Source organism: Pelecanus crispus, chromosome 1 (genome assembly GCF_030463565.1).
Source record: "Pelecanus crispus isolate bPelCri1 chromosome 1, bPelCri1.pri, whole genome shotgun sequence".
Taxonomy (NCBI): domain Eukaryota; kingdom Metazoa; phylum Chordata; class Aves; order Pelecaniformes; family Pelecanidae; genus Pelecanus; species Pelecanus crispus.
In genome coordinates this window covers 203,300,519-203,372,393 of record NC_134643.1, presented here as the reverse complement: position 1 = coordinate 203,372,393, position 71,875 = coordinate 203,300,519, and the positions used below count along the sequence as shown (strand labels likewise).

The 71,875-nt window shown below is 41.2% G+C and overlaps 2 protein-coding genes across 3 annotated transcripts; one reads left to right on the top strand and one right to left on the bottom strand.

Annotated features, from left to right (window-relative positions):
- The first annotated feature begins 21,711 nt into the window (after window positions 1-21,711).
- On the top strand, window positions 21,712-30,776 carry POMP (proteasome maturation protein). Its single transcript, XM_075717411.1, has 6 exons — window positions 21,712-21,765; window positions 23,311-23,408; window positions 24,306-24,366; window positions 26,464-26,565; window positions 28,433-28,526; window positions 30,164-30,776. Exons 1-6 carry the CDS (start codon window positions 21,763-21,765, stop codon window positions 30,229-30,231), a joined length of 426 nt encoding a protein of 141 aa, XP_075573526.1. The 5' UTR covers window positions 21,712-21,762; the 3' UTR covers window positions 30,232-30,776.
- Window positions 30,777-34,031: 3,255 nt separating this feature from the next.
- SLC46A3 (solute carrier family 46 member 3) lies at window positions 34,032-46,718 on the bottom strand. 2 transcript variants are annotated; one of them, XM_075707408.1, is made up of 6 exons: window positions 46,700-46,718; window positions 46,249-46,462; window positions 39,851-40,724; window positions 39,375-39,458; window positions 37,773-37,929; window positions 34,032-35,801 (listed from the first exon to the last, which is right to left on the bottom strand). In XM_075707408.1, exons 2-6 carry the CDS (start codon window positions 46,438-46,440, stop codon window positions 35,714-35,716), a joined length of 1,395 nt encoding a protein of 464 aa, XP_075563523.1. In that variant the 5' UTR covers window positions 46,441-46,462; window positions 46,700-46,718; the 3' UTR covers window positions 34,032-35,713. The 2 variants fall into 2 exon arrangements, with proteins under 2 accessions (XP_075563523.1, XP_075563530.1); XM_075707415.1 differs by lacking the exon at window positions 46,700-46,718 and adding an exon at window positions 46,558-46,574.
- Between the last annotated feature and the right edge of the window lie 25,157 nt (window positions 46,719-71,875).

Below are 71,875 nucleotides of genomic sequence, written 5' to 3'. Positions count from 1 at the left end.
TAAACTGAATGAGGAACATATTCTGTTTTCTTTTTTCCACTTAACAGTCTGTTTCAGGGTTTGTCAGTCTTTTGTTAACACAAAGAATACCCAGCCTTTTAGATGAAAAGAAAATCTAAAGAATGTCACTAGTAGGGCTGTTACAGAGCTTTTCACTTAATTCAGTGAAAAGTTGGCTAACTGCTTTTATGCTTATTTTCCCCTGATTCATTTGGCTTGCCTGCTTGAGTGGAGAATGTGTGTGTGTTCTTCTGGCTGAAATACAGAAATTAAAATTATCCTGTGATTTACTGTTTCCAGGATCAAAATTAATCCACAGGCAGTAGCCTGAGGAATTGTGGTTGAAGAATTGATCTTCCTTTATGAAATTCAGTCTGTGCTTCCCTTATTTGTCAGCAGTTGTTTCCTTTATTCTGCTTTGGATAATATCGTAGAAGGCTTGTCCACCTCTGAACAGAGTATAGCACACACTCAGATGCCACAGTCACTTTGGTCACCTTTCTTTGTCATTGTGTTTACAACTTCCTTTTATTTCAGAGAACAGAGACTTAATGATATTTCCTCATCATGACCATCAGGACCTTTAAGTGTTTCCCCATGAGTTAATCCTCACCTGCACCTTTCTAGTTTAATTTTTTTTTTTTTTTTTTGGCATCTTTCACTTCTGTTGCGCTGGGAAACGTGACAGTGTCTAGTACAGTGTTTCATTTTCAGTAGGCACTCTTTAAGACTGTTCTGCCTATAGTCTCTTTCTGTTTGGGTTTTTGGGTTTTTTTGGTTGGTTTTTTTTTTTTTTTAACTGTTTCCAAGGACTCTTCTTGTTTGGTGTAAATTTGGAAGTCAGAAGGCTGCTGATCTGAAAGACCATTTCACTTTTCTCTCCTTCACAAGTGACTACAGCTTCTTTGGTTACATTTTCCACATATTTCTTCTCTCTTCTTGTTAGCGCTTTCGTTTTTATTTAATAGAGACTTTTACCTGCTTCTTTATCTAGAAGGGATAATGCTTCCTCTCATTCGTTCTCCTTCCTTCACACTGTTCTTATTTATCTAGACTTAAGTTATACTCACAGGGAAATCAAGAATAGTTATTGAAGGTTCAAAGCTATTAGTGTCAGCTGAAAGGGACCTGGCATGTTCCTAGCTTTTTTTGAAAGAAATAGAAGAACAAGAAAATTAAATTACTTGTCTGTACAATTTAAAAGATCTGTCATAGAACAGAAAATAGAGCCCATGCCACCTGGCTAAAGTATCATAACCACACATTTATCTTTTCTTCAATCTCTTTCTCTAGCTGCTGCAATTACAGAAGAAAAATGTCCAGGTCATAAATCATTTCACCCTTTTAAATGTTAATGTTTTAAATATTTAAGCCTTTTAAAATGTTTTTAATAGCTTTACAGAATAGTGCCTCAAAGTTATGCCATAGTCACTGCTCCAGAACATAGAAATACGTCATTTTATGCTTTTCTACTAGGTGTTTCCAGCTACTAATTAAAAAAGAAAACATGAAGTATGTTGACAGACAGCAGTGGCCCTGGGCACAAAGACATAAAAACAATAGTAATATGATTGCTATAGAAACGGAAGTAGTCATTAACTAATCACAGGGAAAGAAAGATAAGACTAGCACCAGAATCAAAGAACATGAGAGAAACTTTCCTGCAGAAGCCTGAAAGATTTAAAAAATAGTCCCACAAAAATCAACTAGTTTGGTGATTTGAAGGTTAATAGCAGGCAGATGAACCAATCTTTTGTCAATATATTTTTTTTTTCTAAGAAGAAATATGGAAAACATACCTTAAAATCTATCTCTTCTGCTCAGATCATTGGAAGTTGCTAGAGACAACTTAGCAAGAAGTCATATTTTCCTATTCCAAATCCCAGAATTTCATTTAGCCCACGCAGTTAATGAGGTACCCCTGAGCACTGTGAGAACTTACAGAACATGTATTACAAAGGACAAAAGAAGATTTAGAAAAATTATCAAAATGTATACAAACACAGTTTATTTAAATATCTGCTTACCTGCAACCATTTATCTTATCTTTCTTCTTTTTTTGAAGAAAAAGGCCAAGAACAAAAGCTGTTTACCCCCTTCCAGCCAAGAGAGACCAGAGACACTCACAGGCCCATGTTGCTGTTGAATCACCTTCCCTAACCTAGCCTGACTTTCTTATTCAACAAGGTTTTATTCAACTGGCCAGATTTAAAGACGTTATTGAAAGACAAAACACAACTCGGTGGCTGTGGCAAACCCAGATTTCAGTAAATACAGAAACTGATAACAAACAATTATGAACTCACTCACCACTCCTGTTCTGCTGGCAGCATATCTCAACTGAAAGGCTCTTATATGCTCTTACCACCTAACTGACAGATGTTTGTATTAGTTTTGGGTCAGGGTTCTGTTGTTGGTTTTTTTTTTTTTTTTTAATCCAGGTTATCTCACCCCCCTCTAGTGCAATGAGTCAAAGGTTGACTAAAATAATGGATCACAGGTGGATTTTCTTCTGGGTCCATGGATTTCAGTGGAGGAGCTGGGAGAATCTCCACAGAGAGCATGAGAAGCGGCCATATAGAGAAGGAAACAGTCACTACACGACAGGCTTCTGTGTCCTTGCAGGATCTTGGCAATGATTAAGCTGTTCTATGTCAAATGCTTATTCAGGAAAGAAACAAGTGAACTAAAACTTGCTGTCAAATACAGATGTTAGAGCAACAGATCTGCAAATACCTTCTCTGGGAGATCAATGTCATTATTAAGCTTCATATAGTTCAAAAGTAAAGACAGGAAGCAGACTGAATTCAAATGATCATGGAGTGTCTCTTGCACAAGAGAGAGAAAACATTACGGTCAATATCATGACCATACTTGGGCCATGAGAAAAGTGAGATCCCAAACACAAACCTCATCCTGTGAGAATACAGAGAAAAGTGTCACTTTTTCTACACAGTGTTAATGTGGTGAGGGAATGGATGTGCCCATCACAGCCAGAACTCCCGCCAGTGACATAGTGGTACTGGACACTCCTAATTATGAATGCCCAACTAGAAGTATATTAAGTGGATCTGATTTTCAGAAAGCACCAGGTCCTGAAATTCAAGACTCTTGGAGACTTTCACGTAAGCCACCCACAAGATTAGGCAACAATATCATCTCTGACAATCGGTAAATGCTGTAGTTATTTCATCACTTAAGAGCAGTGGCAGGGAAGCCAGAGATGACAGTAATGTCAGGAGATAAGACTGCAATAGTGGGAAAGGGCAGTAACTGGTTTACAGGCAGACTGTAAACCAGAGGCATTGGTGACTGCAGGGAATCTGTTAAGCTGATGAGGAAGAAACTTGAGGAGAAGTGTAAAAACCCCTCCATGCCAGCCCACTCAGTAACTGCAGAATTGCCCTTCCCATTCCAGTTACTAAAAGCAGTAATTTCTTAATCTTAGACTTTCTGACCACTAGCAAAATAAAACAAATCAAATCAAAAGAATGGAGTGTGCAAGTTTACCAGGGGACCACAGAGGGTTTTGTTTCCCCAGCTAACACTGTCAGGTAGACTGTACGTAGCCTCACCACACTCAACTACCGACCCCACAGTCTCCAGCCCTGTCCAGTGTCAGTACGAGATATGCTCCAGTTCACCGAGTGCAGAAGCTCCTTGGGCCCAGCTCCATCTGCAGCTGTCCCTCAGGACAGGTGAGATGTGATCCTCTCTCCTGCAATATGGCTGCAAAAGCACAACATTTCTCTAACCCTCTTGAAACCCTTTTTCCCATTTTGATTATTTTTTCTCCTGTACTGTTCATCTAAAGGGATAGCAGAAAGATTTCCATTAGATGTAAAACATATGTTTGTGAGAGGAAACTGGGAAAAATATTCTAAAAAGTCGCAGCATCTCCTGCTGACCATTTTTTGCTGTCAGATTGATTGTATTATTTACTCTTCCATATGACTTCACTCCCTATTCCCCTTCGCTCTAGATAATGTAACTTGTTGTTCAAGGTCTATGTGCCTATGACAATTTTGCCTTTATGCATGCTCTGTAATATATGTAAAATTGTGTGGCATCTCTGTGAACATTTTGGGAGACTTTTAGCGACCCATCCGTCCAAAGCCTTCCAGAGCAGCAGTGCAACAGGTAGGTAGCAATAAACCGTTATTTGGAACACAAGTTTACCGCTGAAGTGTGTTTTTTTATGAATAGAAAGCAAAGGCACAATCTACTCTGCAGTCTGATCGAGGGAATAATATAAAGTATATATTACTTTTTTTGCTTGTGCACCCTGCAGTTCTTGTGACAAAGACGTATAAGAGTGACACAGGTTAAAAATTTTGTACTGAGGTTCTTGTCTTAGTGTGAAAACACATTTCCTTAATTCTAAAGGTGCTAAGAATTGACATTGTTAAATTAAGTTAATGGAAGGTACAATTGTTCTGCCTCCTTTGGAATAACAGGACACAGTTACCCGCTTGGTTGTCTGGTTTTAGATATCCACAGTTGAAGCAATTTTAAACAGTGTATCTTGTGGGGTCAGAATGCAAAGAAGGTAAGCCAAAAGGAAATGGTGGCTGAAGTAAGAGGTAGGATATAGCCTCAGAATAAAAGGGATCAGCAAAGCATATTTTTAGATACTTGGGAATGGGGCCCAAAAAGAATAAAACTATGCAATCAAGGACACTGCTTCCCCTTCCAATCACACACACACTCTCTATATTGTATCTAATCACTCACAGTTATGGAGTCATTTCCTTAGGAGTTCTAAGGGAATCACGTTTGGATTCCAAAATGTGTAAGCGATGCATTAATTTGATACTATAGAAACTTGCATCGGAAGTCCTTGATCAAAACATTCAGCACTACGAGTATGGTATCATTCTTCCAGTCCCTTCACAGTTTTCCACCTGGGATGTTTTTCAAGGATGTATATTAGCTTAGAAAAGAAAGAGAACAGATATTAAATTGGCCCTGAACTGATAATGAATCCTTGCATGACTTCATTGTCACATTAAGGAATATATTTAAAGACAAATAAAAGGACTCTTGACTAACTTTATTGTTTCTGAGAAAAGCCCTATAGAAGAAAGAGTGGGTGGCTGAATAAGATCCCACAAAACATTCAGCATTTATGACATAAAGGCAAATGCGTTGACAAGTGAAGTGAAAATTCAGTGTGTTATCACCGAGTCACACATTGAGAAGCACATCTGTTGACACAGAAAGTAGAAAATATCAAAAGAATATAGTATAATGCCAAGCAAGCCCTTACAGAAGCAGCAGAATGTAGAAGGCTTTAAAATCATTACACATAAAGAGTAAAATCATGTAACAGCCACACAATCTGGCACTCATGCTGTCATTAGGAGAGAGAACCAAAAAAAGAGTAAAGCCATTTAAAAGCAACCACTTGGGGACTGAAGCGTAACAACTAGTTATCTCTGTATTTGTTATTAGTATTAATATCTGAAACTCCACCTTGTTTGAAAAATCAGTATAGTTTTGAATGGTTGCCCTCTGAATGACTGATAATGCCAACTAGACATATGTTACAACAATACAGGCACTGCAGTAATATATATATAAGGAGACATGATGATTGTTATTTCACTTTTAAATGTCACCATGCCCTAGGGCACAATTAACAGGCAATAAATTCCTACATGCTACTGAAGTTTAGAGATTAGTGTTTGCCAGTCAAAGCATGGAAACACATTTACACCTAATAAAATAAGGCTGATTAGCTGTTTAAATAATAGGAAATGTCAGTCAGGGGCCACAGAAGGCTGTGAACAATAACTAAACCCATCACCAAAAAATTAACATGCGTGTTTAAAGAAAAGTCAAATATTAAGCATCCAAAAAAGCCTTAAATGTTTGCCAAGTCATCCAAAAGAGAAGGAACTTTACTTAAGTAATGAAAACAATAGTTAGTGGTAGAGACTTACTGGAGTACTACAGGGCATGTGTCACTCCAGTCTGTGCGCTTCTTTGCAGATTGATTTAGGAAAAGCTTTTACACACCGGACAGGAATTCAGCGAGAGCTTGGAGCATAATACAGCTTATTAGGACATGCTTTGGCCTTGTCCAGTTGTAGGATTGCAGGCAATATCAAAGGGTATGTCCAAACCACAGGGCAGATGTTCTCAGCAGCATGCCCTGCACTGCCTGTCTCCCAGCCATCCATGGCTGTTGGAAGATTCGTGTCTCCCCACCACCCATAGCCCCGCCTGTCCTTCCTAGGGAATCGAGAGTACAGCAGGAGGATTAGGTGGCTAGAAAGTCTTGCTCTAACATGAAGTCAGGATGCAATTAGTATGAACTCCCAGACCCCAAAGCTGGAAAAGCCCAAGCCCCTCATTGAAATATGCTGATAGAAAAATATGCTTTGGATTTAGGACTATATATGCTCCCTTGAAAGTTAGGTAATGCAAGGAAGGAGGAGGTGGACAATAGCACCAGTGTGATATGCCACTCGAATGGACAAGTGACTTCTCTGTACTTGTGACTTGAGCCACTGCCTCCTCCTGAGAAGACAAGGACGGGCGCAGAGGCAGGTCTTCTACACATTGGTACAGACCAGGCAGCTCTGTCTGGTAGTGGTCAAGAATCAAAAACTAGATCCTAGCTATGGCTAATGTTGGAATTTGTCCACCCAGACATCTGATTAGTTTTAAAAAAATACTATAAATACTTTTCTGTTAGTTTTAACGTCTCTGAGTCTTTTCTCCTTTTTTTCTTCTAGTTTTGAATTTAAGAGAGGTTAAAGCAATCATTACCCAGCACCTATATAAAGTGACTAATAGCATACTTTCTGATTGATTTCATGGTTTGGTCTTCTACTCAGCACCTTTAATCTGACAAATTTAAGCTGTATCACTCAGAATAGAAACTACATCATGAAGACATGCTTTTTTCCTGGTGTGAACACCCAAACACAAAATAAGGTACAACAAAAGTTAATTTTTGCCTGGAGTACTTGAGTTTGCCAAAATTTGATTTCATGGTTTGGTCTTCTACTCAGCACCTTTAATCTGACAAATTTAAGCTGTATCACTCAGAATAGAAACTACATCATGAAGACATGCTTTTTTCCTGGTGTGAACACCCAAACACAAAATAAGGTACAACAAAAGTTAATTTTTTGCCTGGAGTACTTGAGTTTGCCAAAATTCCACTAAGTGCAACTCTCTCCCAAAAGCATTCAGCACCTTGCATGAATGCTAATGACCTTACAAGAGCAAAACAGTTTTGCACTGAGAACAATTTGTTGCTCAGCTGAGACACTTGGAAAACATACATTAAAATAATATGTTGCATTAAGCAGTGACAAACTAAAGAAGAAGTCATCAAATACAATTTAGAAACCAAAAAGGTTTTGGAACCAGAGTTCAAAGGCAGTTAGTGTTTGCTGAATTTGTGGAATTTTCCCATTCTGGATTTCTTCTTGCCCATGGCAGGGAGACAGCCCTTAGGCAATGAATGGAAATGATCTTGCATGGTTATGAATAAAAGCAGGACCTGCATAGTGCTTGTGATATATACTCGTTCTTCTATATTGCCTGCTTTGCAGCAGTATTCCCTTGCAGCACTGAATGATAACCATGCATTGTATTAATAAGAGCATATCCAGCAGACTGAGGAAAGTGGTTTTCCCCCTGTGTTCAGCATTTATAAGGTAAATCTGAACTACTGTGTCCAGTTCGGGAATCTTCAGCACAAAGAGACAGACAAACTACAGCAAGACCAGTAGAAAGGCTACCAAAATGTTTAAGGGGGCGGACTACCTGATGTGGGAGGTGAGAGTGAGAGAACTGCATTCATTCAGCTTGGAGAACGGAAGCCTAAGGAAGGATCTGATTGCTGTCTACAACTAATTAATGGGTGGTTATAGAAAACAGATTCTTCTTAGAGAGGCAAGCTGCAGCTGGGGAGCTCTTATTAGATATAAGGAAAAAAGTCTCCCAATGAGGTGCTCATGTAGGAGAAGAGGCTGCCGCAGAATCCTCATCCTCAGAGATAATCTAGGCCCTGAGCAACGTGGTGTAATTTCAAAGCTGACCCCATTTTGAGTGGGGGAGTGTGTTTATATCAGATAAGGTCCTAAGATCCCTTCTAAGCTACATTATTATATGATTTACAAGATCACGACAGGAACACAATGTGGGGAAACACCTAAACCACATGATGAAATCCAGTTCAGTTTCAGTGGCATTTAAGCATTTGAATTACCCTTGAAACAGAATCAAGCTATAAATACAGCTGCATGACGTAGAGAGATAACATGCCTATATATAGTTTCAAAAATTCTTGAAGAGGGGAAGGATGTTCTGTCTAGCTTGCCAAATTGGAACCAAGGAGACCCTTTGTCATTTCCAAGATTTTTTATAGGCTTTTTTGTGGTTTGGGGCAAGTAACTTCATCTCACTATAAACCAGCTGCTGACTTATTAAGTAACAGGATAAATCCATTAATAGTCAGATATTTTTGAGTGCTTCAAATAATACTAAAATAAAGTTCACAAGTGGATTCCAACAGGGCAAAAGAGAGGATGCATCTCCTTAAGTTCTGAGTCATCTGTCTTAGTGTAAGACTAACTGTGCCATAGGAGCATCATTGACAGCAAAGCTAGGAGGTTTAGCTCCAGGGTAGACAGCTATCATGTAGACATCTGCATTTGTTTAGAAGAATCTCACCCAGGAAGCTATGATGCAAACCTGCTTGCTCATGCCAGAAGCCTTCAGATGTAGCTTTAATCAGAACGGAATAAGAAGTAGGATGGATGTTTCTTTTCTTCAGTCTCTCAATAATTGCGCTTAGTGAGGTTTGGTTTGGGTTTTTTTCACTGTTGGCAATAATACATTAACAAAAACACATTGTAATCTCTGTATTAAAAAAACCCTAGATTATTACAATCATAAAGCTGCCCCAATGACTTCCAAGAAATAAACTTCTGGATGAAAACCAAATGGTTCAAATTAAACTTCGGTTAAATGAATGACAGTTGGGAAAAATATTTTTAGAATTGTCCTAGGACAAGTACATTGACTGCTTACATATACAGAGATCTTTGCTAGTTCTGTAAACAGCACATATCCCTTGTACTCTTCAATTCGCACTGTGCTCTTTGAATGCCAAGATCACCACAAAAATGAGACATGACTTCTTCCATATGATGTTTAGTAGATACCATGTCCTGTGTTTAAAGCTGGTGGTCTGTCTGCCTGTGCTTTCCACACATCCCAATGCAATTATTTCTTCTCCAGGTGTGAGGCAGTAGGTGAAGCAATATATAAGTGAAGCCGAAAGTGAACCTCTATCACAAGCCTGAATTCAGTAAAAGAAAAAATCCATCTTAGAGCAAAACTCATCTCCAACTGCTTTATCATTGATATAAAGGTATGGAGTTCTCCCAAAAGCAAATGATTTTACCAACTTATTATCTGCTGCCTTGTCTATTTTCCTAACCATGCTTCTAGAAAGCCCCATCTCAGCTCTCTCTTCTGATGTCTTCCACTTTGACATTCTTCCTGGAATTACAGTTAGCCTGACAATTTAATTAGCGCAAAGATGATGTACACATGTTCTACCACAGTATTACAGTCTTATAAGCATGTGTCTATATCCCTGAGGGCATCTTAGTCTATATCTAGGCATTTTAAGTCCACATCACTCAGCTATGACACAAAAAGATTAAAGGCTGTAAGGCTGGTCTACAAACTTCACCTCTTGACTTTTCTCATGCTTGGACTGTAAACATGTTACAGTAGAAATTATATTTTCATTTTCATTCTCTCGATGTACATTGTCTAGCACAGTGTGACCCTCATCCAATATTGGGATGCCTGCATATTTTAGACTAATGCAAATATCAATGAGCAAATTTTTTTTTTTTTTTTTTTTTTTTTTTTTTTTTTTTTTTTTTTTTTTGTGTAACAGAGAAAACCTACATGGGAAGGAAATGACTTCTAGTTTAAGGAACAAGCAGAATCTATGTATTTAAGGATAAGTAAAATCCAGGAGAAAAAATGATCAAAATGCATTATCATTGCTGGCAGATCTTAATGATGGGATGTAACTTAAAATGCTTAAAACCCATACTTGATTGGGTCTCGGGAAAATCATAAGGTAGATTCAAGCAGATAAGAACAGCAAATATATCACTCTAGTTTTTCATCAGATTCTGGGCTGCTACAAGGTCTTGGGCAATCCCACTGAACCAGTGTGTGTGAAGCATGTGGGCTTCCTTACGTTGCTGCCCGGTTTCCTCCTCCCTGAGAACGATGCAATGAATGGGACTGGGAGGGCAGGAGAGCATCCAGCCCTGGTGGACAGCTATTCACGCTGCTCCAGCCAGAGGCCTGTCAGCATTTCCACTCTTTCACACACATCCCAACTTCAGACATGGATTACATCATTTTAACCACTTTTCTCACATTTAAAAAAGTCAAAATTAGTCAAAACAAAAACAGCAACCATGTGTGCTCAGGGATGTGAGCGGAGAAATAAGGATAAACAAATCTGCTGTCTTGCATATCCTACCAGCAGTTCGTCTCAGCGTGATCCTTAAAAACAGCAGGGTGCCTAGCCTCAGCTTTTATCAAATAACATTTATAGGACACCCCACATTCCCTACCAGTGGACCACAAAGAATCAACAGGGAACTAATAGGCTGTACTTTATTTTTGAAATGTTAGGGTCCAGCTTACTCAAAAAATACTATGATGCATTTTGTTTTGTTTTGTTTTATAGCATGGGAAAGAATGAATGAGAAGTGACCCATACAGGCTTAGTTATGAAAAATTACAGTTCGTATTACAGGCATGTTTATGAAAACAACTGTGTGTAAGGATAAATACCCTTCAAAATCACAGTTCTGCATCTGCATGGACACATGAAGTTTGCTGTAAAGTCTGTTTTAAGGGCATGTCAGTTTTTCAGTATCAGAAGAGGGAAGGCAGGCTCTAGTATGTCTAGACAGATGTGTTCAGGGGTGTTGTCCCTAGACAGCAGAGGATATATGGCCTTTAAAGAGGACAAAGATTGGCTTTGCTATAAAAGAACAAGCCACTTCCTGCAGAGGAAGATCCACTGATTTTTTAGGAAAATGCAGACACATTGTGAGCTCCAAGGAACAGCGATCTAGAGAGGAAGGAAGAGGCTGCGATGTGAGGACTAAACATTACCTACCTATAAACTTTGTAATTAAGGCTCATAGCCTGTTATAAATGAGTCTTTGTACAATCTTCACCTAGATGACAAGGAGCAAATGCTTTATTTTATGTCTTTATTGTTTTCCTCTTCTGGTTCTCTCCTGCTTGAAGAAAAAAAAAAACTTGTAAAATACACCTGTAATATGGATTCCACTGCTAGCAAGGAGGGAAACTGAGGTGGAATATGTGTTTGAACAAAAGCAAAAGGCTCTTCACTCAGGAAAAGACAAAGAAAGTAAGAAAATATAGAGATAACCTGATAATGAAGGGGGATTTCCCAACGAGGTGCCATGACTCCATGCTTAGACACTGACTCCCTGGACTCTTAAAAAGGAAAAGTTGGCACTGTTACATTCACAGAATTCATATAGAAAATAGGATATGTTTTCCAAAATTTTAAGATAACATATTTTGTAAAGTCATCAAGTTACATTTTGCTACAGGAAAATTCTCAGAAAAGCAAGAAAAGTATGTGAGAGGTAGACAATGGAAAACAAACCTCCCTTTGGCTATAAGACAGCTATATTTTCTAATATTTTATTGTGAATAAGCACAGATATAGGTTCAAGGAGTTCTCTTCCATGATTTCCACTGTGGCTTTTAACTTCTCAATAAATTTATTGAGTTGAGTTTCTTTCTCCATAACTTTCTAAACGATGGAATTATTTTAGCAGTATTATGAAGACTAATGTATTATCATAACTCGGTAGCTTGTCGTCTTAAAATGCTAGGAAAGGAAATGGGGGGTAGGACAGATGTAAAATCCTTTGAACAGAGAAATAATCCTGAAATCTACTCTTCTTTTTCTTATCACCTAGCAGTCACCTCTTATTATGTTCAAATATGCCAGACAGTGGTTAATAATAGATAAGTGTATCTAGAATGAAGGCCAAACACATAATTTCATGTTCTTTATCACTGTAATCTTCATTCAGAGGAATTCTCTTCTTCTTCTGGAATCTCAGGCAACTTTTCTGGAAACCGCAGCGATAGCAAACTCAGTAAGTTATCAGTCCCCACAACATGTACGAGTTGTGGCTGGAAGAAGAGCAGATGAAGATATCGACTAACAGCTGATTTTTTTCCATAATATTTGTCATTAGACTAAAGAAAGCATGAGCTCAGGACACACTGGGTATGAAACAAAGGATGAATAACTTCACAAGGCTTTAAGGAAAACTGCCAGAAAAAGCATGGCAAAATGTGGCATTGAAACAGAAGCACAGATTAATGCATTAGCCTCTCATTGTCAGCCTAGTAAGAAGCTAGCTGATATTACTAATGAATGAATTGGTGGTATCCATTCAGTAGATTTTTGGGTGCATATCTCAAAGTCAGAGTGTCATTTTTAGTCTGTCTTTGAAAATCATCCAGGAAAAGTGCAGAAGCACATGTTTTAGGCTGGATCTGAGGACTGCTTCAAGGAATAAACAAAACATTTGGCAGGCAGAGCTAAATAGGTGTAATGTAAAATGCTAAAGTACACCTGATGTCTAAAATCTTTTCTTTATTTAAAGAGCGGAAAAATGCTGATCTGTAAAGCTTTGGAAACACACTGGATATGTTTTACTTGAAGAATTTTGTGACCAACACTGGCACAGCATAGTTATTGCCTTTGCATGGTAGCTGCATGTGAGGCCTGGTGCTTTAGTCTTGCATTCATAAAAATGGGTGTGAATTAAGAGAGAATATAAGCATATTCAAAAATATCTCCCATACTGAGGAAGAGAATAGTTGAAACATCTTACCACCCAATCCCAATGCTACTTCTCAGCATATAATGAAAATTAAGTTGTTTCTCTTGGACACAGAGCAGATCTACAGGTCACCTTGCAACTATAAAAGAAAATTCTGATCTCCCTTAGCCAAATCTTGTGCACTGAGAAGCTACAATACAGCACACCTTTTAGGGCATGATCCTTGTTTACACTCTTTAGACAGAAATATCCCAGAGGAGAAGGCTCCAGACACTCTTCCTTCCTCTCTTTTTCAAAGGATTTTTTTCATCTTTTCAGGACAGTCAGCATGCTATTCTAAAACAGAAGCCAAAAGCTATAGCTCTTACTCCAACCAGATTTAGTCGGAATTCAGAGGGAAAATCAGATTTGTAAAAAAATAATAATAATAATCATGGTTTTAATGTAGATATAGCTGTTCATGAGATGTGGTGTAGATCCAATTTCTACCTAGACCAGAGCCATGCAAAATGAGTATTCTGCCTCAGTTTTCAAGCAGACTGAGAAGGTACAACATGGTAGCAAGGCTGAATAGTAATTTTGAAGAAATCTGTAGAATTGGAAATGTCCATTTCCAAGGTGGCAGAAAATTTTAAAAAGCTGAACGGCCTAAATTTAATCTTCTAGGTAATTGTCATCCTCCAATACTCAAAGAATCAGCACAGCAATCACAAAACTTACAATAAGAATTTTCAATATATCTTACAAATTTGTATTGGTTCTATCTATTGGCTAGTGGTACGCCTAGGAGCTATATTTAAGAAAGAGAGGGAAAGGATATCCTAGGTAACAACAGAGTCAATAATCTGATGATAACAATATGCATAATTTTAGAATAGGCTTTGAAGGAGAGGCTAATTAGATCTTGGGTAATTGGAAAATAACATAGACTGAAAAATTGATTTCTCCAAGAGGAGGCTGTGTCAAAGCAATATAATATCCTTCTCTGATTGTGTAGAGGAGGTTTTGAAAATAGTAAAGTACAGCTCTCATCTAGCATAATTCTAGTTCGGTATTTGATACAATGTCACAAGGAAACATTGTTTAAGATGGAGAAGAGGGGTGTTAATGGTAGAATTGAAATTTGAATACAATATTACTCGGAGAGAAGACTACAATGAAGTACCTTGAAATGGGATGATCCAGGATATACTGGAATTCCTCAGGGACTGTTTTTAGGATTTATTTAATATTTCCATAACTGATGGTCCCACAAGAAGTAGGAATATGCTAATTAAAGTTCGTGGTAGCCCAGAAAGTCAGGTCTCAAACCAGAGGAACACCAGACTAATTACATGTGGATTACATTAGGATAATAGAAATGTAACAGAACAAAAAATAAAATAATAAAAAGGTCAAAAAAAAAAAAAAGAAAACAAAAGGTCATTGACTACAGATTAAGAACAAGACTTTTGCAGCAAACTAGGAGCTTGCCAATTAAAGATCTCAGGTGAAGAGAAAGCCTGAGAGTAGCCTATGAAACGCCAGTGTGATGCAACTATGAAAAAACGCAAATGTGATCCTAAACTGTATTATGACAACTGTATTACTGTAGCTGTGTAGGCACTGATGTGACTGCATCTGAAACACTCTACAGAAGTCTGACTACTCATGTTCAAGAACAATAAAATTGGAGCATGTTCTGGGAAGGGTTACTGGGATTATTGAGAAACAGATGATGGCGTGGAGGCTTCATGTCCTCTTCATGGACGAAGAACCATGTGAATAAAAGCCACCAGAACAAATAGGTATAAACTGTCTGTAAATAATTTCTGCCCAGACATGAAGTTTTCATGACCAAAGCAATGAGGTTCCAGCACAACTGCCCAGAATAAGAACAGTCAGGGAAGAATAAAGAGGAATGAGATCAAGTTAACTTAATATGCAAGTTTATTAAGATGTTATGAAAATAATTATATAGCACGGCTCTTTGTAACAGCAGTGGACAGGACTCAGTGAGCCAAGAGGAGCCCTTGAATCCAAATGTGATCCTATGTCGACCTCCCTTCCCCCGCCTCATCTCCCTTGAGCCCGTATATTACTTTGATCTGCCCACTCTGATCCTCCACCACAAAGGTATTCACACAAATTTACTCTCAGAGGAGGATATGACAGTCTCTCTTGAAATGTCCACTGTATATATTTCCCAAACCCTTTCAGGACTGTTTGCTCCTTTGAATAAACGGCTTGGGGTTTGTTTTTCCGGTAATCTTTTACAACTTAAAAAAGTCCTTCTGAAGAAGAAACCACACAAGTTTTCACAGTTCATTTGCATCTTCTTTGTTCCAGCCTAAATCTAAGTCTTTAAAATATTTGCCTTTTTTTTTTTCTTTTCTTTTTTTTTCTTTTTTTTTTTTTTTTTTTAAAACCTGGAAGGTCACTCTGAATGCAATTCATAATCTTCCTTTACAAAAATTGAGTTTGTAGTTTCTTCTGAAACTAAAAATAGAGAATTTGCCTCATGGTATTAATTTGTTTCTTTTCTCTTTAGTTTTAGTTCAATATGTTAAATAACAATACGTTAAATAACTTCTACAACACTAATAGCATATGCTTCAATAACTTTGTGCAAATAAACTTGTATCAGCTATCTTCTCCAACATTTTTTTACTTAATAAGTATAGGGCTGCCACTCTTTGAATTCATTGACAGTTTCTGTCACAAGCATTTCCTAATGATGCTATATAAACTGAATAGGGAATCTCATTGTAAAACAAAGTTCCAGCAGCACACTTCCAGCATCTTTCAACAATAAAGCTGAGCATACAAAGAGGATTTAAGCTGTTAGTATAACACATATAACAAAAACCTAATTTGTGTCATAAACTAGGTAGCTGTAGAGACTCAGAATTGAGATGCAATACAATACAAAGAGCAAAAAAGTTAAGTCCATTGTGTGGAAAACCTGCAATAAGGAAGTATGAATAAAATCATCCATGGAAAATGTATAATCATAGTTTCCAGAAAAAATGGACAAAAAAAATTTGTAATACATTATTCTCTCCATAGAAACAATTAATTAACTGCCAACACCCTTTACAATATAATAGTGTTGAATTTCATAAAAGCTTTTCCTGAAGAAACACTGTAATAGTTCTGTACAAAAACAACGTTGCTGTTTTGCTCCAGCCTTGAGTCAGTGAAGTCCACTCCGTGGGATCATCGCACCCGTGTGGAACCCTCTGAAATTCAAGCAAGCTCTCTACAAGTGTCAGGGTCTGCATACAAGCTGCTTACTGTAAGCTACGACTTCTGTTTACCTACAGGCGAGCAAACTGCAGTTTTCGATCAGAAATGAGTCATCGGATTCAAACCTAAGCTCAAGCCTGGCCAAAATTCAGGAGGCTCTAGACCCACTTCTGATTTTGCTGGCTAAACCTAGGCATGCTGGCTCACATCCTGAGGAGTTCAACCCATAATTGCCTTTGAAGACTTCAGCCTTAACTGTTTCTAAGCCACCCATCACGATGCCAGCTATGTGACTAATGACAGCATTCTTAAGCAGCACATTGTAGTTGGATCAGAAACTTTGACACGCTTTTCTTTTTAAAATGACAGAAAAAGCACATGGAGAATTTTTTCCGTTGACAGTTTCTTGTGGGGAAAAGAAACCCTATTTTTAGTGATGCATATATATTTGCTGAAAATGTCTGTTTTCTGTGTGAAATGCCAACTTTTCAGTTTGGTGATTACTGGCTCATTTATCGTCTTCAGCTGTAAGAGGAAATTAAGGTGACTTCTGATTATCTTGCTGCTTAATGGATGTGGTTATGAGTCAGAGCAGTCTCAGACTCCTCTTTTGCTGCTAGGCATTTTGGCAAACTCCTGGTGATTTTCTTTCCTGCGCAGTAGCAGGAATGGGAAGTAATGTTCCATTCAATTCTTTCAGCTGTGACTACTATTAATTATTTTCAAGGTTTCCCCTTAGGAAGACACTCTCACAGGAAACGTGCTCTTAGTCTCACCTATATGTGCAGGGTGGTTATGCTTCTGGGAGGCAAATCACTCCAGGCTAAAGAGGAAGATAAAAACAGTTTTTTCTGTGAATTCTCATGAGGGACTTGGTATTGGTGCAGTGAGAGCAGTGAGATCCTGACGACATGAACACTGGATAGGTTAAACAGCAGACACAGGCTGAAGGATTAGTTTAAGAATTATATGGTCAGAAAGAGGTAAGGTAAGAGTTTACTGAAAATAGCTATTCAGCCATGAATAGGGAAATACTCCTACCGGCATTCCCGCAGGTACTGCCCATGTAGCTTCAGCTGTCGCCTATACATTGCCTTTTGTCTTTCAACCCTGTTTTTTCATAATTCTCACAGCATTGCGAGTGAGGAGAAAAAGTACTCAAAATCATCCACAAGCCCCCAATTCCCAGCTAGACTGAACAGAGGCAGCTGGCAAGCGCCGAGGAGGAAGGCAGGCTCGGGGTGTTTGGCTACTGAGCATCCCCTAGTGACCGGCTCTTCCCATTACAGCCTCCTGCTTTTCCGAGTCCATCAAAGGAGCACAGAGGCGAGAAGCACCAGGTTGCCCAGAGTCCGAACAACGGATTACTACAAAAAAAGAAAGAGTACAGATACCAATCGGAAGCTGACAAAGGCATTGACAAGCTACAAAACAAGTCATCACTTCAAGACAACGAGGACCTCGTTTTAATCCAAGTATGTAACTTGGATTAAAAAACAACTGGCATCCCTTGTTTGACCTACCAAAATAGGAACTGAAGACACTTCTAAAGATGTACTATCTTTTCACTTAAAATTAACTAATGACTTATAAATCAAAGAATGAAACGAGGGATTGTTGGTATTATTTTCCCACTGGATGCTACAGCACGTTAAAAAAAGTTTACTTTTCATAGAGAGATAACAATATACTTTTTTGGTCATCTGTTGGACTGCTTGCTGCATTTGAATGATGAAGATGGGCAAGTTTTGACTCAAGAAAATCCTGCAAGCTGTAGAGTTTGCTGGTAAACAAACAGGAAAAAATCATCTGCTTCGGCAATATGTGGGATTCTTTTTTTTTTTTTCCTCCCTGCAACAGTAACTTTTTTTCTAAATACTTTCACCAGCTTCAGGAAAGGGTGGGTTAGAGTCAGGGGTTTCCTGAGCCTTTTCAGAACATGGTTTTAACGTAGCCGTGTGTTCAGAAGAGCCCCTAGAGAGTCTTGTTTTGGAACACTCTGACGCCTACACATTATTATCTTTGCTACGTTTTGCAGTTTTGTGTGAAATTTATTTTTAATCTTTAACAAAACATGCCCCTGTTTATCTTAAATTCAGAAAAGGTTTAATAATTGAAAACAAAATAACTTTTTAAATAATTAGATGTACAATGAATGCCAAAACATAAAAGTATAAAGCAAGTTAACAAGAAAGGACTTCTTAAAGATCAAAGAAGAAGTGTTTATTTGATTTGATTAAAAACAAATAAAAAGTACTTTCACTCTAACAGGTTATAACTGGCTGTTGACAGAAACCAGTGAAAGAGTTTCCCAGTCCCACAGGATAAAGGTTTTCTTCTGGTAGAGGTTCACGTACTCAGAACAGATTGCCCACTGATACGTCAAAGGAATTATATTTTGAAGTGACAAAGCTGCATCAATATTAAAACCCTTGGATACAAAGGCAAGTTTTCTCAGACAACGTACTCCCTTTGCTATTATTAAGTAGGACTGATGGTGTAAATCAACGGATTTCTATCTTCCATCCCTCTATACACAAAAAAGCTCTGGGAATGGGAGAGGTAAAAAGTACCATTTAATTTAGCGGAAAGGCAGGATATTCTAGCTCAAAAAACGCATTAACATAGCAGTAGAGTTCCCAGAAAAGAGCTGGTTTCTGAGGATCTCCTACTCCATGGGCAGAGGAGGCTGGTATGTGGCAGCCTTTGCCCCGCCAGCCATGTTGTCCCTCTGTCATAACAAGTTCTGAGTCCACTGGGGAAGTCTCTCCCCACAGCTGCAATGGGAAATGTACAGACCTCTCATGAAATTATGTCATGCTAGGATCCAGGCAAGAAAAAGCTAAGTAAATTGAAACAGGAATTTGCTTTAAGTCAGGCTGTCTAAAACTTTGTTTAATGAGGTTTTATGTTTGTTAATACCAATTTAACTGCTAAAAGAGCATTTGAAACAGTATGTTTTCTTAAAAAAGAGTAAACACTTTCCTCATTTCTAAAAGATAAAAGAATCCATGCTCTAAAGATCGCTTGAAACCTCAGTGAAGTCCCCCAACTAAACCAAAAAGACCAGATTTGACATTCCAGAAATGCTGAGGTAAAAAACATCCAGAAAATATTTAAAACATTCATACATTTCAGACCTTCTCTACACAAAATGATGAAAAAATAATTCTTAAAAAAATAATAATTTGCAGGTTATCTTTAAAAGCAACAGTCGAAGCTGACTGAGCAGTCGAAGCTCTCATCACTCACCACATGCTCTCGTATCTGATCAAAGGTTTGGTCAGCCTGACAGTTGCTCATGTAACTCCCGCTAACTTGCAGCGGGGCCGCAGAGAGGAATGAGGTACTACTCCAATCATCCACCGTTGAGATGCTCACTGTAAGATCATTAAAATAAAGCTGGTTGTGAAAGAAATCAAGCCTTGCTCTGATTTAAAATACTTGGTAATTTGATGAGAAAATATGTGTGGGATTTGTGTTTATGTCTGGAAGTTTTCCCTAGTGTGAAAGCCTTTAAAGGAAAACCAGATCTTTCTTGCTATGTATGTTCTTTCATGTTATGCAGCCTAGACTGTGGATTGCAGCGATGTCAAAAATGTACATGGAGTGATTGCACCCTGTCTGTGTCCTGCAAGAATGACTTTGAAAGTTAGATGTTTCATGTCTACAGTCATATCCTGATCAACAAACCCAGTCAATAAATAAATACATTTAGTGACAAACCTAGCTTTTTCTGTAAGCTGCAGTTAAACAGGAACTTGATTTGTTTTTTTGTATTCACATCTATTCTATAATAATGAATCCAGCACCACAATATCCGAGTACCCATTATAAGATCAGAGAAACCTTTGTGGTACCCGTTTTCCTAAAAATTATTTAAAAACCCCAGTCCTCCATTCTCATTCTTTTGAAGTCTTTGCTTTAAGCCTGAATACAAAGGGCCAGAACTTTGGTTGAGAATGTTTTTTTTTTAAGTGGTGGACTGATTTTGCCCAAGAAAGAGGAAACAGAGTATAAAGCGTATGAATTTCTTAGTAATTTTTCCCAAAGCTGAGTGTGCCATTAGAACATACATAAAATTCCCACTTAAACACTGCTTTTCATGCAAGATGGGGTGTTTAATGGTCACATGTGAAATTTGTAGCACCAGGGTGATTTGGTGCAAAATCTTAAAGGGTTGAATGAGCTACAGGTCTCAGAAGAAATATGTAAAATAGATATGCCAGGCACACATCTAGAGCTGTGCATCAAAATCTGTGGAAAACTTTCTCACGATTGTCGGAAAGTCTTTCAAAGTTCTTGAAGTGGAAGCTAATATTAACTCCGTTACCATACTGTTACTGTGGCTATTAATACCTGCCTACTAACACAGCAGTTTTTATCCACCATTCTCAAAACTCATTTCCAAAGATTAACCTGCTGCAGGCCTGTCCCTGTCGGTCACTGACAGATCAGGGCCCTGAGGGCTGCCCGAGGTCTCCGGTAGAGCAGCGCACCCTGACATCTCTCGTTCGCAAAGCGCTTCCCAGGGAGGCTCCATGGCTGGCCCAGCGCCCAAGGCCGTGTTTACCTCAGGAAGCATCGCTGCCTCATTTCACTGCCTCAGGCTGTGACACTGCTGGGGTCACCCAAGCTCTTTGCTTTTGCTGCCTGTGGCCCACTGGGAGAGAATGGGTTTGACGAAGAAAAGCACCCCCCACCTGACACCACAACATGGCCGCCCCGGCCTACTGTGGGAAGCCATTGGTCAACTCCAGCTCCTGCATGCGGCCAGGGTAGTGCCAAAACAGGGTGGAGCCCCCAGCACCAGAAGGACATGGGCTTGTTGGAGCAGGTCCAGAGGAGGGCCCCAAAAATGATCCGAGGGCTGGAGCACCTCTCCTATGAGGCCAGGCTGAGGGAGTTGGGGTTGTTCAGCCTGGAGAGGGCTGCGAGGTGACCTTAATGCAGCCTTCCAGTCCTTAAAGGGGGCCTACAGGAAAGATGGGGACAGACTTTTTAGCAAGGCCTGTTGTGACAGGACAAGGAGTTATGGTTTTAAACCAAAGGAGGGGACATTTAGACTGGATATAAGGAAGAAATTTTTTACACTGATGGTGGTGAAGCACTGGAACAGGTTGCCCAAAGAGGTTGTGGAGGCCCCATCCCGGGACACATTCAAGGTCAGGTTGGATGGGGCTCTGAGCAACCTGATCTGGTTAAAGCTGTCCCTGCTCCCTGCAGGGGCGTTGGGCTAGATGAGCCCTAAATGTCCCTTCCAACCCAAAGCATTCTATGATTCTATGAAAACAGCCGGGTTTGCCGGCATGTGGGAACGGTGCGGCCAGTCTACAAGCAACAGCCCTGGAGGCAGGCAAGCCACGGCCAAGGAGGGCACAGGGCCGGAGCGGCAGCCGTCCCCCTCGCACCACCTCAAGGCAGGGCAGCCGCCCTCAACCACCGCCCACCACCCCCCCTTCAGGGCCGCCGCGGCCCCGCCCCCCCGAGGCCCCGCCCCTCCTCGCGCGGCCGTAGTGGGGGGGGGGGGGCTCTACTCCCTCCTTGCGTCTGACGCAGCGCGCCGGGGGCGGAGCGGAAGTGAGGCGGTGGAGGAGGCGGAAGTGGCTGTGGGGGTGAGGCCAAGATGGTGAGTGCGGGCTGGCGGCAGCGGTTGTGCCGCCGGGCAGGGTCGTTCTCGCGTTGGAGGGGGGCGGACCGGCGCGCATCCACCTGCCTTCCCCCCGCCTTCCCACCGCCTTCCCCCCTCGGCCGTTGGGGTCCCCGGGGTGGCGGCCGCTGGGCGGGGGGCGCTGGGGCCCTGCTGAGTCACGGGGGTCCGGCGCGGCCATGGCGGGCGCTCCTGCTGCCGGGTCGGGGGCCCTCAGCGGGTCGGAGGCGGCCCTGTGTCCGCCCCCCGCGCGGGCCGGTCTCCGCTAGATATCTTCGTGGGACCTCGGGGCCGGGAAGGTGCGAAGGCTGCGCGGCTGCGGTCAAAAGCCCTTCTCCTGGGAGCGGGGTGGGACGGGGAGGCCCAGAGTGCCGGTAATCCCCGGCCTCCCGGAGCTAGGGGCTTCGTGCGCTGCCGCCAGTGCCGCGGCTCTGGCGGAGGGAGGTCGTGCCCCTAGGCTTTGTGGTGGCTGGCGGTGGTGTGGCCGCCTAAGACGGACTGGGCACTGGTGTGGCTTGAGGGCGTTACTTTTTGGGAGAATTTCATGGTTGTCTCCTTTTCACTTTGATCTTCTCTCTTGTCACATCTTCCAGGTAATGTATGTCTTATGCTTTCACTTATAGTAATCTCGGAAACGTCTGGTCAGTGTTGAGTACGTTAGTTGGTAGATGCTTTGTATGCATGTAATAACAGGTATTTCAGGGTTTTCTACTAGCTGTTAGGTTATTGACAGTTAATACGTTAGTACAAAATACCTTAACTGTAAGCATGAATTTTCTGTTGAATCCAATAGTGCTGCTGGAGGAAACTCCTGCTCTGAACAGCTCATCACTATCACCTTCCAGAGATTATTGCTATCACCTTTCAGAATTTATTGTACATTGGCCTATTGGGGGAGCAATTTGTATGAACAATCCTAAAATCACTTCAGTAAAATCGGGCAGGTTAGCATGACATTAGTGGTCTGGATTAAGATGGCTTTACTTAGTAAGTCTGTGGAGGTTTGTTTTTCTGGTCTTTTGCTACAAGTTACTGTTTTTCCTTTGCTTTTTCAGTTAACTGGCATACTAGACCACTTGAATACACCTTGTCCTCTTTATGGCGGCCTTAAACCATGGATAAAATCAATTTGATCTACTGAAGTAAATGAAGGAATGCTCAGATGTGTTCCTTTTTGTCCTGTCAGCTGAGCATGACCTGCGGCCTTCCTTTCCATCCCTGCAGCTCAGGGTGGGAATGGACAAGGGGTAACTGCGACTTTAACTGTTCCAGCCAGATCCAAAAAATGTGTTATCAGTACCTTTAACGGTTATCAGACTCTCTGAAAGAATTCTAATTTAGTGTGGTGTTTGTGTTTTGGTTTTTTAAGAGCCTTTTTTTTTTTTTTAAGAGACTGTAAAGTGTAGGGCTTTTACATGCATAGTTTAAGGAGTCTTTGAGCCCTTTGTTTCATTTGTCTGGCCTAATGGCCCATAGAAAAGGCGTTTGGTTCTGCTAAAGTAATCCTCAGTTTTTTTGTTCCAGAATTCCAGAGGCACTTCTTGTCTGCTGAAGGATAGTATCCCAATTACTGAATTTTCAGCTTCAGGACCATTTGAAGGTCATGATCTTCTGCGTAGAGGGTATGCTTTACTTTTTCTTGTTGAATTGTGCCATAGCCAACATTGAACTTCAGATACAGGAAGAAAGTGTGTGTTAAATATTTGCTTTTTAAAGAAGGTTCTTGGAAGGTGTATTGCAAAAGCTGTACCCTAAAGTGCATGTATTTAATCAGATTGTCTTTCAAGTGTGGATTTTCCATGAGACAGCACTTCAAGAAGTAGATAACATTAATAGACTTTTACCTGGGTGATACTGCTCTTTAGAAAAGAGATGGCAAAGTTATTAATAATTATGAAATATATGCTAGTTTTAATATACATGTATATGTGTGTGCCGTAGCACTGTGGGAAATGGTTAATTTCAGCATTGGTACAAAAAATGAAGTTAATATAGTAAAAATAGTGGGTTTGGATTTTGCCATTTTACATGAGTGCGAAACTATGTACATGTATTGGATAATGAATCTGAAATAAGTTCATGGAGTTTAAAATGCGGGTAATACAACTATGAGTGAGGCGGAAGGTATGTACAATATTCAGTTGCAAAAGTTTGAGGACTTCTGAAATCAGATGCTGTGTAACTTGGACATAATTAAACCTGTGATGTTTTCATTTATTAATATTTTTCTCTATTTCTGAAGGGGGTCAAGGAAGAAAAGCTGTCATTTCTTTTTGTCAAACATAAAGAAAAAAGGATGCCTGAAATTTAAATTATTTTTCTCCTGGTAGTGCTGTAGTTAGAGGTTTTATTTGCTCCTTCACTATTAAGCTTTTTTTTCTTTGTAGTTCAAACTGTGCTAATTATGTGTTGCTCTGGGTTGATGTTTGTATCTGAGATTAGTTTTGGAATGCAACTTCAAATAAATCAGGATGTCACTTTTTAAAGTTCAATTATGTTTTTTTTACTTGTGTTTCTAGCTTTACAAGTGTGAAAAACGAATTGTTGCCCAGCCACCCACTGGAGTTGTCAGAAAAAAACGTAAGTATATCATCAAATGTAGCCATCTTCACTCTTAGCTATTTCTGAAGTTTAAATTAACAATGTGGTTACCTGGACTGCTTTGTGTGATAACAACAGTAACAATTTATTTATACAAATAACATTGTTGGCAAATTTGTTTAATGCTAACCTTCTGCTTGTGACTCTTTCCACTTCAAGTATGCAAGTGGGCTTCCAAGTAGGGATTTATTTAGTAAGGTTTAGTCATCTGAAAGTTATTAAGCTAGTTGTATATGCAGCCTCTATAGTTAGGTGGGGGGCACACCTGTCACTTCTGCAAGGCTGATCCTCCCATTCTGTCTATAGGTTTACCATATATCTTAATGTGAACACATAAATACTTTTCATTACATTTTTCTAGAAATTTTACATGTACAGTTTGTCGTAAGTGCATGCAATCTTGTCCGGCTTAGTCATCGCTCTTGGACCACTTAAGAGTGGTCTGTGGACCATAGGTTGAAGGTAAAGGGAGACCAGACTGACAGCCTTGGCTAAATAGCTCGTTGAACTGAATCTTGTCTCTGGTGCCCATTTTGTCAGCACAGAAGATCTGATGTAATAAAAGGCCCTGAAGCAAAGGCAGTATTTGGATATAATGTTCCAAATTGCTAAGCTAATCAGGATGATGAGGTCTGAATGTAATGTCTAATGTATTCTAACTCTAACCAGTGCTAGTGTTGTCTTGAGTTAAAAGGATGATGTTAATGCGACACCAACTTCACAAGCTTATTTATAAATACTATAAATGTTTCAGAGCTATTTGTCAATTGATGTTTTTTTTTTTACAACTGACTACTATAGCTTGCTTTTTAACTGTTCTTGTATAAAACCTGCATAATTAAAAGAATACTTACTAGAGAGAAAAAATGCACAGAAATAATTAAAATGGACAATGTAATCCCCTAAGAATTATGTGAAACTTTTAATTTGGTTTTTTCCACATATTTTTTGGTTAATTTTTCTGTAAGTTTATGGACAATTTATCTAAGAATTATTTCCATGTATGTTTGACTGGGAAAAGACTTATCTTAGCCTGAGATAGTTATGGCTGTTTTTACTGGTAGGTTATTCAGGTAGCACTAGTAGAAACCAAATCTACCCAGGTAATTTATAAAATAAAAGAAATGGAAAAATAATGTGACCAGAGTTGTAAGTTTGGGATGAGGCATATAAATAGCATTTTCTGCTAACTTTTGGAGAGCATTCAATATAGCTTGTTATGAAAAAAATGCATGTTAATGCCTTTGACTTGTATTTTCCTGTTGCTTTTTGAGATCCCTTCACATAAATGGGATGATATTCTTGTACTAGTAGGCTTTTGTTGTGGTAATTGAGTACAGTTTTAAAATAAGAGATCTGTATTTTTTGTTTTACTTTACAATATGGTAGTGTGTCAACATTACAGGCATGTAGTCACTACTATAAAAGCCAAATTTCAGACTGGATTACTCGAGCTAAAGTTTAACATTAAGCATAAGTTACTTTTGTGTACTTCAGTATTCATGAGCCAGTACTTTCTCATTAAAAGAACCCTCTACTAAATAGATTTTCTTTGTCTTACTGATTGGTTTCAGAGCAGTTGGTAAAATTAAGAACTTTCTTTTGCTTTTTGGAGTCATATGGAATATATGTGGCGCTCTGTCTTACTATTTGATCAGAAAAATAAGTATTTCAAGTGTTTTCAGGTAGAGTCTGATGGCTAACAATAACATCAATTGTAGCTTTCAAGTTTGTGTTCTCACTTTAAGCCAGACTTACCTTCCAATTTGTGCTGACAATATTGTAGTAAAGTAGTGCAAAACTACACCACTTGGTGGTGTTACATGTCCTGATTGTCAAAAATAACAAAACTATTGATTTGTAATAAAATCCAGCAAAAAGCAATTTCAGTTTCATAAAATGAATATTACTGCATCACTGTCTTTCATGTACATTTGAGATATATAATGTAATCACTGAATATTTATATATACATTTAATAAGCATGTTCATTTAAGTAGGATGTCACAAATCTCTTCTATGGCTGTACTTGAAAGTAAGTTTTTCTAAAATAAAAATTAATGTTGTTTATGATAGTTCCAGTTAAATCAAGATAAAACAAACTTTGCCACACTGAGAAATATTCAAGGACTCCATGCACCTTTAAAGATGCAGATGGAATTCAGAGCAGTGAAACAGGTAGGTATTTTTATACAACTGGTATACCTTAAGCCACTTGAAAAAATTTTTATCTCGGAAAATGTTCTCAGAGAGACATCTTTCTCTGTTGAAATACCTTATGGTTCCAAAACAAATGCTTTCACTGGACTGCTTTTATTAAAACCAATGAAACAAACTTTGCAATTAATAGTTTCCAGAACAGTCAATATACTAAAGCCTTTCAGCTGCTGTTCTTTTATTAGTTACTTGGTGAAGTGGTAACTGCTCTAGCTTTTCTGTGGACTAGCTTCCTGTAAGCGTTCAGAGAAAAGCAGGAGGGATTGAGTATTAATTCATGAAATTAATACTCTCCTCTGTAGAACATACAACCTTCATGGGAAGGAATCCCTGCATCTGTAGGGCAAAGAGACTTAGGGATCTGAAGCAGGTAGTGATTTGGGAGTGGATAAAGAGGTGATGTGAAACCTGAAACAGAGAATTTGCTATGTGCTTATTATTGTTCCTCAGCCTTTCTTGTAAGATCAGGGGAGGTCTACAGGGAGTTAAGTTCAAAGGTTTTAACTTAATTGGGAAGCTGAGTCTGTGTCCTTTTCCTTCTTATCACCTAGGATGGAAAGTAACTGGAGGGAGGCTGACTTTGTCCCTTAGGAAACACAGAAAGCTCATTGGTCCTAGTAAACTCTTCTGGCTTGTTGAAGGTTGTCAAGCTATTAAGAGTTGTTTTTCCAAGCGAGTTGGAGTGATTTTATACTCACTTCTAGTGGATCAGGTGCTACCGAACCAGTGAGCTGCATTAAACTTGGCAGAAATTACTGGTCCTGAAGATGTGAAAGTCTGACAGGGTGTATGAAAACATCACTTGATCTCAGCTGTGCTGTCTTATGGGGAAATATCTGTTTCCTAACTGATGTTAGCACGTGGCAGAAAATGAGGCATGTGAGGATATCCTGCAAGTGTGTCTCCACAGGTATTCTTGGGGGATGGGGGAGGCAAATACGGTAATTAGAAGGTTTTTCACTCCCAGCTTCATGTTAGATATACAAGTTCTCTTGTGATTTAATTTCACTTTTCTAAAATATTTACTGGAATAGTGTATTTGAACTTCTGACAACTGTACCAGTAGTGATTATGGAAATATTTTGACATATTTTGTGTGTAAAGAGATAGCTACCTGATAATTTTATGGTTGTAAACTATGTTCCTGGTATAACTGAAGTATCACTACTAGTAGCGAATGCAATTGTAAGTACAACTATGCCATTCTTGGAATACTTAGGATCTGAATGCTGTGTGTACCACTTGAAATTTTTTTGTAATACTGTGGGTGAGTGGTGCAGAAGAGGGTGTTGAAAGTAACTGGAAGTGGACTTGAAGCTTAAGAATTGGTGGAGATCAGAGAAATTATTTAAATTAATTGCAAGGAGGATTATGTTTAGGTGTGAAAATCAGTATAGCTCTTTCACTTACATTCCTAACTTGTGTCAGAGATGTGGGAAACTTAGAATGTAGTTTCCAAACACTGCAGTATCCCAATTGCTCAGTACTGACCTCAGGGTGTTGATGTGTTTATTGCAGTGAGCCTCCCCAGCTTTATGTGATAACAGAGGAGGACCTACACTATTTGCTGTAGTAGTTACACTGCAGTGAAAGCTACAAATCTAGTGAAAGGCTTTTCAAAGCCTTTTCAAAACAGAGTGATAAACAATAGAAGATGGTGGTGTTAGGTAGGTTTTGCTACCTATGTGTGCCAGTAGTTCTCTTATCTCATTTTTGAAGGAAGAAGTGACTTTGTCACTTTTCTCAGTCACTTCAGACTGAAAAATCTAAATATAAACCCCCTCAATTTTAGACTGGCAGAAACTTGAACTCTTGTCTTTTTTTACAGGTCCAGCGTCTCCCATTTCTTCACAGCTCAAACATAGCACTGGATACTCTGAGGGGAAATGATGAATGCATCAGCTTTGAGGATATCCTTAATGGTAAATACATTCTGTCTCAATGTTACGGAAACATTTAAAAGTAGAATTTGTGAACTGTGAAGTTCTTTGCCTCTACAGAATAAGATAATAAAATGCACAAAATAAAATAAAAAAAAAAATCGAGTTCCTAAAGGCAAAGAAGCACTGGAGGAAGGAGAAATAAGTATGGTTCAGCTGCTAGTTGTGTGGAAATTACTCTGAAATATTTACTAAGCCAGTATTTGCTTGTGGGCTGGGTTTCTAAAGGAGTAGACGATGATGCACTTATGCTGTATGCCTGTTTCCCCAGAAACTTTTGAACTGCTTGTACAGATTTTGATAGGCGGAGGTTAAAGATAAAAAGTTTTTGTAAGTTCTATAATTAAAAAGAAAGGCTAGAGGAGAGGTACCGAACTAATGCACCAGAGATGTGGCAGGGGGAAGGCTCCCTCAGATTAACTCAACAGTTCGCAGTTGTGTGGTGGGCTACCAACTGACAGTATATGTGGAAAAGAATAAACCTGGAAAAATAGTTTTTAAAAAATTACATCTTTCTAGCTGGTAGTTAAGGTCATGGAAGGAGACAGAGGGTATTTTGAGGTGGGATTGGAGAGTGGAAAGAGCCAGGGAGATAGGAAACTGGAAATAATGGAGGGGGAATCTAGAGGTGTGAGGTAAATCTGGGATTTTCTGGGATGGGTTTACAGGGACCAAGGGAAGGAATCTTAGGTTATTGTGGTTCAGGGGGTAGAGCAATATCAAACATAATTTATAGGAATTTGGTTATTTACCATTGCTCACAACAAGCTGTTACGTATTTATAGAGTGCTAAGGAGTGAGTGGGTTAAAAGGGGTTTTGGTAAGGTTCTAATTATCACCTGGGGCTGGAGTAGATAATTTTGGTGTCTCTGGGGGAGATCAAAGTCATTAATATGCCTCATGGAAGGAAAACACTCTGATACACCCATAAAGAAAGGTATATTTCTTCCAAAGTGTAGTCACAACCTTTTTTCTGGCCTTGATTTTTTAAAATTTTTTTTATGGAAATGAAGTTGATATTGTCAGTATTGGTATCTCTTATGTCCTCTGCACATTCCTTGATAACCCTTGAGTACAGTGGCTAATGTCAACCATGCTTTACAGAATGGAGGAAATATCAGAGATATCTAAGGGCATAGAATTTCTGTGAAACTAGGCAGCTAGGTGGAGAAGAGAAACCGTGAGTATGTCCCAATTAACAGAAGGGCTGGAGTGTGAGCTCCTATTGTACAGAGAAGTTGCATTGGAAAGAGATGTGGGGCACCTATGAGGAAAAGCTTCAGCAGACCTGAGTTTTCTTAAACACAAAACTCAATCAGCCTTGAGATTCAGGCTATAGGAGACAGCGCTTACGTAGAAGTAGTTGGTGTGTGTGTCCTTATGAAACACTGTTCCACTACAGATGTATTTGTTATCTGATGATTGCTTTGGATGGAGAGTTAGGAGTTACAGACCTGTGTTGTGCAACACTGTCAAAAATCAGTTGAGTAACTGTTGCACTAAGCATTAGAATGAAGGGGGGGCAGGGAAAGAAATAGGGTCGTGTTCATAGTTATTGTTGGTCTTCGTAGCTTGGTAAAAGCCTCATGCTGTTGACTTTTTTCTTTTTTTTTCCCCAGATCCTTCACAGAGTGAGGTTATGGGAGAACCACACATGATGATGGAATACAAGCTTGGTTTATTGTAACAAAATGTACTCCACAAAAATGTTTTGTGTGTGTCTTTATACTGCAGATCTAAATACATGATACTAAGTTGACACTTGCAGTGTTAAGCAGTCCTACAGTTATCATTTGCCTTCCTTGATGAAGAGGCACATTAAATGTTTAAAGTCTATAAATTGTTCTGTGCTTGTTGTCAATTATATAAATGTTCTGTAACTAGGTGGTTTAAATAATGTCTCTTCATACACTGCTCAGGATGATAGCTTCTTAACTATGGAAATGCTATATATATATATACAAGAAATCCAAAAATACCCGTGCATTTTAAAACTGATTACTGTAGGTAAATGCATTTAATGGATGTTCTTGCAGAAGAACTTTTTAAGGGGGAAAAGAAGGTGCTTCCCACTGAGTAACTCTTTGTTCATGGAAATTTCCATACACTTTTTAAACTATTGAATAAAAGTTTGCTATAAATGCTGTTGTGTTCCAAAATATATTTAATCATAAATCAAGCATCTCTTATCCACAACACAAAATGTTGTTCCTTTTTCTTACAATATCTTTAAAGCTCTTTTAAATTCTGCACTGCCAATGGAATCCTGCTATATACATTTTATCCTCCCCATTGACAGTTGCTCATGAGTGAGCCATTAAGCTTTTGTGTAGAATTGGAAGTACTGCTGTAAGAAGGGAGTTAAAGGTCTGGATTTTTTTATCTGCGTCCCCGAGAGGATATTCTGATTTCTGAAAGTAGAAGCAAGTTCCACTTGGAGTTTAAAGAGGTGTTTTAAAATCCAGTTGGGAACATAATCCAAAAGAGCACTCCTAGACGTAGGTATTTTAGCTTTCAGAGATTAAAGAATGCAGTGCCTAATTATGACAGTACCTAATAAAGCTGCTGCAGTGACAATATGAAGATACAGTTGTACTAGATGACAAATAGAGAAATAATTTTTTGTGGGTTTACCAAAATCGGAGCTTAATTAAGGGAGAATGAGAGACCTATAGTTAAATACACCTTTTAAAAAAAATGGGCCACTGAAAGATTTTTTTTTTTGGTGCGTTATTAAATTGAGGGTTGTAACAACTGTTTTCTGATGTCATACACGCACATGTCTCCTATATAAATCCTGCAAGGCAGCTAATATGATGTGGCATATTAGGAGAAAAAGGGTCTGTCGTTCAAAAGATGTCATCTCCTGTCACATGTGGGGAGCTTGAAACAACATTTCTATGACAGGAACTGCCTTTATTCGGCAGGTTTTAATGACTTGGGTAAACTGCTAAGTGCATTCAGTGTTCTCTTGTAGATAATTTTAGCAAAATGTTGCTACAAACCTCTTTTCACAATCCCAAACATCTCTTGTGCTTTTCAATGTGCTTAAAGCTGCCACAAGTTCCCTATCCACGTGGGCAGAAGCCTCTAGCTTCTGTCCTGTAAATTTTACAGTGCTTTCATGTGCATCTATTGTAAAACATTGCAGCAAATTAAAACCAGTGAGATGACATGGTATGAGATGCTTAATTAGCGGTTTTACTGGTTTTATATTTAAACGTGTTTCATTTAAGAAGTGCAGCTTCTACAATTGTCTTTCACTTCAGAGTTGCAGAGATTAGAGGCTTGTGCTGTGAAACACAAGCTATTTCGCTTGTATTTTTTGCCTTATGTTAAACATAGGACCAATAAACGGAACGTGGAAGCGTAGACCTACTCACTATTTTGTTTTCCATAGTTATCTTGGTCTTTCTGTGAGCTGATATACTTTATTAAATATCAGAATGGGCTGCTATTTATAATTGAGAAGTTTCATGGCAGTTTTGTGTAAAGCAAAAGTAAACTGTCGTTATGAAGCATCATTGGGGTTCAGTAGGCTTTGTGTTGCTCTAGCCTCAGGCCAGAAAGGCTGATGGATTGCCTTGCCAGGTCTGGGACAAATTAAGGTACGGGCATGGGTTTTTAGGTCTGCCTTCCTACCAGCAGTGTTCCAGGAATAGGGGTGCAGAAAACAGGGAGCCACCCCATAATTGTACACAGTTGCTAGTACCTTGTAGCTCCCTGCCTCAGTGTATCTAGCTAGTTGGCCTTTCCTGGTGTTGGTTGAAAGATGGATGCTATTGTGTCTGAGCAAAACTACACTGAGACAAGTAATTTAGTAGTTTCTCGTTAGTGCAGCGAAGAGCAGGCACAGATTAGGAAGCTGGATGTAATTTCTAAGTAGTTTTGTTCAACTATTAGTATACTTTATTATAATCTTGGGTGAGAGCAAGCCGTATTCAGAGCAAGGAAGCTAATTTTAGGGGTTAGCCAGGCTGGAAAGAAAATGTTAATTGTAAAAGGCACGTGCAAGAATTTATGCTTTTAATAGAGTAATGGGAGTCAAACAGGGCTGAGGCAAAGAGCTTTTGAGATGCAAAGGAAGGGTTGCGCTTGCTCAGTGTGGCAGTGGGTTGGGCTGGGGGCCAGTCTTCCCGGCCCAGCCCCTTCTCCCTCTTTCATCCAAGCCTCATTCTGTGAGGCAGGCACTGCAAGTAGTGACCTGCGGAGGCAGGCCAAGCGAGGTGTGCTGGCAAGCGTAGCTGGGACAGACCCTGCCTTGGTCTCGCATGGGACCCAACCTGGGCAAGGGGAGGAACGCGCTTGCAGGTCCCCCAGTCTGACAGGTGCAACGCAAGTCCCCGTCCTGACTTCTGGCAGACAGCAGTTCTGTCCCTGCCTCCTCTTGGTGCTGATCTTCTGGGCAGCATCCTTTCCTCTCCTGAAGCACAGGAGGGAGGCAAATGCACATCTTCCTGCACTGCTGTTCGTTATGACCACAAAAAAATAGATGGCACCGTAGTGCTGCTGCTTCTGTTTACATACACATTCCTCCACCAGTCATCCTGTTGGACATTTGTCAAAAAACAATGCAAGAACTACAAATACAATGTAGAGTTTAAAAAACCAAACTTCATTATTAATTTCTGTCAAAATAATTTGCATTTATATACAAACAGAGGAACTACTATAAACTTGGAAGATTTTATTAAATCTGAAGCACATTAGTACCTGATTTCCTCAAATTGCATCATGCTAGGCACTTTAAAAAACACAGTTCATATCCTTCATATATTTTGACCTAAACTTACAGCCAGTTCTAAATGCTGTGTCTAGCAGAAATACTTTGCAAACAGCCAAGTGCTTTGTACAGCAAAATCAAACCATAACAAAGCCATTCCTGAAGTGTACGCATGGGTTCTCATTTGGGCCGACAGAATGCCACTGCAGAATGGGCTTGCTTTGCTGCTACCTTGCAAGCGCTACCAGAGGTGTGCATTGAAGAGGAAGTTCTTCATTTGCTTTGCTTTTTCAAGGCAGTTTTGTGTGAAACAGTTAATTTCATAAAGCCTTACATAACCGCATAATGAAGAGGCAAGGAAGACAATGTAATCTTTGTGCTGAAATACTTTACATCAGTGTTTTCTTAATCTCTCTACAAGCACTCATTATGTTTTGGACCCACTGATTATTGTAAACTCGGCTTGCTTCTCCAACAAGTTGGCAGCAACTTGGGCACCTCAAGGGAGGAGAGTTAAGCAGTTTTATTTACCAGCTAGTGTCTAAATGAGCTAGGAAAAGCTAATGGTCTTTAATTGCCAACATCAGCCTCGGCAGTTCAGGGCAGAAGTGTAAGAGCTGGCTGTAGTTATTGGCTGTGTAAATATTCATTCCCCCTGGTCCTGGATAAATGGCACTGTTTTCACCAGTGACGGGTAGGTAGTGGTCTCCTGGATAGTGTAACCTGTCCTTTACCTTATTTGAACCCTCTCATTTGAACTCTCCCAAACTTCTCTGTGATCACAATACACAGCTTGGAAACAATGCTGTCATTCAAACGAAAAGGATCTACAATAGTATCATCATGATGTGGTACTAATATTTTTTGGTGGAGTACCACTCAGAAGTTCTGCAGAAGTACTCTGTTCGCATGATGGATATTAGTGCCTGTGAGCAGATCATTGATTATACAGCACATGCTATGTCTGTCTTCGTTTTTATCTTATGCAGTGTGCATGTGAAGTCAGTTCCCATATCATAGTTGCTTTCCTAGAGTCTTCCTTCTGTGAATGTCAACCACTTTACATTATTTTGATTTCTCTACCTAATCTGTTTTGGGGGAAAAGAGTCACACACAGCCTACTTATACTTTCAGGGATCAGAACAGTACTGGCTCTCAAACTCTCTCTGAAAAACACACATGGGAGTGGTCCTTAACATGGTGTTATACACGTATGCTGTGTTGTGCATTCCAGAAGCTAATACTCTGGATACTTTCTACTTAAAGATGTCAAGCAAAAAGGTGAAGAGAAACTGATTCCTAGGTTTGGCGGTCTTACCAGTTTGCACTGTGGCCCTGGGCAAGTCACTTGGCCTCTCTGTTGATTTCCCTCTGCAACAGCGAGGATAATATCTATTACAGAAGGAGGTTCTTAATAGCATTTTAAAGTGCTTTGAAGATGAGAAATACTGTTCAAGTACTCATAAATTATGCTGCATTCATTGCAAGATAATTAGATGCATGATTCAGATTTGGTCACCTCATTTCAGGGTTGTTAAAATAATCAAAGATCCACTGAAGAGAAATGCTATTACAGCCTTTCACTAGAAGAAACATTTAAGCTAAGTACAGCAAACTTAACTAGAAAACAAGAAATATCTACGGGACAAAAAATAGAGGTGTCTCTATGCAGTCCCTAATATATGGAAAATGATAAAAATAAATGTGCAATATGGCCTCTGCAAAATGTAGGCATAGGCCTAACTTCACGCTCTGCAAGCTGGAAATTTTCTAAGTATGACAGTTCTGCGTGAAAATCCATTTTAAGAACTAAGTCACAGGCAAGGTCCACACATCATACGTTAAGCTTACACAAACGCTCCCTGCTAACTGCAGAGCAGTAAGTCTGCTTACAGCAGGTGCAAGTACGCCTCCAGTTTGGTTGCTTTCTCAAAAAAGTCTCTTTTAGTCTAGTAATTTTAGACAGATTTGGGGGCTTCACCATTAAGATGGGCTTTTTAAGATGTACACAGTGGACCACATTCTCAGCTGGCATGAGCTCCACCGGCTTGAGCAGAATTGCCAGCACCCTCTGAGTTGATAAGCTTATATCTGTCACCCCACTTAGAATGCTACAAGATGTATCACAATCCACAGCTGACATTCTCAAACTTGACAAAGGGTAAGTGGAAAGAGAGTATCATCCTACCTTATTTTTTTCTTAATGCTGAAAGCAGCACTGAAGTCTCCATTGCCAGCCTATTTGCATAGTTAAGTATAAGAGCTAGCTTTATTCAAGTGGTAAAAAGAGACTGGATAAAAAGTGCTACCAATTTAGTGCTTATGGCTGCAGGGCCACTTTGAGATCGCGTCTGCAAGTGTTGTGTTATCTCTGTGGTCTCTCTATGACATAATGGTCTCTGCCACTGCATGTCAGATTAGAAAACCCAGGTAGGTGAATCCTTGTTCAACTATCAGTGCTCTCTATGCTGGATACTTCTTCAGGTACAAGCAGAGCCAAGTCCTCCCCATTCCAGCTTGTACACAGAAGCCAGCTGTAAGACACAGATAAGACAGATATCTTTAGCTGACATAGTTAAGTATAGCATGCTGATTCAGCACCAACACACACATTCGATAGCTCTGTTACAGCCATCTTCTGTAGCACAAAGCTGTTGATGTATCTTAGTAAACAAAAGCAATGATGGTACTTGCCCTTATTATACAAGTTAGACAATATCATTACTGCTGTCTTTGACAAGTACTAAACTAGTATGCCTGAGTCATTACAGATTGGAACTAGAACTACCCTTTCTGCTCTCAAACAGTAACATTGCATGACACTCTCAAAATAAAGGTTTTAGAGAAAGGTTATTCAAAGGGTGGGGTATCTGAGACACTAATGACAGAAGTAAAAGAAAAATAACTTCCAAAAATTTATGGTGATGATGGAGTAAAGTCCTGATTGCAGGATGGACTATTGATGGTAAACATCTGTTGCCTTTTGCACAGAACAGAGTGCTTTCTTAACAGAAACTTTCTCTATCATACAGCACTGAACTGAACTAAAACTAATATTTAATAAACCAGAAGTACTTACTGGGCCTTTGTTAATATAACTGAATTCCTCACTTTTTTATTACTTTACTGAAAAGTATCCTCCACACTCAGCACAAGACCCCTTTGCTTCAATTCCTTCAGGTCTGAGACCCATCATTACCTTAGTCTTAAGTTACCATTAGTGCAGCTTCTCTGAATATCAGTGTAATACACTGTAGTCAGGCAGGCATAGACATGAAATTATGTGAGATGTTATAAATCTATAGCATTATCACTGCCTATTTAAAACTTAAAATGCATCTGATGTAGAGATAAAAGGTGACTGAGGTAAAGTCTAAGCATTAGGAAAACAGGTAGAAGTCTCCAGCAAGATTACCACCCTCTTAAGAAAACCAGCTTCTTTTCTCCCTGAATATAAATCTATCTAATGAAAAGTGATCCTTCGGTCATTTAGATCTATATTCCAGCATCATAAAAAGACATCATTTATATTGGAACGAATGTAAAGTGAACTTTGCTTTTGTGAATACTCATGATGAATAATGACCTTTCACTGTCAGTATTACTAGATGGTCACTAGATATGATTAGATGCAAATGCTATAGAGGCATATTTTTTTAAACATGTCTAGAGGTTTATCCATATGGGGCTTAAAGTTAGTGCAGGTCTTTTACAGATTTTGATGGCACTGGGTCACAAGGCACCCATGACCAAGGACTGGGACAGATAACTTCCCATTAAATTCACAGGGTGATTGGTAATGTTTAGAACCCTCATTAGCATCTAGAAGAGCTCAGACTGCAAAACTAAGCTCATGCCTTTCAAGTGATCTATTACTTTTGTTTTGTCAAAGGCTCTCCTCAGGGACACCTATAAAGGTCTCAACCCAAGGGAAGGCACACACATGGAGTCAAGGGTATAGCGTATCCCACTGGTAGTACGTTCAGGGTAGATTTCAGTTTGGTGGAATTAGGTGACAAGTTCACAGCACGGCGCTGAAGGGCGGCAGCTGGATCAAGGCCAGAGAGGGCCGATTATGGAAAAACTCCAGCAAGGTGTAGAGGAGTAGATGTTGAAGAGAGAAAAACCAGGAAACTACAGCTACCAGCGGCTGTGGAGCCACTTCTCTCAGAGACTGGTCACAAGCCTCACTGAGAGAAAGCAGCCCCCCATAGCCTGAGCTCCCTCTTTCCTATCTGATCCCCCAGGGAAGACACTGCCATGTCCCCTTGTTTCAGCTCTGCTCCACTCCTAGCAGCCCCCTGTGCCTTCCACAGGCATGCTAGATATACGCAGTTCCTGAACTGGGTGGAAGCTGGAGGGAAGGCTACACACAAAATAAGCCCAGCACACTAGAAAATACGGAAGTTTGAGAACCACTGCACTAAACCATTCAGCTTCAACTCATGTCAAAACAGAAATTCCCAATAAAAGCAGTCAGAAGCACCCTCCTGATACATACTTACCACAGGACAGCCAGTGGAATTAGACAAAGGCCTGCTGATAAGAGGAAGCTAAAGCCTGAAAACCACGCAACAGTAGCTGCATAGAGAGTATTAAAAACTGAAAGTGAAATACTGCCGGTCACAACTTCCAAACAGGCAATACAAGCAAACACAGCACCTGCCAAAAACAAATGGATGAATTATAAACAAAACAAAATAAACCCAAAACCCCTTCAAAGTACTGAAGTTTTAAAAGGTGTTCTGAAAGATCTATCATCTACAGTATTTTAGCAAGTATGCAAGTAACAAGCACCGGAGTCTCATATGTCTTTGCTATAAAAATGTCTTCTGTGGGGTTTCCTACAAAAGACTTGTTTTTTAAATGGGAAAAAAACCCCAAAACACCAAAACCCAAAAAACATTTTGCTGATGGAAACTATTTTTCTTTGCTACTATTCTGTCACCATACCTACTTTCTTGAATCTGCTTATCATATGAAGTTCAAACTGTTCATCCTCACCAACCATCCTTTGCCCCTTCCAATTCTCCTCTTGATTCTCACTCTTCCCTTTCTTATTTCTTCTTTCTCTAGTCTTCACCCTTATATACAGAAAAGGCTCTGATCCAACAAAGACTGCTGGTTCAGCACATAACCATCTCCTTCTCATTTTTGGAACGAAAGAAGCAATCTTTTTTGCTCTGAACTACCATTGGGGTGGCAGTCTATCAGTGTCTTGTTAAGCACATTTTCCAAAGCCGCATTCATATTCATGGGACCATAAACAAAATCACAATAGATAAGCAGAAAAGGATGACAAGAGGCAATCTGATTCCTGCATCAAACTACTCAAGTAGTCAAAGTCCTGAAGAATGCCAAGAAACTGCAAAAACAAAGGTGTATGTTTGCATAGTTATGTACAAAGAGATCTTTGTTTTAGTGTATTAAGATACGTCTTTTAAAAAACAAAGCCAAACAACTCAGGCAAATGCTTCTAGAAAGTATACGCTCCCCAAAACTTGGTTACAGCAAAATATGGGATACTAGAGCCACATTTTGAGGCCTGACATGCTTTTTTCTGTGTTCCATATGGAAAGCACTTTGGGAAGTAACATGCTATATCTTTTGGGACATGTTTAAGTAGCCACAGGCACCTGTGAAGCCGGGCACATAGCTCAGGATCCATGTCTTTAATTGTTTTCAAGCGCTTTGAAGGTTGACCACCTACTGCTTACCTTTCTAAATTATTAAGTGTGACACTGACAAATAACAGAAGTGTATCTTTCTTTGCATGTCAAAATCTTGTGAATATAGAAGTACTTGTGAAATCACATCTGTGTAAATCTTGAGCATTTCTCTGCTTCAAGTTCCCCATGATCTTTAATTTTAGAGCAGTATCTCCTTTGAAGGTTGAAACTTGCAGTAGTTTTTAAACACAATGTTGTTTACATTAAATTCAGAATCAGAAGTCATTCATATTGTGACACAGGGTCATGTTATATGGAACTTAAAAGAAAAGCAGTCTTAAAATACCAATACATATCTGTTTGTTTAAAGGCAATCTTGGTGCATCTCTGTTCTGAAATACCATATTATTGTATTGTTTAAAAACAAATTCTACTCACCCTGTTCACCAGTGAGAACCACTTTTGACAGCATGGATCGGAGAACAGGAATAGGCATAAAGCAGAACAAAGATGGCACTCTTACTGTAAAGCAATGAATCAGTCATGAGACATTGAAATAACAAAACCCCAGGATTTTACAAATATGTTGCAAATGAATTAGGCACATACTTTTGAATGCTCAGTTCCCCAAATAGTTAAAGACACGGAGACACAGTTATCCAAGTGCAGAGAAATTAATAAATCCAATATGCCTGTACTGCACTAAAACCAAATCATAACCAAGTAATTCCATTCACTCTCCACACACTTCATCTTTTAAATAAATCCTAAATCAGTCCGACCCAGCCTTGAATATTTTACCTCTCTATGACCCTTTTGAGACAGTATGTCCAATATCTACCAACTACACTCACTACAGATAACACAGCAGTATTTTCATATATATTGTTGACCATGACTGATTCTGAACTCACCTAAAAACATGAGCAGGGTAGTTTTGGCAAAGGCAGCCATGACCATTCCTCCAATGTAAGAAAATATCCCAATAAAGACAATATAAATGTCTTTGAGACATTTAGAAAATAAGTAAACTCCTAAAAAACTGGTGAGAGAGACAGAAGTGAACGCAGCTGCTCCATATCCAATGTATACTTCATTCCAGCAGAGTGGCTCATCTAGTTCATACAGTGTAAAAAGCGAACTCCCACCAACCATAGTAAACAAGTAAGTCATAAATGTAAAAAGTAACACAGTTATTAAAATTCTCTTTTTATAAGGGGCAGTTTTAAAAAGCATGTACACTCCAGAAAATGTCTCTTTAAGGAGGTCTTTACAAGATACTGGTGCCTGGTGCTGGAATTCAGATACACTTACTGTATCTTCCAGAAAAAATATAATATAGATAATATTAACGACATGAAGGAGAGATGATGTCACAAATGTCCATGTAAAGCCTATTCCTCTTAGAAAGTAGCCAGATGACAGTCCTGCCAATCCAGATACAACTCCAAAAATCAAATCCACCACGGCTATTCGTGTTGTCTTCTGCTTCTCATCGTGACACACGTCTGCTATAAAAGCAAAGCCTCCTCCAAGGAAAGTTGCCATACTCCCAAACAGTCCAGAAACAAATGCAACCGCAAATAGGATAGAGAGTGACAAGGAAAAATATGATATTGCAGTGAGGCAAATATTAGCAATCAAAGCTCCCATTGATGGTAAAACTAAAGACCTCTTGCGTCCTTGGCGATCCCCATTAGCTACAATGACAAAGGCAACTATAAGGCTGGGAACTGCCCCAGTTAAGTCCAACTCCATATTAAAAATAGAGGCTTTTTCTTGAACTTCCTGCAAAGAGAAAACAAAAATAATTGTAAATATTATAATACATTGTAAAAAAAAAATCTATAATAATATTACACCCACATAATGATTAGCATGCAATATAATGAATGAGTACATGTTTATATGTTATAAATTATATTATTATAAAACTTAATACATACAATATAATTCTGTAAGATTATGACATTATAATTTATTATGCTATAATAAAATACAGTACATTACTGTATTTATAAGAATGCATTATATTACAGTAATAAAAAGGTAATAAAAAGGAATTTCATATTCAAAGACTCCTGTTTTTGTAATTTTACCTTCAGTATTCCTCAAACATCCCTTGTTATATTTTAAGCCAGGACTTATTTCTTAAGACACAGTCTTACTAGTACTCTTGACAGAGAAGGTTCAATGGAGACAAGAGAACAATTCTTTTGAACATGCATTTACAAGAGCTGGTGCTTATACTGTAAGTACCTCCTCCACTACAGTGTATGGCAAAAGGACACCGGGCCTATTTTCGTCTCTCAGAAATCAGTAGTAAAACAGTCATTGATTGAGGAACACATCCCATGCTCCCTACTCACAGGAGATTATTTTTCTTCCTAAATAATCCTACTGTGAGGGTTACAAAGAAACAATTCACTGACTAGCACATTGTGCAAGTAAAAAGATCAGGATTTGCTCTGACATCCCAGTGTACAATGTTAATAATAATAACAACAACAATAACAACCACAAACTTGAAACACTGCATTAAAAATTATACTGACTCACAGGTATGTGAATTAACTCATTTTTAAAACATTGGAAAGCTCTGAGTTCAGAAACTGTGCAAATTAGTGATCTCTCTATAGATATGCTACAGCAGGTATTCACATAGGGAACAGCAGCTAACACTATGACAATAAACTGTGAACACCCATTATGGGAAAAATTTCTGAGTTCTTTTTAACAGAAGTACAAAAATCAAATGTAGCTGAAAAACAAACAGTTAACAGAACATGAATGGCAGTAGAAAAAAGAACTAAAGAAAAGTCAATCAAAAAAAAAAGACTATCTTGTCAGGAAGCCAGCTGGTAAATGACGCTCAGCAAGCTAATTCAGATCTTGATTTTAATGCATTGATGCAGGCTAGACAGACAGCAGCCACAGCAGCCCCTTCATAGACAACCACCTGATCAGACAGAAGAGCAGCAGGGAAAAAGGAAGTAACTTCATTTGCACAAACCCTTTACACTTGATAAGCTAAACTTTCAGATGCAGAGAGTAAAGTCACTCCGAAAGTTTTCTTCAAGTTTTCTGAGGTATCACACTGACTTGGGCAGGGGTTGCACTCTTCAATCAGTTGCAGGTACAGCTGTGTAAGCCTTCCCAAGCCATTCTCAGCCTGTATTCAAGCCATCGATATTCCACATTTCAGGTGTTTCCTCTGTAGCTAACATAATCCCCACTGAGTAGCACCCAAAAAATGAGAAAACCCAAGAATTTCCAGGAATGTACTTTGGGCAATTTTAAAAGCTGCTGAATGCTCTATAAATTCATATTTGTATTTACAGGCAAAGACCACAAGTTTCTAGTTCAATGTCTTTTGTTCACAAGATACCAGATTTTATTGCAAAAGGAAAATTCAACTGATCCTGAGGCCCTCAAGGAAAGGCCTGAAGACCCCCAGCACTCTGGAGTCTTTACTCTGGAGTCTTTACTCTCTTCCCTTTACTCTCTTTCCCTTTTGAAAGTGTTCAAAAAACGGGTAGCTGTGGCACTTCGGGACATGGTTTAGTCTAGTCTACCCTTGATTGGTTTAGAGTAGACTTGGTAGTGTAGGTTAATGGTTGGACTGGATGATCTTAAAGGTCTTTTCCAACCTAAACGATTCTATGATTCTATGATGTCCTGTCCACTGGCCAGCACCTGTAGTCACACTGGAAGGGCCAAAACCATGAAGACTGAAAAAACCGAGATGGAAAATGATATTCTGATCTTTAACCCCTTCCTTGCTGACAAAGAGAACTCTATGCAGTTGCAGGCATTGCTTCTTTACTAGGATCATCAGGTTCAAAGACATGAGTGGCAAAGAAATCCTAACACATTAGAAACAAAACTAGATATTATTATATACCATCTCAACCCACATTAACCATACAATACAAATATTATTGTAAAACCATAATGAAGTGTTAAACTGGAGGAATAAAACAACAAAGACTTGGGTTTCATTGTTTTGGAAGTAGATGTGCAACATCAAGAACATGGCTACACATCCAGATACCACAAATGACCATAACCTTGCAGACATAAATGACTTGTTGTCTACTGATGAGAAGACTAAAAGACAAAAGCACAGAAAAAACTCCATTTAGCATGTAAAGCGCTCAACTGCCCACTTCATGTTTTTATAAAATCAATGGAAAGGAATACAGAAAACAATAGGTCAAACCCGCAGCTGCTTTAAAATCATGTAACTCTATTAAAATCAATGGACTACATAAATTTGAAGAGAAAGGTCTAGTTTTTTAATCTGCAAATTCATTCTACTCTGAAAAAAAGCTCATGGTGGACAGAAATAGTTCTTAAAATCACAGATTTCAAAATTAAAAGAATGAAAATGAAGAAACAATTCACTTATATAAGGATTAAATTGAGAGAGAAGTGTAGTGCCTGAGGTTGAACAATGTACAGGGCATGCTAAACTGACAGGCTCATAAAATTAAAAAATATTACTGAGTAGCAAAGGAAAATGCTTGGATTGGATAATAAATAAAGTGGATGATAAATCATGTTTAATGATTAATAATACAGCTCTTTCTGAGCTAAAAAAAAAAAAAAAAAAGATGATCCAAGCCAGTGATGGGCATGCTTCAGCTTTCATTCAAATTACATTTGAACTCATTTTATTATAAAATTACTAATTTCCTTCTAATTGTAAGTAATAATTAATCTAAAATCTGCAAAGACTATCCATTTTGAACTATATTCTACTTTTTTGCAGGCTCCAAGTGATTTTTGTCTTCAATTTCCTTTTACATTTTGCTCTGAAGTAGGTGAGATTAGTAAAAAGCTTCTCCATCCTCAGAACAGAAGGACTTATACTAAATTAACTATTAAGGGAGGTGTTCTTCTAAAAGTTAATGCCAAACAGGGCCTGTTGGGAACACTCCCGACAGCAAAATTTACAGTTTCTGTAAACATAAGTCAGTTAGGATAGCCTTGGAAAATCCAGAACACCTACTTCACATATGCTCAGCAAAGGGCTGGGAACTGTTTGACTGGATCTACTCTTTTCCCCATACATAAAATTATTACTCAGCAGAGAAACCGGGTTCCACTGAAATTAATAGGTGGTTTGAGCATTTTACATTCTTATACTATGGTAACAAGCGTGGTATCAAAATGCAGGTGAGACGTCCAGACAAGAGTATGATTGTTCAAAAACTCATGCCCTGCTGGCAATCATTGAAATGGAGGGAATAGAATTTTTGCAGGAAAGCAAAACAAGGAAGTTCTATTGGCCACTATTCAACTACCGTCTTGAAGGATTTGCGTTCTCAAATATCAAGTTAATTATACTTTGTATCCTTTACACCAAAAACCCCTGTAATGTGTGAATTCACCACCACATCAGAGATGCTATCTAAACTTCAGCTGAAATTAAGCACTCCGCTTCAGTGGTTTGCAAAAAGAAATATGAAGTCGTCTTGTATCCTGAGCATAGGTGATTGCAATTTGAAAATCACATTGAATTTGAGGGGTTTCTAGCAGATGTGAAGTGCAGAAATGTTTGTGAAATGTAGGGTTCTTGATGGGCTCTGCAATTAGAACTCTATGTACCACATATGGTTTTCTTAGAGTTGCCCCTTCTATTGGCACATGACACCATATGACAAAATGCCCACACACAGCACCAAACGGGGAGCTAATACTAAAGAAAACACTTTGGGGGGGTAACTTAAGTACTCAGACAATAATTGGTTATTATCTCCAAATTAATTCCAATGGGTAGTATACATTACCTTCCTCCGCTGATGGGTCAGCCCAGAAAGCGCTCTGGACTACAATTCTATTGACCTCTTTACTTTCACATTCTTTCTACTAAGACCAGCTTCTGTCACAGGAGGAATAACCTACTCCACGCTAACAATCCTGAATTATTTCTTTGATCATCTTCAATGGAAGCACGTACCATTAAAAAAAATCTTTTATATATGACAAATGAAGTAGATAAGCTCAGGTGTTCAGTCTTGTGCATACACAGCACATCAGAGATTCAAATCTGGGATGAGAGCGAAAATTTTCAGGTGCCACCCTTTCAGCAGTATAGGTGAATGCCAGCTAACTGTTTCCATAACTCCATCTTCTGTGTAATTTACAGCCCGAGTCATCTACTTTTCTGACTACAGTGGTTTCATGTTCCACTTAATCCAACCTAACTGCCAGTTGTTTGTTGCCAAGCATGGTTCTGTTGTACCTCTTCTGCAAATGTGTTCCCTCTGCCATCCCCATGTTAGATACAGCAATCATGCGGCCAGAGCGTGTCAGAGCAGTGTACTGCTTCGGAAAACAACAACGCTCAAAAAACAACAAACTCAAAAAAAGAGACGAGGTTTCTGTTGAATCAGTGCCCATATCAAATCCAAACCGTAGCCTGTTAACTGTGGAATTGCAGGATACAACACACAGGGGGGAACAATGAAAGCAGGGGGGAGAGGGGAAAGGAAACTGGAATATGATCATCTCTTCTGCTGGCAGCCCACAGTTAGTTCTGCTTAAGTGTAGCATTAAAACTGCACTGGAAGTGCAAGGGAAGAGGTTCCAGTCAAAAACTAGCTACCCAGCACGCTGAACTATGAAAAAGTGCCAAAAATGTAATCGACCATGGGATGCTGTCATCTTGCCATCTTTATATTTCAACAAGGCAGACTAGCACTGCTATGAATGATAAATCCTCAATTATGTTCGATTGTGCAAAGATCAGTTAAATAATTTTTCACATTTTAAAACCACAAAAATTTTCACCTTAACCCCCCCTCATTCTTCTTACTTTTAATTCCTCTGAAACAAATGTATTCCAGGTTAGATCTTATTCCTGAAAACTACAGGACGTTTGCTAAAGTTTAGATAGTTACACTGGAAGTCACAGAGACAACTGATGGCTCATAAACACATGCCCAGCTCCTTCTGGAAGGAGGAGCCTTCAGTGGAACCCGCTGTAACGTCAGGCCAATGCCAATTCGGGCCAAATCCTCTGAGGTGATTTTCAACTCTTGTTAAAATACGAATTTACCTCAGCATCTTCCTGGAGACAAATCTTTGTCTTTAAAGCACTACACCTACCTACAGTGCAAGACAAGAGCAATGAGACAGTAAAGTGGCAGCAGTTTACAAAACTACCTGTTCTATATATTAAAAATAACCTGTTCTATATATAAAAGGTTAAGTAAGGTTATGTAAAAGCAGGTTACGTTGAGACAGCACCTAATGGCTGCAAGTTTATTTACAACTGTGGGGGTTTTTTTTTGTCCCCTCTTACCTTCTGCTTGATGTAAGCCGGGCTACTTTTATTCTGTTCACAGTAACTGGCATTGCTGCCGCTTACGAAAGTGGAGTTGTACTCTTCCTCCCACAGCCGCCGGTAGATGAACTGCTGCACCAGCGGGCTTGTCAAGGAAGCCGCAAACATGTAGATGAAAATGACGGGCTCCACGCACAAAACCTTCCTCATCGCTGGGTTTGGCGTCCAAACCCTGTGTGCCAGAAAGCAAAACGCAATTACTCACGGCGTGACGGGAGAACAGCCGACCTGCCGGCACGGCCCGCCCTGGCTGCCGACGGCCCCCACCTGCCCCGCAGACCCCATCGGCGGGCCCGCCCCGAGCGCGCCCGCCCCGCCGGCACTGCCGTGCCCCCCCCGCCGCCGCCGCCGCCTCGGCCGGGCCGTGCCCCGCGGAGGGTGCCCCCGCCCGCCCTCCTCCGCCCCGCACCGGCCGCCGGCGGAGGTCACGCAGTGCCGGCGCTGCGCGACAGCGGGAGGCGGGCCGAGGAGGACAGCCGCGTCCCTCGGCGCAGCAGCGGCGTCCGCCCCCCCCCCCCCCACCTCCGCCGGCCCGGCGCCGCCCCCGCCGCGGGCCGCGGCCGCCGAGAGGGCGAAGCCGGCAGCCGCCATCTCGCCCCGGTGTCGGCGGCGGCTGCTCGGTGTCCCTCAGCCCCCCGCGGCCTGCGGGCCCGCGGCCCGCCGCTGCCGGCCGAGCCTGGGCGGGCCGCCGGGCCGGGGAGGGCCCGCGGCCTCCTCCGCGGGCTGGGGCGGCCCTCGCCCGGGGGCAGGAGAAGGGGTCTCCCCTCCCCGGTGCTGCAACCGTGCCGGGGGACGCGTGGGGTTGCTGCTAGAAATCATGACGCATCAGCTCGCTTTTGTCATTCCACCCCCCGAGCAGCAGCGTGCCAAACATTGCCGTCGCTCAAGTGTTTGCTGGGCCAGGGAGTTTGTTTTCGCCGGTTACGAAACGAGAATGTTTCTTTCTTATCGGTGATGCTTCTGGCCTTGGCCTTGTTTAACCCCGTCCTGGTGCTGCAGCTCCCGCTTCCTGCAGCTCCGCTGGGTCCCGTGGGGTCAGCCTGCCCGGGGGCTGCTGGCAGCCCCGCGCCGGCCGAGGAGGAAGCTGTGGGTTGTTCCTCCTCCGTGCTGCCGTGTCGTCCGCTCTCAACTGAAATGATTCAGGAGTTTTATTATAGCTGCTTCCCTTCCGTGCTTTCTTGGCTTGTCAGGGTGCATAGAAGCAATGTTTGCTAGCCAACAGCTGGTGTCCGGTTAATCCATCCCATTCTCTCCGAGTCTGACATAGCTGGTGCCGTGTGTCAGGGGAAAGGTGCGGTGGACTGCGTCTCTGTTGGCGCAGCTGCTGTGGCGCGTGCTTCAGCTCTACGAGAAAGGTCATGCTGGTGCAGATCCGCAGCCATACTGTTTAGGTATGATCTCTCCCCGCTTTGATGTACACAATGGAGGGAGCACACCCTGGGCATCGGGGCTGTAAAACCTCAGGATGTGTTTTCTTGTGCAAACTACAGAAGCCTTGTCTGCTCACTGACAGTGGCTGCTTGCTGGGTTGTGGGGACTGGTTCCTCTCTGCTTTGAGCTGGGGTGCTCTGGGACAGACGGCACAGTACCCCTGCTCTTTGTTCTCATCGGTACACTGCCATCTTCATAGAATCATAGAATCATAAAATGCTTTGGGTTGGAGGGGACCTTTAGAGGTCATCTAGCCCAACCCCCCTGCAGAGAGCAGGGACAGCTTTAACCAGATCAGGTTGCTCAGAGCCCCGTCCAACCTGACCTTGAATGTTGCCAGGGATGGGGCCTCTACCACCTCTCTGGGTAACCTGTGCCAGTGCTTCACCACCCTCAGCGTAAAAAACTTCTTTCTAATGTCTAGTGTAAATCTATTCTTCTTTAGTTTAAATCCATTATTCCTTGTCCTGTCACAACAGGCCTTGCTAAAAAGATTCTCCCCATCTTTCCTGTAGGCCCCCTTTAAGTACTGGAAGGTCACAATAAGGTCTCCTTGCAGCCTTCTCTTCTCTAGGCTGAACAATCCCAACTCTTTCAGCCTGGCCTCATAGGAGAGGTGTTCCAGCCCTCGGATCATTTTGGTGGCCCTCTTCTGGACCCGCTCCAGCAGGTCCATGTCCTTCTTCTGCTGAGGGCCCCAGAGCTGGACGCAGTGCTCCAGGTGGGGTCTCACCAGAGCAGAGTAGAGGGGCAGAATCACCTCCCTCGACCTGCTGGCCACGCTTCTTTTGATGCAGCCCAGGATACGGTTGGCTTTCTGGGCTGCAAGCGCACATTGCTGGCTCATGTCCAGCTTTTCACCCACCAGCACCCCCAAGTCCTTCTCCGCAGGGCTGCTCTCAATCCCTTCATCCCCCAACCTGTACTGATACCGGGGGTTGCCCCGTCCCGGGTTGCCCCGTCCCAGGTTGCCCTGTCCAGGTCTTAAGACACTGAGATTATTCTGGCCTCCTCACACATGTGGTACACAAGGAGAGATGACATAGTTGGGGAGTAGAAGCCCGAAGGACCTCCTTTCAGTCTTAAACACTGCTTGTCAATTACAAATATTGCAGAAAGTCATATTTGCTACAAGCACATCAAAATTTCAAAGGTTCCCTGATGTAGCTTTTCTCTTAAAACAAGAAGTGCAGTTTAACAACATCATGAATATTCAGTTCCTTCAAAAACTGCTTTGAAGCCAGATTAACTGTAACATGGGTCATATGATCTTGAATAAAGCTTTAATTTGTTTCACTGGCATGTGACATGTCATTTGGTCCCAAATTTAGGGACAACACTGGCCTGTCATGTGTCCTTTAACATAGGGATCAACCCAATGTACAAGCTCAGTGGCCTTGATCATTTGCTTCAGGTGGTGAGCTTGTTTGATCTGGCATACAGGCCTGCTCACAGAGACACACAGGCGCAGAGAGTGTTTAAAAGTGCGACTCTGGCCTGAGATCAACTGTAGAGAGTATTGTCCTTCTCCTCGACCTATCCAGGTACAGTCTGATTCATCCTGTAACAGTATTTTGTTTGTCACAAGGTAAAGCAAAAACAATCATGTGAGGGTTACACATAAATGGGCTGCTAGACGAGAGGGGCTGTTCAGGTCACTCAGCCAGCTGTTAACATTTATTTCGATGTGGTGAAGAAGGATTTTAAGCCTGTGGGAACTTTCTGTTGTTCCACAGAAGGATTTTGTCCAGAGCCCCATTAGGTCTCTTGCTAGGTCCATCTGTGCTGAAGAGCATGTTGTTCATGAACACAAGCATCCGAGTACAGGCCAGGTTGCGGGGCAAAACTCATTTTAGCTAGCAAGCTCTTCAGGACAGCCTTCCCAGATCTGAAGAGCGAAGGTCCAGCTCTGCGCTCTGGACAGGTCTTCCATTTCTGTCCATCCTACCTCCAGTAGCTGTGTTTAAGTTTGGGCTTGGGTTTGCAGAGCCACGTGGCTCCAGAAAAGTTGAGGCCTCACCAATGCTGGAGGCAAGGCTGCACTGTGAGCTGGGCACCTATAAGCACCTGATTATCTTTGTCCAACACCTTGAAGTCTGCTCATGAGTATCTTCTAGTGCCGATAGGTAACATACACTGCTTACGCAGGTGCACTGGAACAGACTTGGCCCTCCCTTGTTCCCAGTCCCTCCCCTGCAAGGGAAACTAAAAGCAATAGATGTAATTGAACTTTTAAGACCAGACTTAGCCGGGTGATGCTTATCCTTTGAAGCCAAGCATTTCCAAGTGACAGAATACATGGCAAACTAGCTTCCTCTCTCCCCTATCACCAATATTCACATTGGCCCAAATTTGAGTGACATGCCGGCGAACAGACTTTACAAAGGCCACAGGCATGTGGTGGCTACAGCTTTGCAGTTTGTACTGTTTATTTACTGACATCCTCAATGTGTGAAGAATTGAAGGAGCGCCTGTATTCATTGTAGAGGTCAGGCTTTCAAGGAGCACTTGCTAAGCTTCCAATCAAAAAATCTTAAAAACCAAACAGATTACTGATCTTTGAAGGTGGTATTTGTTTGTGTGTCAGGGCACGGAAAAAAAGGAGACATGTAGTGAAGTTCAAAGTTCAGAATATTGGCAGACTTTTGAGAGATCCCACCAGCACTGGTCAAAGGGCAAATACATTATGTTACCTCCAATGATAGAAATCTTCAAACAAAGCCTCCTGCACTTCAAGGAAGTATGCATGACTTACATAGCAAGATCTTGGAATTCAGTGATTGCTACAATTGCATTCTCAGACAATTTGGTTGCTGCAAAAAAAAAGTGCCATTTTTAATTTTTTATATATGTGTATACAAATCATTAATACCATAAACATTTTTTCTAGCAAATTGTTTTGATGAAGTTGGAGACATTTTGGAGATCTCGATAGTCACATTTCTTTGCTGAAAAAATAGTGCTTTAATGAATAGTATTGCCACGTAAAACGCGATTTTAATTTCCCTCTAAAAAGTTAAGTACATTTTAAAATTGAGGTGACTTTAATTTTCTACATTAACAATGTACTGAGATCATGGAGAACGTTAGCCCTCTACAAATCATTTGTGGATTACAGAGTGACATTAAGAAGTACCATATCTCAACTCATGTTTTCAAGGCTATCTTGATAACAATGGTTAACGCAAATTAAAAAGAGAAACCTAAAGAGAGAAGAGAGAAGCACACTTTCTGCAGAGAGTTGATTTTATGCAAAATGCAGTTCTGCAGAAACCTTGCATACTGAGTCTTGCCCATGAGCATGGCAAATGGAGATACATGAAGGAAGTTCTCCAAATAGTACTGCAGGGGGAAAGGAGAAGAGAATAAGCCGTGTAATTCTGCAGAGGCATGCCTGGGTTTAGATGTAACTGTTTGTTTTGTTTTCATTATAACTGAGTTGATTGCTGAAGCTACGATGCAAGCTCTGACAAGAGAGAGCAGTAATGAATATTTAAATGTGAGACTGAAAGAAAACATGATAAGGAAAATTTGTGCAACCACACAGTTTTGAAGTACCTCTCTTTTGTAAAAAGAAACAAGGAGAGACTGTTACCAGCATCCAACCCAGAGAAAAACTGTGCAGGGTTCATATCACTGATTTTCATTCAGTGCAGTTCATCACTGATCTTCAGGGCCTAAAATGGCATCCCTGATCTTTGACTATTTACACAGCATCTGCCCCAGCAAGTGGTTGCCGACGTGCAGCCCAAGGAGTGCAGAGAGGCTTGCACCTCCACCACTGTCTCCTCTGACTGGCTCCATCCGCACTGCCTAGCATTTGGTCTGAGTCTCCTCTGGCCCCACGGGGTAAATGAAAGCCACAGATAATAATGAATAATAACATTTTTGTCTTTTTGCAGTCCAGAATATCTGAAACAATGTGACCGAGTTCATCCGGTGTGGAAGAAGGTGCTTGAAAGGTATGGGCAAGGACATCCCACCGACCCAGTATTGCTGAAAACGGGGTGTTGTTCTGAACCCCTCTGTCACAGCGTGAGCACTACTGCTGACTGCAGTCTCCATGCCGTATGGTACTTATTACTGTTCTTAAGTGCTGTGTTGAAAATTTGTGCTTGAGTCCTCAGACGTGTGTAAGGCATCAGGATATATTTATTTTCTCTGAATTAGATAATCTTAACAGAACCAACGTTCTTGCTGGCCTCTCATCACACACACCCCATAACAGCAGTCATTTCCAAATGGTGTGGTTTATTCAGTATTTTTGCTTTTCAGCTATTTCTCTCATACTCATGCATTTGCAAGTCCTCAGTGCTCATCTCTGAGCATTTCATATCTCAGATTTAGGTATTTCTATTGAAAGCCCTTCATCCTGGTGGCTTTTCTGTTCAGATGACTCAGTGGAGGAAAATTTTGCAGCTCCCTTCACGCTGGGTTCACATGCGTATGCAGACAGCCCATTGCAGTTTTGTCCAGTCCAAAACAAAGCTATAAGGAGCTACTAGACCTGCTGTGGCTGGCTTTCAGGCTTCTTGAGGATTTGAAATTTATTTTATGCAGCTGCTTGGTTCTGTTTGTGGGGGGTTTTATTGGTTTTTTCTTCCTGTTTTTCTTTAAATTACATTTATGTGTTAGACATATGATAGTTCTTCACTGTAGGTAGGTGATGTAAGTTGTGTAAGTCTGACAGCATCACTTAACATAGAATTTCTACTGAGCTGTTTTACAACTCCAGTTTAGCACCTTAGTCTTATTTTGCAAAACTGCTTTGAAAAATAACTAATGGTAGTGCTGCCTGCCTGCCACTCTCTGTCCCCTCCCTGCGAAGCTCTTTATTGGGTGGGGATGATCAGCAGCGGGCTGGAGATAATCCTGGTTACCGTGACTCAGCAAAGTGCTTCTCTCTTTGGTCTGTATTCCACTTCACCCGTTTGCAGAAGTGGACAAAAGCATCCTTCTGCAGAGAAGGATCTTTTAATCTGAAGCAGTGTTGTGTTTTTTATTTTTTTAAATTTAACGTAAACAATTCCTTAAAATGAGGAAGTGAAAGTAAGCAGCTGAGGCAGGGCTGGAGTGGCTGCATCTGAGTCATGTGATGTTGTTCTGTGGCAGGAGGCTGTTAAATTTTAACTGCTCTTAAAATTTTGCTAAAGCAAAGTGCTTTTCCAGTTTGCTAAAGAAAAGTGCTTTTCATTGCTAGTAAACCTGGTGGGACTGGCCAGCTGCATTCCCTTTTCAGAGATAAGGACTTATCATCTGCCATCACCCTCAGGAGAGGCAGCAGCGTTTTGGGTAGCTTCACCAAGACCAGTAAGGAGAATGCAGTGTGTTCAGGATACAGGTATTTAAGCTGACTACCATCAGGAGGACTTCCTGCTGGTGACAGATGACGAGTTGTTCTGGTCTTTCAAAGCCAGTAGGCTGTTCTTCCAGGGCACTGTTTGTCAGGCCTGAGGCTGAGCAGCCCTGCAAGGACTCAGAGACAAGTGACAAAGGCTCCATCACTTGGAGGAGTTTGAATTAGGGTGAGTGAGACTGTGCCAGTACCCCAGGCAGGGCATAGCTCATCTCATGTGCTCTTTCCAGGTGGGGAAAAAATAACTGGTCACACCGGGGGAACCCGTGAAACGTTTCAGCGGAAGCAGGACTCCACCCTGCCTTGCTTTGGTTTAGGTGCTAATGACATTTTTCCTCACCAATTGACCACCAAAACCATTCTTGACATTCAAAGCAGCAGGGGATACAATTATCAGTCCTTATTCCTATCCATCAGAAAATACCAAAATACAACATTTCCCTAATTTTTCAAACATCTGTCCAGATCTGTTCAGAAAGGTCTGCAAAGTGGTGTTCAGTGTGCCCTGTTACTTCTTTAACTGAAATATCTCCTTCCTCAGCATGATTCTGCTGTGATTTTGTGCACATAAACATCACCAGGTATTTACCCCAATTGCACTCTTTTTGTTTTAAAAGATTTGCCGGGACAGTAGGTTTCCTGATGGTCTCCTAGGTATTGAACAGGAGCAGGAAATTCCCTGGGTTCTTCACATTATCACAATGCCTGAAGCAGATTTGTCATGTACTGTTTTCAGACAAGTTCCTTGCAAGATTTCTTATACAGGAAGATGGGGTAATATTGTTGAAAATAATATGGCACTTGGATCCAGCTTTAGGCATCATAATAAGTGAATTTCTTTTAGAATAGTACTGCATGCTGTTTATTGCTCCCACAGGGAAAGTAAATAATAGAGCAGCTCCATTCCTTTGGAAATTGGGCCACTTAGAAAGGGGAGGTATTCAGTTTATCCAATTTAATAATAAGTGTGAGGCCTCAGTTTAAGCACCTTAAACAGGTCCTTCGGGGACTTATTAAACCCGACAACCTAACCATGACAGATGCAGTTCCTCGTTCAAAAAGTTCCTGAAGTGCTGACTCCTGGAAGCAGGGAAGGTACACTGAGAACAGTCAGCACATTTGCTTGTTTTCCGAGCATCTGTTACTTGCCACTGTCAGAGAGGGGCATTTGAACTAGATGGGCTTTTGTCTACTCAATATATCCATACCTATTTTAGTAGGACTTCGGTGCTGATAGAAGAACAGAGGTAGCATTTTGAGATTTCACAAAAACTGGGATCATAACATGGGATGTACGAGGCAAGGGCTGTATGGATTAATGAAGAGGAGAAGGCACTCAAGTACGGTTGCATGAAGATGCATACTTAGGGTTATGACATGCACAGTTACTTACAGGCAGTCTTGTCCTGAATTGTTCAGCTGTATAAATGCGTATCAGCCTGCTGTAGCATCTAACCAGTCTCAGTTTGGCTGTGCAACCTGCTTTTTCCCTCCCACACAGCCCAAGCTTTGTGTTAGAATTTCTTTCTCAATGACAGGAGTGTGCCTGGCACGGCTGTGCCATGGGAGAGGGTGACCAAGTAGGTCACAGAGTTTAGCACACAGCTAAGGTAGGCAATAGCTCAGATGGGAAATTTCTCCTTTAAGGTGCATCACCTCCTGCTCAGTAAGCTTGAACCCTTTCTTTTTATTTCATTCTAGGGGCTATTTTTATTTTCACAAACAAGGTACATGCTCTCACCCATCTCCAGGGGGTGAAAAGTGATGATCTCAGAAGTGCCAGTTGCCTCTGGAAAAGGCCAGAAGGCCTGTGCAGTTCAATGGTTTGGCTGTAAGCGTGTTAGTATGAACTGCCATGAAGGGCCATCAACCCTCCTGTCCTTGATTGAGGCCAACAGCAGAGGTAGGGGAGAAGGAAAACAGGGGACAAGTGTAACTGGTAACCTCTCTCAGCCTCCAGCAGTTTGCATCTGACAGGTTCTAGGGAACAGATGTGATTTTAGGCACCGTTGAAGATGGTTGTCATCTCACAGGATGGGGCTTTCAGGCTGGGGTAGGATATGAATGGGAAATCTTCCTTACATATAAACTTGGCACTGTTAAAATTGTTTGGGAATTTGTTACATTGGAGTCAGGGCATTTTCTGAATGTGGTCTAGAACTATAGTCTTCTTTTTCTTTTCTTTTTTTTTTCTTTTCTTTTTTTTTTTTTTTTCAGATGGCTGGCAAGAAGTTACATGACATTGCAGAAAATCCTGGAGAAACTTTTAGTTCCCCACATGGGCCTCAGTGTGTTGTTTTTTTCTGTGAGAAGGTACAAGTATTTTCCAGATATCTTTGCAAGTGACTTTCTGAACTTGATCAGAACTTGCTGAGCGTTATGCTTGCCTCACTGTAGGCAGCAAGTTTTGCCTTCTGTGTATTTTTAAAATAAGTTTTGTGGTGGGGAAACTGAAAACCAGTTATCAAGTGTGTTTGCAAAACAGAGTCGATGGTGACAGCATGCCTTACAGACACCAAACATCCTGTTCATAACTATGCTGTCTGCTCCCCCTGACTGTTTTTGCACGGCATGCCCGTGACTGCTAAAACTGCTTAATGTGATAAAGAACTGCTAGTAAAGCAGTTAAGGGTTTGACTGCAAAATTAATTGGGCAAACACAAAAAAGACTCTTGAAGGTCTTTGTTCCTTTTCTTCCAGTTGGCTGTTCTCTGCAGCTTACTTTCTCATTCTTGTCGGCTATGTCATGATGGTTTTCTTCCTTGCCACTCCAAGCTCCCTGCTACCCCATGCCTTCCTTTGGTGCATCTTCTGCCCAGCTTCCTACCTCCCTTCTACTCTGACCACTTCTTTTTGGCTGAGGTTTCGTGGTGGCCTTAGCTTCACTTTTGTTTTTCACTGGTTTCACTTTGTGCCTGTCCTGCTCCATCCGCACATGTTTCAACATTGGCAATTTAGTCTCTGTGTTGAAGTGGTTATACGTTTTCATACCTTTTCTTTTTAAACTTGAATAGACTCTCTTAATTCTATGTTGAGAAAAACTCCTCTACAAGAATGACATTTGGAGCCCAAACTTGTATGTTCTCTAGGACAACACAGGAAAAGTTCCTCTTTCAAAACTGAACATTCCTGTTATTTTTAAAACAGAAAGATGTTAGTGAAGACATTACTAAATGTCTTCAATATTCAAAGAGAATCATGAGATCGATTTGCAGTCTCACATACTGTATTCAAGTGTAAATAATGTTCACCTCAGAAAGAGCCAGCCATGTGAGACAGCAAGTACCTGAAATATCCTCTTTTATCCCCTCTTCTCTTGTTTAAGACTTTCTGAGGATTGGAGTATCACATCACTAGATACAGTACTGTTGTTTTATAAAAAAAAAGAAAATGCTTTAAGACATAAATGGAGACACACTCATTCAGAAATATCACAGCTTGAAGTTTGTCTTTTCTGTTGCGTATTTCCTGACTGGCTTTTGTTTAGTCTTTAAAAGATTGTATAAAAATTGCCAGAGAGCCCTCTGGTTTGTGCCTGGCTCTGTGTTTCTTGAGGGCCCAACACTCCTCTCGGGCACCGGGAGAGCTCTGCTTGTGCAGGAGGTACCAACCTTGCTCACGTCTGCAACCCATGTGTAAGCTTGGGTTAGTGTGAGGTTGACAGGGTGTTGTGTTTCTTTGGCCTGACTTTTTGGCATGTTCAGAAGATATCAACAATGAATATAATTATTTATAAGATCTTTATTGATTTACTATGCAAATCAAGGAGAAGTTAATTTATGATATCTCATCTCCATGCTCAGCTATTTCTATTTAATCCCTAATCAGGAGTAACACTTCTGACTGGCACTGTTATTGTCCTAAGGCCTTGGGTTAATAAAACAGGAAATCTAATTTTAGCATGCCTCATCCCGGATCCAAACTACTAATGCTACTTTACACTGATAAGATTTACCGCAGATCAGATAGTGTCTGACCAACCACTCCAATGCTTTGCCTACATGAGAACCGCAGGCTAGCTTCCTTCGCTGTGTAGAGCCAGCATGAAAATGTGAATCTAAACAAACCCTATTTTGAGTTAACTTAAGTGTGACTATAATGTCTACAGCTAATCTGGATGAAGTTTGTCCTGCAATGTGATCTGGCAGTCCATAACTGAGGGACTAGCAGCGGCAGAGCCATGAAGCTGAGCTCAAGGCGACCCAGCCTGGATGTGCTGCCACCCCTCTCCAGGATGCCTGGAGCAGGGATCCAGCTCACAGCAATGAACTGTTGCCGGCACAATTCCCTCTCCACAGCTCATGAGGAACCAAAAGCACCGTCAGCTGCACACGGAGAGGCATCTCTGCTGCTTTCCTGTGTGAATAAGACCCACAGCTTTTTGGTGGCTGTGCTAAACTGAGCCAGGTCTGTTTTCCCTACTCTTTCGCTGTTTGCTTCTGCCATCACTTGTCCTTTACAACTGTTTTTCTGGCCACACAGTAAACTGAAGTACAAATTCAGTTCAGTTAAATACTACTTTTTTTCATGGTGTGACAGCAAGCAACAGGCTTGCGGTTGAAGATACTGAAACTGTTCATTAAACTGTACCTTTGGTGGCTGTTACACCGGGGTCCTCTCTGGAAGTTGTTCCTTATTGCTGTGAGCAAATTCAACTTAACGTTTGCAGGAGCCCTGACATGATTGCTCTTGCAATGTTGTTTGCACTTGTCATTTCTTTAGGTCCTGAGCAAAGCACAGGTAATATGCTATATGTTGCTTTTCAAAGCCTGGATGAAGAGAGGTGAAAGGTGGTTGAGGTGGGGCTGAATTGATTTCTGGAGGTTCCCATCTCTCTTCTTCCCATACTGTTACCTGGGCATGTGGTGTAGACTAGATACCTCACTTCAGGATGGTTGAGGTGAAGTGAGATTGACTTCATCCTCATACTGCAAGTGGGGTCTGTGCCCAGAAAGACTCTGGGGAGAAAACAGTACACACTTGTTTATAATGTTACAATCCAGGTCCAACCTGAAATCTTTGAAATATTTTTATTTACTGTGAGAAATGGAATATTCTGTTGCCATGTCACAGCCTCCCAAAGCTCATGGGGACACCAAGACTGGCCAGAAGAGGCAGCTGGCAAATATTAGCCATTCCATAGCAGGCAGATAAATGCACCGTAAGGAAAATGGGGTATTTGGACCTGGTACATATAAATCACATTTGTTAATGCATGCCCATTAGGCTGACACTATTAATTGCAGCTGTAAGGAGCACATCATTTTCTGAAGAAAATTTGGTACCAGTATTTTAACTAATTTGCTCTACATTTGATTCTTCATTCTTAGTAAGATTGGTATTATTTACCTGTCTTTGAAAAGCTGCTAAAATGAATGTGGCCTCAAGCCTACTTTAATTGAGAGGAGCAAAATACTTTTTTTTTTTTTTAGTAAGTAAGCATCCTGAAATTACTGATTAAAGACTGATTTAATTTTCCATCCTAGTGCAATTCTTCAGCCTAAGTCCAATACAATTTCACAGTTCATTCATGCTGAGCTCAGCATAAAATATTTTACACTTTTTTGTGAAATCACCTCAGACTCTTACAAACCCATTATACTAATAACCTTTTTAATGAGCACAAGTGAAGGAAATGGGTGTACTTACAGGGTCCAGGGAACACTGTATGAAAGAGAGAATAATACTGTTCTCAGCATTTCAAGAGCAGATTTTGTTTCTAAGCTAGTAGAAAATTCAGCCCAATTTCAGAACCACGTAGTGTGAAATTGCATAGTAAATGGTGGAAATTTATAACAAAAACTGAAAAGTAAAGAATCACACCCTCTACCATACAGACAAGCGAAGTTCCAAAAAGTCTTGTTTGATTACATCCATTTCAGATTTGTTGAAAGAAGAGGGTTTTAAGAGGGTGTGGGGAGGGTCAGAACACTGAAGACAACTCCAGCAAAGTGAAGGGGAAGCCTTGGAGACAGAGGTTCCTCTGCTGCTGTTTCTTTCAAGCTCTACGCTTTCAGTTACTGGTGGGGTATCCAGGGGACACAAAGCAAAGGCCACGTGTATTTTGTTGATTCCTTTTTTGCGGAATGGCTGCAATGGGCTTTAACCACAGTGAAAAGCCATTCTTCTCTGGGAAAACCACAAGGAAGGCATAGCCCCAGTGTCACCGCTTGCCATCCTCAGGGGCTAGACTAGTGGAACCCCATGCAGTTGGGCAAAACCCCACAGTCCCAGGGAGATCTTTCCTCCCCGGCATCTCTGCTCAGCGACATGGTAAGCACTGATCCTATTTGCTTGTGTAGCTGAGTCTTGCCTGGCAGGGATCTAGCAAAGGAAATCTGATTTTCCTAAGCAGCAGCTCACCAGTAAAGTGTGGTCCAGAGCCAGGGAATAAATTGGGATGGAAGAGGAGAGGGGATGGTAGTGCAGCATCTCACCTTCTGCTCTGCTGTGATCCTGTATGATGAAGCAAGCTGAATTCAGATAGGAGATACTGCATGAAAGTAAACGAATGAATGAATGAATAAAACCCCAGAGTAGATGCACATGGACGGGGACAAGCAGTGGGGTATTTTGAAAATGGAGCTTGTGAAGTGTCACTTATACATTTCATCTCTTAAGGATGAACAAGTCTTCCTCCAGTTCCTAACAGAGAAGGTAGCAGCTGGGAGGAGAGGCAGCACCAGCTGCCAGATCATGTCTGGAAGGGAAGCAGGGAGGAAATTCCTCTCCTCTCCTCTCCTCTCCTCTCCTCTCCTCTCCTCTCCTCTCCTCTCCTCTCCTCTCCTCTCCTCTCCTCTCCTCTCCTCTCCTCTCCTCTCCTCTCCTCTCCTCTCCTCTCCTCTCCTCTCCTCTCCTCTCCTCTCCTCTCCTCTCCTCTCCTCTCCTCTCCTCTCCTCTCCTCTTCTCCCTGAATGTTGTCCTCTCCTCTCCGAATGTTGTCCTCTCCTCTCCTCTCTGAATGTTGTCCTTTTATCAAACCTTATAGCAACGCTGTAAAATAATTCTAAATTTTGTTACGCCTTTTTATAGGACATTAAAGATTCACTCTGCTGAAAAGCACTGGCTGTAAACTACCTCATTTCCCTAAATATTATGTGAAGATTTCTTTCAGAAAAAAAATGCTGTAAGACATATTTTGCCTAATATTTGATTACAACTTCATATTTGTAATTCGGAGTTTAAAGCACATATATGCCACTTACGGTTTAGGTGGGGCAAGAGGAATATAAAGAGCCACTTGCTGTGGAAATCAAATTTTTCTCTCCCCACTTAAAGCAGGTATAAGAACTGTAAAGCAGAGAGCTCTGTTGAATTCGGAGCATTTCTCACCATGGCCCCACTCACCTTGTTAATGCAGGCACAGGGCATCAGGTACTGCGCCAGGGTTACCACTCCTGCCTCTGCAGCAGCTACACCCCAGCTATCCCCTACCATCTCCAGGCAGCAACAGAACAAAATCCCACACCAACCCTCTACTGAATGATGAAAAATGACCAGGCTGTTGAATAGTAACACTATTTTTGAGCAACATATGGGAAAAATTTGTTAAAATGCAATGAAAATTCTCTTCAAAGATGAATTTGCAGTGGAAAAAAAGATGTGAGCAAGGTGGGATTTGTAGGTCTATTGGTTTTATGCCAGAAAAAGACTGATACTTCATGGCTGTTAGCAGTAATACCTGTGCAACAACCGTATCATCACTGCACATCATGGAAGGAATGCAATGGATGCAGATTAGGACATTAGTATAGCTATTACAATAAAAAAATGTGTTCTGTAGTGATACAGGAATTTAGGAAGACAAAGTGAGTGGCTGTTTGCTTGTTGATGACATATTATGCATTCCCCTTCAGTAATGGACATGCTGTAGAAGTGTAAGCTCTCAGCAGGATGATGAAGTTGCAGGTAGGAAACGCTTGCTGTTACTTCAGAAAGGTGAAAAGTAACGGATGCTTTAACATCCCTCAGGAACACATCTGATGGATGCAGCTGCAGTGTTGTCATATTAATGGCTTCAGTTTCCTCATTGCTGACTCTTGTGAGGTGGTATCACTTAGACAGCCCTCTGTATTTTAAGAAGTCATGAGAAAATAAGCTGCCATCTTCAGAGTGTTGTGACACTGCTGGCATTATCAGAGCAAGCCTGTCTCAGTTTCTGAGTCCCAGCAGCTAGACAACAAATCTGAAATCAAGGTAATAATTACTCCCCAAAGCCTTTTTTTTTTCTGAACACTGACAATTCCTTCAGCTAGCAAAAACTGACAGATGATCTTTGTTTTCCGATTGTACTTTGAATTTCTCATTTTCCAAAATACTGACTATAGATTTTTTTTCCCTGCTTGTGAAAATGTGTACAATGTTGAATGTGATCAAATTTGGTCCTATTTGCATAAAAGCAATAACTGCATATCTTTCAGCCAGGGCGGCGCTGTACATTGCTGCACAATAAATCTTCCTCTCTCCCACCCTGTTTTTCATGCTGATGAACTTTCCTGAATGCCATGCAACATCACACAACCTGTAAAATGGCTATCAGGGAGCCCTGGTTATCATTTCAGCCATGCCCTAAGTGGGACTGGGATGGTGGTAGCTGGCAATATTTGATTTTGCAGCTATCATAACATCCTATCTTGCCTATCCCCTTGAGGCTATTATTACTGTCTGGAGTCATCTGCAGGCAGCCTGATACTGCTTGCAAGTAGACAGCTCTGAGAATTTTTTGCCTTTTCATGCTTTGAAGCTTTGGTTGAGAAAGTTCTGCTTTTATCCATTTTTTTCCTTAAAGCTGTTGTCAGCTATCATTTGCAGTTCTTTGGATTGATGGGAGAGTGCAAAGGAATTCTCCAGCCTTATCTTCCTATGACTGGGACTGCAGTCCTAACAAGCTGGAAGCGATATATTCCCATTAGCATCTCATTGTATCCTCTTCCTTCTGGCTTTTCTGATGCTTAGCCACCAAGGCAGTGGTACTGTTCAGGATTCCTCGCTGGACTCTGCCTGTCTCTGCCCTGACCTTCAGCATGTCTCCTGTGGTAAATGCTACAAAGCGATGCCCAGCTGCTGAGCACCTTAAGGAGGGTGAGATGGGTTGTGCCAAAATGTCTGTGTGCAGGAAGAAGAGTTTCTTCACCTTCTGACCCACACATCTTTTGTGCCCTCTGTGCATCTTCTGGATCTAGCTGCAGCCTCTGCGCTGGGGATGGATGATACAAAGGTAAGGAAACTCCCAACTAGGCCATGCAGGGCACATGAAACAGGGCACAAAGCCAGCATCATGGGTGCAGTGATACTCATGGTACTATCAGCACCTAGTCATTGGGTGTTAGTGGGCCATGCCTGCCCTACATCTCCCTGTAATTTACAGGAGCCACTGGCCTGTGCTCTTCTGTTGTAGCTGTACTGGTGAACATATTCAGCAGCTGTCTGGGTACAGCAAGATGTACAGCTCACTGATGCCCCTAACAATTTGCTTCCTGAAAAATCCCTATCTGCTTTCAGAAGGAAAAATCTAGGTGCAAATCAGAGCTGGCATCACTGGATCATCTGAGATCTGCTGTCATCTTTGCCAAACTTTTGCTGTTTAATAGTGGGGAAAACAGGTAAGCTAATACTTTATATTTGAATTTTAATATTAAATTATATCTATATCTACTATTTTCTGTTGTCCATGCCTGAAGTCAGATACATCTGAAAGTGACTGGTATGTATAGATCCCTTTGATTTGACAGTTGGTGTCCATCAATGCTGGAAATCTAGAGGGTCTTACAATTTTTACCGTAGATGTCAGAAGTTGCTTTAGATCACATCCTTTCTATTTCAGGATTTTGCCATTAATAATATGAACATGGTGATATTCTTCTGGTACAAGGAATATAATGCAAGTTCAATGGGGCCAAATGCTGTTCTAGGTTAAGAACATAAAACTGCCACCAAAACCAACGGAGAATCATGCAAGAGGACGATTATCTTCAATTCTCATCAATTGACGGGAGATTTTTAGCTGTTAAGTCATAAGGAGCAAAGTATAGTCTCATCATTCTATGATTCTATGATTTCCCTATAATTGATAGAGAATAATTTTCCCTGCTTTACGATATCTGTTTTATGAGTAATTGTTTTATTTCTGCCTACCAAGTCACTTACTGTGGGTTTTATCTTCTCGTACGGTGTGGATTGCAGCTGCAGTCTAAAAGTTTCCTTTTAAAGGAAACTATAATGTCCCAATCTGCTTTTTTGGCTTTATATCTTTTATAGACAAAATGAACAGGATCAAACTACGGCTTTAAGAATCGTGGCATTTTTAGCTAAGGAAATGTTCTTGATGAAAACCCAGATTTTATTAGTGATATTACAATTAAATAAGCCATTATCAGCTTCCTACAGATCTTCTAAGAGCAGCTCTCTTTCATTCTGGAGCCCAAATTGCGGAAGCAATCTTCATAAAGGCCACTTCCCCAGCTATAGCGCCTGCTGTGATATGATTCATGCCTTTTGTCTTCTGCTTGGAATTTGGGGATGTTTATGAAGGACTGTTATAAATACTGCATCTAATTCCTCTTTTCACAAGATGCTTTATTCACAAGAAAAAAAAAGGAAAATTGCATCACATATGTACGTCATATCATTTCCATTCCCTTTGCCATCTGGCACTATTCTTGTTGCCTCCTTCATATACATACTGAAAGGATGTGAGACCAGTGTCAGGCAGACACTCTGGAGCACACGTTTCAGTACTACAGCTGGTAATTTGATGGTACACAGGCACGTTTGTTACAACGAATCTGTGTAAATGTGTGTATGAAGGCTGGAGGTGGAATAATACATGCTCAGGAGCAGAAGGAGAAGTAATGCATAAGAATCTCACTTTCCATGCTGTGCATTAGTAGTGATCTTACACAAAAATTGTGAAGGTAAACAGTGTAAATGTCTCAGCTCTTTTTATACTGTTCAGATTTTCATTTTCAATGAGGAAATGGCAGTATTACCCGTATTTGGAAAGTACCTGGCTGTTGATTTACCCTAAACTGTTGTCTAAAAACACAAGTCAGATCTTTTTGGTATGGTGACTTCTTTGGGACGATAAACACTGTGGTATGTCAGTACACTGCTAATTACACTAGGATCCTTTCTCAAAGAAAAGAGAAGTTTGCAAAGGCTGAGAAAAAATGGTGAATGATCACTGCAGACCCACTGCTTTCATCGCGCCTACTTAAGGTGAAGGCTGACGACAATGGTTGCGTTCATATTCAAACAGTGTACTTATGCGAAATGTTATGCTAATATGTGACAAAATTACCGTGTCGGTGTCGTGGTTTAGCCCCAGCCAGCAACTAAGCACCACGCAGCCGCTCGCTCACTCCCCCTACCCCGATGGGATGGGGGAGAGAATCGGAGGAGTAAGAGTGAGAAACACTCCTGGGTTGAGATAAGAACAGTTTAATAATTGAAATAAAGTAAAATAGTAATGCTAATAGTAACAGTATAATAATGATAATAATAATAATGATACACGAAGCAAGTGATGCACAATGCAATTGCTCACCACCCGCTGACCGATACCCAGACAGTTCCCGAGCAGCGATCGCTGCTCCCTGGCCACCCCCCCCCCAGTTTATATACTGAGCATGACGTCATATGGTATGGAATAGCCCTTTGGTCAGTTTGGATCAACTATTCTGGCTGGGCCCCCTCCCAGTTTCTTGTGCGCCTGGCAGAGCATGGGAAGCTGAAAAAGTCCTTGACTAGCATAAGCAGTACTCAGCAACAACTAAAAACATCAGTGTGTTATCAACATTCTTCTCCTACTAAATCCAAAACACAGCACTATGCCTGCTGCTAGGAAGAAAATTAACTCTATCCCAGCCGAAACCAGGACAACCGGTTATGAAATTCAGATGGGCTTCTAGGTCACAAAGCAACTGTGGTCGTGTGACTGGGGAAAGGGATGACTTTAGGAGCCAGGGATTTTACATTGGTGCAAAACACTTCTTTGAAAAACTAGAGAAATAATCTGGCCGTGGATTCAAGCACAGAGCTGATCCTTTTATAAGGTATACCTAGTTATAGGTTACACTACTGTCGTCTCTTTTCTCTGTCCATCCTAGCGTCATCACTACCCTGACTTCCAGCAGCTACGACAGAGCTGGGCACGCAGAAATGATTGTCAGCAGACACATCCAGTGGTTCATGGTCTGTGATTGCTGCCTTAGCTTCTGCCTCCCCCGACTGGCCTGGGGCTCCACAGCACTGACTTGGAGAGGCAGCTCAGCTGTACCAGCCGCTTGTAGCCTAACAGCACCGGGGAGTGCACACAGGTGGCCAGAGACCCGGAGGAGGTGTTTTGGAGACCCACTAACCATCGCAACATCGCTGAGCTGAGCTGTGCTCAGAATCGCTCTGGAGCATTCAGAGCAGTGTTTGCCTGCTCCCAAGGCGTGAAGCTTGTTTAAGCAAGGAAGCTGAAACTGTAGCTCTAGAGCCTGCAGGTAAACGAGCCCCAGCAAACAGGGCTACGGATGGAGCATAAAACCAAAGCATTTTGTGGTGGGTTTTTGTTTTGTTGTGATTTTTTTATCCTCCAGCTGAATAAAGGATTAGATGGATTATTACACATCCTGTTTCGTGGTCTGGCATTAAGTCATTAAAGTGATTTATTTTTGCAAAGAGTGATTTTTAATCAGCTGAGTACAAATTAAACAGACTGCAAGAAACAAAACAACAATTTGTGAATTATTTGTATTTAATGAGTCCAAGGCTGGATTCTCATCTCGGTAGCTCTGTTCTCTGCCCTGAAACCCCGAAGAAGAACACGAAACGCAAGCATGCCCAACTGTGGCTCTCGGGTTCCTCTATCTGATGTGTCAGTCCTGACACACAGGACAGATACTGCAGGAGAAACAAAGGCTGAATAATTCCAGGAAAACAAAATATAACAAATGTGTCATAGTGAGCTGCATGACCCTGGTGTCCTTAAAGCAGCATTTGGTATTGTCAGCGATAAATGAAAAATTAGTGGAATTAGTTGAACTTCAGGAAGGGCTTCCGGAGAGTTCACCGAGTTCAGCTCCTTCGGCTGCAGGCTCCTGAGATGAGTAACGCCAGATTTTGAGTGCTGCTCTGACAGCAGCTGTGTGGGCATCTCAGGACAGGGTCAGCTACTGCGGTGAGCGAAGCTCTGTCTGACAGCGCCTGGTGTTCACCACTGATCATCAAGGGAGCACTGAGGACTGATTTACAGGAGAGTCCCATTTCTAGAGGGCTGGAGTTAGATTAATTGATTTCCAACTGTAAAACAAACTTTCCATTCATCAACACTGATGTGATTAGGAGCAGGAGCAATAAGGTCTACCTAATCCAGAGCAAAGACATTTCTGCCCCTGAAGCTGCCTGTCAGTAACAGTTCCCCATGGACACAATCTATGTGCAAAAGCCAATTTCCAACCTCTCTTTATTCTGCAGGCGTTACGAAGCTTGATAGACACATTCTCCTTTTCAAAATTACTTTAAAGCATTAACAGGCACATTGTTTAAATCAGGGCAGGAAAACTGAAAGCTCCCACTGGTAAAATAAAGACTGTTGAATATAGTCTCTTGCTCTGAATCGCTTTTAAGAGCGATACTTTCCCTTGATTTACGAAGGGAAAAACTGAGAGTGGTTTTCAACGCAGGTGATACAACACTGCCTCCCACTGCTGCATCCTGCTCCTCTGAAGCCTCGGCCACTGGTGTTCAGTGGGAAGGGAACAGGGCACAGCAGACGGATGCTGGGACCTGCCTCATTTTTTCCCCCTCGCTGTTGACACATTCACACAGGTATATCTAGGTCTTTGTGCTGGGCATAAGTCTAGAAGCTGCTGGCAATCTTCAGAGCATGCACTTAAACTGCTATGTCCCTTCGTGGAGAGGGGATTTCAGGGAGAGAAGAAATCTCCCAGGGACAGTACAGGATGTTGTTTCTTAATTTTTATCTAATCAAAGGACTGCTCCATCTCCTGGGAGACCACATGCCTCCACACTGCTGACAACAGTTTTCACATACAAACAAAAAACTATTAGGTCACACATAGGATATTTGTTTTGCACCTTAAATAGCCAATATTTTGTTTACTTCTGTGCATAAGTATACATGCATACATTTTTAAATGTATCTTTGCCATCATTTCACACTTTGAGGCTGAGAGCAAACCAGAGGCTGAGAGGAAGGACCCTCCTGTGCCAGCAGATTGCTGGAAGGGCTTTCCATGCCCTGTAGCAACACAGTGGCTCACTGGGGCAGTTACTTGGTTTTCCAAACTGGGGGTTCTTCTGGCCCCATGGCAGGCTGCCTAACTTGCCATGGTGGGTACAGATGAGTAACTGCTTGCCACCACTTCCCAGGACAGCCTTTCCCGCCCCCACAGACGATCCCAGAGATGGGAAGACTCTGAATGTACTTTTGACTTGAGCACTGGCCAGAGTCTATCTGAACAGGGATTTCTGTTCTCCAGTGCTCATTTGATGGGAGATGTCCCACGCTGACATTTCACATCTTTCTTCTGACCTACCTGGGCTGTAACAAGCAAATCCCAAAATATTCTGCTAAGTTTCTTGAACTCTCATTTTTTTATATCCAAGGAAATCTTGGGTTTAAGATTACTGATCCAAGAGTATTAATATAAAATTGCCTTTCAGCGATCCTCTCCCAACTGTGTTACACCAGCGCTTCCGCTCTGCTCTCCCAAACCCACTCAGCCTGTGGGCAGCTGGCAGCAGGAGAACAGGCATTACAAAACCTGACCCTGGATTCCCTACTTGTTAATCACTCAATCAGGTTTAACTTGTTTTGTAAGATAAAGATTATTTATTTTTTAAAAAAAGAAGCACATAGGGTTACTTTAACTATTTCCTACCTCTCCTATGACAAAAATCTGTGTTCTCTAGTCAAGCAGCTCTATATCAGCTGGCAGCATTTTCTAGCTGAAAATTGCAGTGCTTTTACATGGTTTGGATTGGAATCTGATATTTCAATCCTGGAAGACCACAAAATTTGAGCATATGCCCCCTGACAACCTCCAGTTTTCTTTTCATTTCATAGGTGGGTTTCCAGTGACATGCAGGATTTAATCCCTTGTGTCTGGTCTCTCTTTGATGAGGCTGCCTGTTCCTTTGATCCAGTGGGATGCTATGTTTTCACTGGCAGTCAACAATGTAACACTCATGAATCAGTTTTAAAACATCCAGTGTCATCTCAGAGAGACAGTTCAACAACCAAACAGTTGGAAAAAATAAATTTATGACTTGCCTCTTCATAACACTTCTAGAGAAATTCTGCCTTTTTGTGCCTTCAATTCTCCCACCATAAGGGGCAGCAAAATGAAACATGTGGCTGATTTATATTTTTTTACAGAGCTTGGAAGTGCACAGCTCAAAGTCAGTGCTTTCTTTGGGGCTGAAGTAGGCTGCATCCAGGAAGCTGAAAAACTCCCTTGGTATCTTGCAGTTGTAGGCTCGTGATTTGTCCTTGGGCTGCGTGCAAGTGCTGTGGGGAAGCAAGCAGAGGAAATCCTTCCTCTGGTCTCCTTGTACGTGTGGAGCAGCGCACAGCTGGAGTCCACGCTGGCGTGCCGGGAGTGCCGTGGCCGGCGTGCCTGCCTGCAGACACGGCCGCTGTTCCAGGGAGGGGTGCAGGCATCCCCGCTGCGCTGCAGGTCCTGTGCAGGCCGCTCCTTATCTGCAAGAAGAACAGACACCTTCCGTATGTGGAGGAGAGGCTTTCATTTCCTCCAGGCATTCAGGGGCCAGACCCATGCATCCGTGTTTCATAGCACGGCACTTGCTCTGGCAAAGCATGTGGGCCCCCGCATGGCTCCGCATGCTATGTATATTGGTGGCACATTCACACACAGGGAGAATATTATTTCCTGGTTGCCAAATAATACTAGCTGGTAATATTGATCTAAGAAAGCAACCTGTGGAATATCTATCCACCTGCAACATGCATCCTTCCTACTCTACTGCAAAAAGTTAGCACCATTTTGCAGCAGAATGCCATGCCCCAGGATGCAGGGGGATGTAGCAAACCCAAAGGCTGCCACAGGGTTTGCATGAATGCTTGCAGTCAGAGTGAGCAGACGGGTAACAACCAAAGCTATAGATTTTGCATTTGTGCTTTTTCCCATTCCAAAAACAGAAAAGTCTGTTCAAGGAGCCTTAGTGGTTGATTGTGTTTCATAAAGAGAAGGAAAAAAAAAAAAAAGCAGTGAGTGGTTGTTTGGTCAGAACCCATACGGACAATGCAAACTGGGTGATAAAGACCTGAAAGAGGAGCAGCAGCTACCTCTGGCGTGCCAGATACTGGAGGCACTTCCAGGCCCTGACCATGGAGCAGCATGCTGCTAAATTAGAAAACCTGTCATCTTTTAACAGCAAAAGACAAACTCAATTCCATAGCAACTGCGTTAGGTCTGATATGCTGGAATGGCAGAATTCATGACAAGAAAAGAACAGCTGAGCATGGCTTGGAAACCTGAAACTGCTGCTCCAATTATGGGAATGAGATCAGAACAGATGCTATTAGAATAAGATGCAGGATGCTGTGTCACAGGATTGGGAAGGAGGTGATAGTTTGTGAGGCTTTTCCTCTCTAGGATGGGGAATAAAGCAGAAGGAATGATTTTTGCCATCCTCTGATTTTCATTAGTTTCATTTGACTTATGATCATCATTAGTTTAAGTTATAGGTGTGTAATAATATAGGTGTGTACATCTCTGCTGCATCGTGGTAAGGCAGATAGGCAGCTACAATAGTGTTGTAACTTAGTAATCTTCAGTTATAGTTGTTATTTTAGTACAGTCCAGAGTCATTCCCTGCTATACGGAAGTGGAAAGTTCAACTCCCTCTCAAAAGAGTTAGAGTAGGACTGGAAAATGTTGAGCAGGATGACAAAAGTGGTCAAAGGAATGAAATTGCTTCCCTACAAGAAATAAAAAGTACAGTTCTTCCAGCTGGAAAAGAGGTGACCGAGGAGAGATGAAGGCAGCCTCTGAGTGTCAGGGCAATGGAAAACAGGGAATGGTTTTCACCATCTCTTCCAGTGCAAGCACATGAAGGGAACCAGTGGGAGGTTTCAGGGCAAAAGCCAAGGTGGCTCTTCAAACACCATGTACAGGCTCTGTGGAACTCCTTGCTGCAGGAGGTCGAGGGTGATAAAGGTCTCTGAGAGTTTAAAGAGTCACCAGAGAAATTGGTGAAGGGCTGGTGAACACAAACAGTCTGCCGTGGCCCAGGTGGTCCCTGCCCTGCAGGTTGTTACTGGCTGGCAGGATGTTCTGGGCAGTTTCTCTACAGGCATTTCCTTGCCTTAAATGTTTCTTTAGGTATCTACTTCTGGTCATTGTCAGAAGAGCATAAACGGCATTTAATTGAAGCTGATACAGTTTTCATATTCTTGGAGACTTGGCATACAGGCAGTGACTAGTTTTAAAAAAAGACCAGAATTCTCCAGTGGATGCCTCTGTCCTGCCACGTTTTCTATCTGCTCTTTCTGCCTGGATTGCAGCTCTGCTGAGCATCCTCACTGCATATGTGTCTGCTCTCACCTGAACCCCAGTCTGACATGAAGTCCACCCTCCATGGGGGAAAACCCAGGTGCAGATTGGAAGTAAGCCCCTCCATACTGCCTGCCCCCGGGATGCCAGGGTACTGCATAGCTATAAGGCATATTGTGCTGAATTATGCATCTTCAGGATCTGGTCCAGTATTTCTACCATTGCCATCAAGAGTGAAAATTGCTTTCTTACAACTTTCTTTTCAAGGCCACACCAGAATTTGCATTTTTTAGTTCTCCAGCTTATAGTCTGACCCATTTTCCTGTACTAAACTCACGTTTAAAATGTACGTAGCCAGCTCACAGGTTTTGCCATAATCAGTTGCTACATGGTTATTACATGTAGAAATTCTGTAATGTTCTACTGGGACCTTGGCAACTGTGTTTGGTTTACTTATTCTGTGTTCTTTCATTTGCCTATAATCAGCTGCATTTGGAGAAAAGATGTTTTAATTATACAAAATTTTTCATCCTTGGCTGCAGTAGGTTGAAGCCTGATCCTGCTTACGGAAGGTGGGGGTTTGGATTACATGTTTGGGAAGAGCCTGTGAAGCTTTTCCGTGGTTTTTGTGCCTGTGTTGCCCTCTGCTGACTGGCGACAGTTTGGAAGATCCCAAAGGTCTCTGCAGAGCTGCTAAGGTGCCTGCAGGCATCTCGCAGCTCATACAGGGCTGTATTTTTGACCTGGGATCTCAGCCGTGCTCTTCTTCCATCTACGGTTAGCCATGTAGCCATAGTTATGAATTCCCCAATAACTCAAGAAATAGAGGAATATCCCCCTGCATTAACGTTTTCAGTTTAGCTGACATATTATTAAAGTTTTTATTCTAATTAGCAAGTAAAATTAAATTGAAGAGGCTTGAGAACATGCTCTTTGTCACCTGTGAACAGTGTGATGCCTCTCACTAGCTGATTTAAGAAAAGCTCACTATGACATGCAGTATGAAGGGAGGATAGCATTTGACATTAGTTCACACAAGACCTAGTTTTCAAGGACAGGACAGGGAAATGGTAATTATGTGAAAATAGATGCAAGTCTGTGCAAAGAGAGGAATCCAGCAGAAAATATGAAGCCAGAGGTGATTATGTACTCAAGGCATGAACCACTCCAGACTCATCTTCAGAACTGAAAGAAAACTCTATTACTTGGTAAAAATATGCTCTCTCCTGCACTCCCTAAAAAAGTAGTGGCCCTGGACCCTGATCCTTTC

What these genes read in the sequence shown, in the direction of transcription:
- POMP (XM_075717411.1), top strand. An exon ending in TGGAGTTGTCAGAAAAAAAC is followed by an intron (nt 24,367 to 26,463) that starts GTAAGTATATCA and finishes TGTTTATGATAG; the next exon opens with TTCCAGTTAAATCAAGATAA. An exon ending in CTTTGAGGATATCCTTAATG is followed by an intron (nt 28,527 to 30,163) that starts GTAAATACATTC and finishes TTTTTTCCCCAG; the next exon opens with ATCCTTCACAGAGTGAGGTT.
- SLC46A3 (XM_075707408.1), bottom strand. Translation starts at nt 46,440, where the DNA reads ATGAGGAAGGTTTTGTGCGTGGAGCCCGTCATTTTCATCTACATGTTT. An exon ending in GGTTCTCACTGGTGAACAGG is followed by an intron (nt 37,930 to 39,374) that starts GTGAGTAGAATT and finishes TGTTTTTGGCAG; the next exon opens with GTGCTGTGTTTGCTTGTATT. An exon ending in ATTCCACTGGCTGTCCTGTG is followed by an intron (nt 35,802 to 37,772) that starts GTAAGTATGTAT and finishes TGTGTCTTACAG; the next exon opens with CTGGCTTCTGTGTACAAGCT.